General features: G+C 44.9%; 2 protein-coding genes across 2 annotated transcripts; both read right to left on the minus strand.

Annotated features, from left to right (window-relative positions):
- Window positions 1-13429: 13429 nt before the first annotated feature.
- On the minus strand, window positions 13430-14701 carry PIGM (phosphatidylinositol glycan anchor biosynthesis, class M). Its single transcript, XM_006895455.1, has one exon. The coding sequence runs from the start codon at window positions 14699-14701 to the stop codon at window positions 13430-13432; it is 1272 nt and encodes a 423-aa protein (XP_006895517.1).
- A 5109-nt stretch (window positions 14702-19810) lies between these two features.
- Window positions 19811-58153, minus strand: KCNJ10 (potassium inwardly-rectifying channel, subfamily J, member 10). Its single transcript, XM_006895456.1, has 2 exons — window positions 58009-58153; window positions 19811-20950 (listed from the first exon to the last, which is right to left on the minus strand). Exon 2 carries the CDS (start codon window positions 20948-20950, stop codon window positions 19811-19813), a length of 1140 nt encoding a protein of 379 aa, XP_006895518.1. The 5' UTR covers window positions 58009-58153.
- Between the last annotated feature and the right edge of the window lie 6655 nt (window positions 58154-64808).

The raw sequence follows: 64808 nt of genomic DNA on the forward strand, positions 1-64808 counted from the left end.
CTGTGACTCAGAGAGACCCTATGAACAACAGATCTGAACCTTGCTCTGTCATGCACCATCCTCACCATCCCTGACGTGCTCAAGCCAGGTGCTGCTGTCACTGTGTCAGTCCATCTTGTTGCGGGTCTTCCTTCCTCTCTTTCGCTTATCCTCCCCCTTTCCAAAGATGATGTCTTTTCCCAGAGACTGGCCCCTCCTAACAACATGCCCCAAGCATGTGAGACAAAGTTTCATCGTCCTTGCTTAGAAGGAGCACCTTAGCGGCACTTTCTCAGATACATCTGCTTGTTCTTTTGGCCGCCCATGGGGTAGTCCGTTCTCTCCTCCAACACCACAACTCAGTTGTTTATGTAGAAAATGTAGTATTTATTCTTTCTACTTGTCCAAGGCGCATTTGTGGACTAGTCCATAAAAAGTTGCACTGCTCACCTAAAGGCCGTGCCCTCTGGCAGTTCGAATCCACCAGAGCCTCCTTAGGAGAGAGATGAGCAATCTCCGTCCTTGAGGTCTGTGGCTTCAGACACAAGGGCGTTTCAGCTGCAAGCTGGTTCCCACAGAAGGTTTTGAGTTTAAGCTTTATCTGTCATTTCACACATACTCATGAAAGCAAACTGTCTTTTCTCCATGTCCTCTTACTACCCTTCATACTTTTCTCCATCATCCTCAAGCCTGGATTTTTGTTGTCTTCGTATTTCCTCAGGGAACTCTGATGGATTAGTGGTAAGGAATTGTGCTGACAAATGCAAAGGTACACAGTTCAAATCCATTAGCTTCTCCATGATAGAAAGACAGACTCTCTCCTCCTGTGTCATTTACTGCCTTTGAAAACCCGCTGGAGGGTCTGCTATAGGTTGGTTCTGACTCAATGGTTTGTAACAAAAATAGAAACATATTTCCTTACAGCTCATCTGTCCTCTGCCTTCTGGACTCCCAGTTTTTAGTGAGAAAATTGGGAGCCCATGTATATGTGTGATGGGACATTTTGCTTACAGAGTTGAAAGATCTGAACTCTGAAAAAGAACTCATTTCCCTGATCTCCGGGTTATCTTCTACCCACATAATTGTCCTTAGCAGCTGTGTTTTAAATACCAGGACAAAAGACTTCACTCTTTGGATGATTGATTAATGTTATATAGGCATTTACACACACACACACACACACTTTTTCATGCAGCACAGATAAAGAATTACTTTTAAAAGAATTGCTTTATTGTGACGACCTTCCCTCAAACACACTCACTGTCTATCGTGCCCACTCTTCTCCAGCTATGACTCAACCAGGCTTCTGCTGCCAGAAATACCAAGAGAATAAACTTGGCTCCTCACTCATAGAGATTATTATGCTGAGATAGAAAGGAAAGAATTCCCAACAATTACAGGCAGTTAGGCTTATGAAGTATTAAAAAACTTCCTCCATTAGAACACTTCCCCAGGACAAACACTTCACAATTTCCTAGATTACAGTCTCTCACACACAAGTTGCTTTTTAAAGCTTTCCTTCATGGGGAGACATTCTCGAGCCCTGGCTTAACCCTAGGAAACTGCCAAGTCTTATCAGCAGCATTCTGACTGCGAATTTCCTAGGTGGGTTATTTCCTGGGAAGATTATCATAGTAATTAATCTCATCCACCTTTTATTGTTGTTGTCAATTTCAGAGGGTGACATTTTTGGCCTTGCTCCCAGATTCTAGAGAAGTTGTCAGTGTGAAACCTGCAGCTTCTTATAAACTGACTCTTACCTTCTAATTAGAGGAGAGCTTTGACAGTATTGGAGCTCTCTTGGTTGGCTTTTCCAAGCTGAATAAAAATCTACTAAGAAAGGGAGGAAATGGAGAAGAAAGACTGAGTAGAAGGAGCAGAGAAAGAGCTATAATACAGGGCCCAGTTAGAGGCTGAGTCGGAGGATTTCTGCCCTTTATTGCATTGATTCAAGTGATCCGTGACTGATCTCAAGCGCCTAAGGCTTATTGTCAACCTGGCCTGACTTCTCACAGATGCATTCATTTATTTGAGTACTTGCTTTTTTATTGGAGTCAAGGTGGTATACAACATGGTTTCTCAAGCCAGATGATCTTTTGTTGTGGGTTAGCCTACAATTGTCCTGCATTTTCCAGCATTCCTGGTCTCTGCCCACTAGATGCCAGTAACATCCACCAGTGTGACAACCACAAGTCTCTGCACATGCCCACATGCCTCCAGGTAAGGGAGTATGGTTGGTCAGGATCATTAAATCAGAACTGACTTTCTAGCAGGTTTTCAGAGGCTATAAATTGCCTGGGAGGAAATTCTTCATCTTTCTGCGATGGAGCAGCTGGTGGATTCAAAACGCTTGCCTTTGGGTTGGCAGCACAACTTCTTACCACTAATGCACCAGAGCACCCTAACATAAGGGAGAAAATTCTCCCTTGCTGAAGAGGTTTGTAGCTGGACAGATGAAGGTTCCTTCCCCAGCTACATCCTTTACAAACTCTTTGACTTTAAAACACAAGTATGGCTCGGACCCTCGCTTCCAACATGACAAAGAAAAGGAGAAACAATGGGCATGCCAAAAAGAGCCACGGCCACATGCCGCCTATTAGCTGCACGAACTGTGCCCTGCGTGTGCCCAAAGACAAGGCAATTAAGAAGTTTGTAATCCGAAGTATAGTAGAAGCAGCTGCCGTCAGGGGCATTTCCGAAGCCAGTGTCTTCTATGCATATGTGCTTCCAAAGCTCTATGTGAAACTGCACCATTGTGCGAGTTGTGCTGTTCACAGCAAGGTGGTGAGGAACCGTTCTCGTGAAGCCTGGGAGGACCGAACACCTCCACCTAGATTTAGACCTGCAGGTGCTGCCCTACGACCCCCACCAAAGCCCATGGAAGGATTTGATTCCTTAATGGCTGAAGAAAAAACTCGTCTCAAAATAAAATGGAAATTATATTTTAAAACAAAACAAACAAAAACCAAAAACAACAAACCACCAAGTATGTATGCCCTCTGAGCTTGTGTCCTTGTCAGAAAATAATACTTCTCTCAAGAGGCTGCTTTGGGGGTGAGGGGAGCATATACAACAAGCGCATAATATGTGCTCAGTAAACATTGGTTCTCTCCCCATTTCTACTTCACTTCTTTAACAATCATTTACTACATACTAACACTATATGCTAAGGAACCCTGGTGGCATAGTGAATTGCATTTTGGTCTCCTAATCTACAGGTTGGCAGTTTAAGTCTATCAACTGCTCCTTGGAAGAAAGATGAGCAGACACCCATTAAGACAATACAGCCTCAGAAACCCGACAAAGGCTCACTATGAGTTGGACTCAACTTGACAGCAGCAGGGTTAGGTTTGGTCTTGTGTTATGTATTAAGACTATAAATACAAAACACAAAGCTAGCCCTCTGGTAATAGACTTTGAGAGAATGGGACAAACACATAAACAACTATAATAAAATGTAGTAAATATATTCACAGAGATTATTTACCAAATCTTTCAACATTGGTCCTATTTTTCTTTTCCTTTGATAGTTTCTCTTTTCTCACCATAAACTCACACTGCATGTCTCTGTAGAGAGGAAGGGGCCTGTGAGTTTTGTCTTGAAACTGAATAGTAGTTTCTGAGAAGCACATAAGGCAGCGAGACCATGAGCAAAGGCTCACCAATGTGTGATTTTCAGGAAGATGTGTGTTTTCCAGCGGACTGGAGTGAAGCTGGTTAGGGAATTTGGTGCAAGATGAAGGATGCTAAGGAATTTGGACTTTGTCTTGCAGCTCACAGAATCCCCTAGGATGCTTTTATCAGGACAGTGACACAATCAGATCTGCTTTGGAAAGCATGCCCGGGCAGCAGTGGGAGGATAAATGAGGTGGAACGAAGGTCAGGAAGGACTGAAAGCCAGAAGACCAGTCAGGAGCTATCGATTCCAGATGAGAGATAACGAGGGTCTGAACTACAGAATTGGCAATGACAGTGGCAAGATGCCAGCAGGCTTCAGGGACATTAAAAGATACAACTGACAGCACAGTGACTGATTAGATGGGAGCCCAGCGAGTGAAGCAGGAGGAGGAATGAGGTGATTGTAAGATTCTAGCTTAGAAAATTAGGAGGCTACTGGTGGCATTTAGAAATGGCAGGCACACAGAAACTGCTTTCCTTTCTTTTTCTTAGCTGCCATCATTGACACTGTGTAAAGGAACCTACTCTCTCCACCTCCCATTTGACAGACTGGCCTACAACTCAATTCAACACCCCTAGGAGAGTACATGGCATATCCAGCTGCCCAATGATGTTGCCTATTCCTGTTCATCTTTGCTTGTGTCTAGGAAAAAATATCAATGAAGAAGACACAAACTCTGCCCTCAGTGAAGCTCATAGTCTAGATTGCACAGATACATACAAATGAGGAATTATAGAACAATGTGCTCGGCCCTGCAGGAGAGGTGCGATATCAGAGAATGCCTTACAAAGGTCATCCTTGAATGGAGGGGAGCTGATGAGGGACACAAAGGAAGAAGGAAGATGTTTTAGCCATGGAAACAGAAGATACAAAGGCATGGAGAGGTGAAATAATTTGGTAAGAAGACGACTGAGTAGGATGAGGTGGGAAATGAAGCTGGAGATGTAGGAAAGAGTAAATCATCACAGGTCCTCAGGAGCCAACTGAAGGATTATTAAAGTATGACTACCCATCGAGGGACTTCAAGCAGAAAAGTTTCAAAGAACACTAACAATACTCACCCAATACTAGAAGAAAAGAGTTAAGAAGGTAAACCTCTGAGAACCTAGAATGGAGCCAAGCTAGCTTTGTCTCACTGATGGAAGTAGTCACAAGTACTTTATACATTTTACTAGCTGCTGGCACAGTAAGTTATAATCACATTTCCCTGTCTCCTCTGTTAGACTGATTTTTTAAAATTTTATTTTATTATTTTTTTTTTAGGATAGGACTGTTGTCTTAGTCATCCTTATGATTTCAGCCTAGCTGAGTACCTGGCCAAAAAAAAAAAAAAAAAAACAAAAACCCTGAGTAAAACAAAATTCAATGACAACAAAAAAGATACACAGCCCTATTGCAATCATGTCAGTTCTGACTTGCAACTGACCCTCATTGGACTTCTGAGGCTGTAAATCTGAACAGGAAGAAACTGCCCATCTTTCTCCCATGGAGGAAGTGGTGGATTTGAACAGCCAACTTTTGGTTAGCAGTAACACACCTAGCACAAAGTAGGCCCTTAATTTGGTCAGTCATTCATATGGAGTGAATGCATGAATGATCTATGGGACATTTTCCTGAATTCTAAGGCCCATCTTCTGTTCATGATTCAGAGAAAGGAGCAGGGAACGTAATTCCAGATCTGGGCTTTGGTCCTGCCTCAGATACTGACACTGACTTTGAGCAGAATGCATATTTCTGAGTCTTAGGGTTCACATCTAAAATGGATTTTTAAAACGGGATCTAAAAAAAGTCTTCATTTTTAAAACAACCAAGAAAGTAGTTTGCAGCAATATTCAAATGCATTGCCTTCCTTATACTTCACCTTCCTTACAAATTAACATGTGCACAGAAATCAACAGGAGGAAAATTAAGTGAGTGCTATGGATTGAACTATATCCTTCAAAAAGATATGCAGAAGTGCTGGTCCTCAGTAACTATGAACATGACCTTGGTTGGAAATAAGATCTTAAAGATGTGATCAGTTAACATGGAGTCTTGGAGTAGGGTGAGTCCTCATCCAATGGAATGGAGTCTTTATAAAAAGAGAAGAGACATACAGGGAAGATGGCTTTGTGAAGACAGAAGCAGAGGTTGAAGTCATGCATTAGTTAAGGAACACCTGGAATGCTGTGAGAGACAGACAAGACTCCTCCCCCAGAGCCCTCAGAGAGGACACGACCCTTATGACACCTGAATATGAACTTCCACCTCCAGAATGATGAAATAACAAATTTCCTATTGTTTTAAGTTACTCAGTTTATGATATTTTGCCATGAGAGCTTTAGAAAATGAATTGGAACCAAAATAAAACAAAGAGTATTGGATATACCATGAACTGTCAAAAGGACATATTTTGGAAGAAGTATAGTCAAGTTCCTCCTTAGAGGCAAGGATGGTGAGACTTCACCTCACATACTTTGGGCATGTTTACTAGGAGGGACCGGGCCTTGGAAAAGGGCATCAGGCATAGGAAAGGAGTCAGCAAAGGAGAAAAAGACTGTCAATGGGATGGTTTGACAGTGGGCTTGACCATAGAGATTGTCAGATGAAGCTTCAGAATCTTGCCTCCAAGGAGCAGTCTGGCTTCACCCCCTCCAGGATGAAGCGGTCCATGGTGTATATTCCGTGATATACTTTGCAACCGCAACACTGGATCAGTCCTTGGAAAGAAGGGACGTCATACTTGGAAGGGTTGGAGGGAGAGTGCCAGAGAGGAAGACCCTCGATGAAATGGATTGATTCAGTGACTGGGGCAATGGGGTTAAGTGTGTTAGAGACAATAAGATTGGTACAGGATAGAGCAGGATTTAGGGCTGCTGTACATAGGGTCTCTATGAGTTGCAGGTGACTCGATGGCACATGACAACAACAACAACAACATAGAGATTGTATGGATGACATAGGATCAGGCACTTTCAATCTGTTGTGCAGACTCGCTATGAGAGTTGACCCGATGGCACCTAACAACAACAGCAATAATAATAGTATTACTCCATTAATGTCATGTTGTTTTGCTGATGCTGTGATTTATACCCTAACGGCTCCTTGTTTATTCCAATCCGTTATTCACTTTCTTGCTGAGCTTTAAACATGCTGAGTGCACTGCAATCTCAGGGTCCTCTCCCTGTTTTTCACTTAAAAGGTTTATCCTCTTCCCCTCAGAGCAGTGCTGGCTACAATGCCCTCACGTCCTCCAGGTCTGCTCAAGTGTCACCTCACTGAAATGCCTAATACCTTTCTAAATAGCACCCACTCCATACTCCTCAGGAAGTCTGGTGTCCTAGTGGGCAAGGAGTTGAACTGCCAAAAAATGCAAGCATTTAAAATCCACAAGCTGCTCCTCAGGAAGAAGATGGACAATCTCCTCCCATGGGATTTAAAGCCTCTGGAGACCCACGACACGGTGGCTATGAGCTGGTTCTGACTTGACGGCACATAACAACAGCTATACTCCTCACTGCCCGCGCTATTTCTTTACCTTGCCTTCCTTTTTTTTTTTTTTTTTTACAACAACAAGCTCCACAAACATGTCTTTGCTTATTCTCTGCTTTGTCATAAAAAATGTAAGCCCCATGAAGACAGGGTCTGTGCCTCACTAACAGATGCATTCATGGTGCCTAGAATACCACCTGGAAAAGAAAATACTTGAGATATTTGCTAAGTTAGCAAAGTCCTTCATTGTAATTTCCTGTACTATATAACATGAAGAAAGATTTGCAAAACAAACAGCATTGGACTTAGCTTTTTTCAGAACTGGGGCTCAGGACTGATCTTAGCATAAATCAACTTTTTGTTGTTGGAACGCCACTTGTTTCCAAGTCTCAGTTCTCTTAACTATAAAGTAGAAATAGTAACTCCACTTAAAAAGACTCCATTTTTAAAGTTACTGTATCTATGAGGAATTTAATAGAGTCTCATAGAGTATTTTATTAGTAGGATTATACTTCTGTCTTTCCTGTTAACTCTTCGAGTGAAAGGGCCTTGTCTTACTCATCTGTTAACATGACTTAGCACAGGGCTTGGATCTATAAATAATTGTCAAATGAATGGAGAGCAGGGAAGGTTAAAATTTTTCCTTTGTGAAACAAACCAAGCTTCAAATATTCATGCTTCAAGTTATTTTTAAATAGTCATTATAAGTGTCATTCTATTTTACATAGCAGACATGGCAATTAGCAAAGTGTCTGAGCTGCTAGAAATGTTCCCATTTAGTCTGCTTTTTGTTCAGGATAATGAATATGAATGCTTGCTTTGACAAAATGAATGGTTCTCCTAGATCTGTACTGAATAAATGCCTGTGCTATTCTGATGCTTCTGAACCAGGCAGAAGACATGTGCTTCCGTTTACAAAACACAAACCCCTCAATGACCCCTCAGTACAATGGAAGAAAAGAAGTCCTGTGTAACGCAAAGACATGAACCAAATCTCTACTTAAGAGTCGGCACAAAATGGTCAAGCCATAACCAGATAGTTGGAGAAACCTGTACAGAAATTGAGACATTACTAAGTGCTATCTTTTCAAAGAGTTAGATTACGATTTGAAGGAATAGTGTTTATAGTAACGGGCAGTCAGGGACTCTGGTGGCACAGCAGTTAACGTGTTCAGCTGATAACTGAAACACTGGTGGTCCCAAGCCATCAGCTGCTCCACGGGAGACAGATGTGGCAGTCTGTTTCTGTAAAGGTTCACAATTTTGGAAACTCTACAAGACAATTCTGGTCTGTGGGGTAGTGAGGAATCAGAATCAGCTCAAAAGCAGTGGATCTGAAAAAGGTATATGCTTTGGTGGCCTAGTGGCTAGAAGCTGCACTGCAACCCCAAAGGAATGTGGTTCGAGGCCAGCAGCTGTTTTGCAGGAGAAGGATGGGCAATCTCTTCCGGAGTGATTAACTGCCTCTGAAAACCCACTGGAGGATCAGCTATGGGTTGGTTCTGACTCTATGATACACAACAGCAACAACATACATTTATAATAAATCCAGTCCCTTGTCTATCTCCATTGTCGTTGTTGTTGTTATGTGCTGTCGAGTCATTAGCGACTCATAGCTACCCTATGTACAACAGCCCTAAACCCTGCTCTATCCTGTGCCAATCGCATTGCCTCTAACACAGCCATCTCGATTACCCCAGTCACCGAATCAATCCACCTCATAGAGGGTCTTCCCCTCCTGCGCCATCCCTCTACCCTACCAAATATGATGTCCCTCTCCAAGGACCTGTCTCTCCTTACAACATGTCCAAAGTATGTCAGACGAAGCCCCAGAATCCTTGCCTCCAAGGAGCAGCCTGGTTTAACCCTCTCTAGGATGAATCTGTTTGTTTTCTTGGCAGTCCATGGAACATTCAACACTCTTTTCCAGCACCACAGCTCAAAGGCGTCAATTCTCCTTCTATCCTCCCTAGTCATTGTCCAACTCTCTGATGCATAACAAGTAATTGCAAAGACCATGGCCTGTATCAGGCGCACCTTAGTCTCCAAAGCGACACCATTGCTCTTGAGTACTTTAGAGAGGTCCCTAATCACAGACTTTGCCATCGCAATACGTTTTTTTATTTCCTGGCTACTGGTGCCAAGAGTGTTGACCATGGAGCCGAGCAAACTGAAGCTGTGAACAATCTCAGTCTCTTCGCCATCCATCCTGATCCTACCAATTGGTCCAGTGGTGAGAATCTTTGTATTCTTGACATTGAGCCTCAGTCCATACTGAAGGCTGCAGTCCTTGACCCTCTGCAGTAAGTGCATGAGGTCCTCCTCAGTTTCAGCGAGCAGGGTTGTGTCATCTGCATAACGCAGATTGTTGATAGATCTTCCACCAATCCTAATGCCACGCTTCTCCTCATAGAGCCCAGCCTCTCGGATAATCTGCTCTCATACAGGTTGAAAAGGTATGGAAATAGGACACATCCCTGGAGTACACCCTTCTCAATTTTGAACCATGCAGTATTGCCCTGCTCTGTTCTGATGACTGCCTCTTGGTCCAAGTATAGGTTTTGTATTAGCACGATTAAATGTTCTGGGATTCCCATTCTTCTCAGAGTCAGCCACAGTTTGTTATGATCCACGCAGTCAAATGCCTTTGCATAATCAATGAAACACAGATAGACATTCTTCTGGTATTCTCTGCTTTCAGCCAAGATCCATCTAACATCAGCTACAATATCCCTAGTACCACGACCCCTTCTAAACCCAGCCTGGACCTCTGGCAGTTTTCTGTTGATGTACTGTTCCAGTCGTTTTTGGATAATCCTCAGTAGAATCTTGCTTGCATGTGAAATCTCCATTAGATTGGAAAAGAAAGGCCTTTATCTAGACTTCAAAAGGAATTATCTCCCTAAAGATTACTGTACAGGTGTTAAAGCTGGGCAAGGAGGAAACGCTGTCAGCACACTGTCAGCATGAGCATCATCGTGGGTATATTTACTTAATCTTTATAGTTCTTGGATTATCCCAATTTCACAAATGAGAAAATGAGATCTAAGGATCTTGCCCAAAGTTTATTGTGTCACCTAGTCTGTCCACAAATTATGGTGACTCCATACACAAAGGAATGAAATACTATCCAGTCCTATGTTATCTCCATCAGGTATGAATAAACTTTTGCAATCTGTAGGGTTTTCAGTGACTGATTTTCAGTGGATTGACAGCCCTTTCCTCTTAATTTGTCTTAGTCTGGGAAATGTAGTGAAACTTGTTCAGCAACACATAGATGTTCACACAGCCAACTGTGAAGCACTGGCTGCAATTAAACCCAGTTCTTCCATGTAGAATTTAGTCACTGAGTCACCAGTGCACTGGGATTTGAACCGAGAATGTGCACTCTATGATGCCATATCATTTAAACAGGACATATATTTTAACTGTATGAGTGCACACTGCAGATCAAAAGGAATGTAACAATAATTATTTCCTTTGGAGTTTATGGTCACATAATTTCTATGCCATGGAAAGAAGAGCATAATGAAGCCAGCAGTAACAAAAAAATGAATTCCATTTGGAGAGAACAGTTTTGCTAATGCAATAAGATTAAAATTACTGAATCTTCAAAAAGATTTTGCAACACTTTTGCACAACTGCAAAATTTTTTTACCTTTCAAGTAATTACTTAGTAGTTCCTTATGACCCAGCTATTCCACTGCTTGTAATACACCCAGAGAAAATGAGAACTGAGGCACAAACAAGACTTGTACACCAATGTTCATAGCAGCGTTATTCACTATCACAAGAACATGGAAACAGCCCAGATGTCCATCCACAATAGAATGTGAGAAATTATGGTACATTGACACATGCAGGAGCAAAGATTTTGTAAATCACAGTCTAACTTGCGAGGGACTGGAGAGCATTATGCTAAATGAACTTGGTCCCATAGGGACAAATCCTGTATAAAACCATCATTGTTGAAAGTGTATGAGGACCCAAGGGGGAGGAAGAGGGTGGAAGCAGAGGGGTAAGGATGGCCGGGGGGAAGTAATCATAGGGTTGAACAAATTGATGGATGAAGGGAGGGGTAAGTACAATGTATATGAATTTTATAAGTAAACCAGTATAAAATGGAAATTTTATTTAAAGAAAAGTCATTAGGTGCTGAGGAGTCATGTCTGACCCGTAGCAAGCTGAGGTACAGAACTAAATACTGCTCACTCTTGGGCCCTCAATTGAGGAGGACTCATCAGTGTCGACTTCATTTTACAGTCACTTTCATCGACATCTCTATGTGTACTTTAGGGGAAAATGTAAAACATATTATGGAAAGAACATGAAAGTTTGATCAGGCAAAATTCAAATTCAGCTCTTTCATTTTCACTCCCTCACTCCTTCCTGTCAAGTCACAGCTGACTCTCCAGCAAGTTTCCAGAGGCAGTAAATCGCATGGGAGGAGACAGCCAGCCCATTTTTTCTCTGTAGAGTGGCTGGTGGATTTGTACCTTAAATTTTGGTTGCCAGTGTAACTCCTTACCAATAGACTGCAGAATAGTTATTGTTATGTACCATGGAGTAGCACTGGTGGATTTGAACTGCATACCTTTGCATTGACAGTGCAGCTCCTTACCACTAAGTCACCATTGTTGTTGTTAGGTGCCATTGGGTACGACTCATAGTGACCCCATGAACAATATTTGAACCCTGTCCTATCCTGTGCCATTCTTATTATTTCAGACATACTTGAGCCCCTTGCAGTAATCAGCATGTCAGTCCATCTGGTTGAGGGTCTTTCTCTTTTTCATGGACCCTCTACCTTTCCAAGCATAATGTCCCTCTTGAAAGAATAGAGTTTCCTAACAATATGCCCAAAGTATGTGAGATGAAGCTTTTTATCATATTTGCCTCCAAGGAACACTTACTAGGCTACCATGTTGTTGTTGTTGTTATGTGCCGTCGAGTCGCATAGGTACTTGAAATCAGTGAATCATAAAAAAAATTAGAATTCATTATGACCAAGATCTATTGTTTCATTTTGTTTGGTGAGAGAGAACATTAAGTAAAGACCTGAGCATGTGTATCTTTTATCTGGAAAACTTGTTACAGATGATTGCCATCTTAGGGGGATTTTTTTTAGGATGGAGCTCTAGTTATGTAGTGTTTTACTTTATGCACTGTTAACAAAAAAGGTGAGCATTACCTGACTCTACCACCATTTTCACCAGCAAGAAAGATTTTTTTTTAAAAAAAGACTTATGACCTAGAAACTAAGGGGTCAGAATCAACTCAAGAGCCATGGGTTTTGCTTTGGGTGTTTTAAGAAGGAAGAATTGTGAAAATTACTTAGAGGTTCAAGCAAATCCTATTAGTTCTAGTTTTAAAGACTAGAAGATCCAAGCTTCTTAATTTTGGATTATCTACCACATTCTTTTTTTCAAAGGACTCTTTGCGATGGAAGACAATGTGTCCTTTAAGATTAAGCACAATTGAGAAATATGAAAGAGGTAGAAGTGTACTGAGATGTCCTAGTAGTTTGATGTGTGTTTATGAATGACTTCAAACCTCAAAAGTTAATATGTCTTAAAATGTATTAAGTGACTTAAAGATTGATGGATGGATTTAAATTTAATCCTTTTCATATGGAACTAAATGGTAGCTTTGGTTTGGGGATTTGGTACTGAAGAACAAGCTATAAAACAAATATACAAAACACAATTAAAATTCTTTAGGCTTTTTTTTTTGCCATTTTGTAAACCCTCACTTTTAATACTGAATTAAGTAATTTTCTAAACCTAATAAGAGTACTATTATTTCTTTGTATCTTAGAAAGATACACTTTAGGACATTCTGAGAGTTTCATAGCTGTCAGAAATGTCTTAGAAAGAAAAAATGAGGTTTAAAAGGTACAGTTTAAGTCAATAGGACAGACAGTACAACAAGAACAAACGCTGGCTTAGATTTTGTCTCTATGGAGTCTTTTTTTTCCCCTACAAAAGCCACTTAGCATCTGACAGTTTCTGTAGTTTCATTTTCAGACAATTTTTACTTGCAATCCTCTTCTGGATAAATCAGTCCTAGGCTTTTCTTGAACGTGGACCTAAATTGAGTCCCTTTTCTGTATAAGGCTAATAACATTTTCATTTCTGTTGGAATGTGGTTTTATGCTCCAAACAAAACTTTAAAGTACTTAAGAAGTTTAAGGAGGAGGGGGTAAATAAAAGCACATAAAACCCTCTCCCAAACTCTCTTCTGGTTCACACAGAATATGAAGAATGTAATAGAACTAGCAGAAAATCTGGAGCATTATTATCAATCATATTTGATTCTCACTGAAAAGGGTTCCTTCTTATAATGGGAAATAATTTGAATCAGGATGCAACAGTTGATAAGAAGGAAGAACAAACCAGCTAACCAAATAAACAGAAAGGTGTTCTGACCTTCAAACTCAAGAACATAGGCAGGAGCTAGCCACAAGCCTTGTCCTATAAACCATAACATTAGGAGAACCACAGCTCTTTTCCAAGTTATTCTCACTCGGGGCATCACAAGAGGCAGAAGGCAGAGATACCAAAGAAAGTACTGGGAGGTGCAGACTTTGTTAAAAGTCACAAAAATGGCTGTATGAAGAAAACAGCAAAAGGTGAGGTCTCTGAAATAGGCGAAGGACACTGCTGAAAGCAAGATGAACTGCGGCAGGAAGGCCGCAAGTCCTAGCGTGAAACTCCACTTGCTCTCCGCGGTCAAATACAGCATGTAGAAGTAGGGAGAAAAGTTGTGACGGATATCCCGCCTGGTCAGATGATAAAGGTAGGTGTGCTCCAAAAACTCCCAACCGTACTCTAAGTAAAAACCAAAGCTCAGAGCAATAAATGTGAGTCCAGAAACTGCTACAAAGAGCAGCACAGACTGACTGCACAACCTCTTGAGGAATTTGTTCAGACGCTCCTTGAGAGGACTCTGGGTCTGCTGGAAGCTTCGGGTACTGACGCGTTGTGGAGCCAGGCGGAGCGCTATGGGAAGGATGTAGGTCACCGGGTAGATCTTCATATGTACCGCGAAACCATAAAAGACAGCGGCACACGCCACGAGTCTTGTCTCTATGAAGTACAAGGCCATGAGCACCAAGGAGGCGACGATGGAGTCCGCATTACCTCGACTGGATACTGCCATGGGGAGGGGGTTAAGCAGCCAGAAGGCACAGTAGCCGCACGCACGCCGCTGGCCCAGTCCCTTAAGCAGCAGCAGGCGGTATATGAGGAAGGCGGTGAGGAGGTCGCAGCTGATAAAGAGAAACTTTCCGAAGAGCTCATGGAGGTAGATGTTGGGAGTGAGAAGCCAACCCAGCAGAGGAGTGTATCGGTACGTGGCCCGCAGATAAGGGGAGCGGCCTTCGGTGATGAAGCGCGCGGCGTCCGTGAAGACGTGGTAGTCGATGTCTGTATACCTGACGTGCAGAGTCCGGTCCTGAAAGACTCCGTAGAAAACCAAGGCAACTCGGGCAAGAAAGGCTACAGCAAACACGCCGGTCGGGGACACCTGCATGTTCAGGAACCATTCTTCCCAGTGCCTGTTCGAGCTCATGATCTGAGAGACAGCCTCTCTGGTCCAGGTCTAACGTATCTTCGAACTCCCAAACTTCCCTTTTATTCCCTACTTCACTTTGCAGGTGCATCTCCGGCCAGACACAGCAGCGACCGAAACGGTGGGCCGATGACTTCCGGCATGAAGCTCCGCCCCACGTTTCTTCCGGTTGGCGTCCCGAAGCCTGATTCGTCTGAATGGGCTCTCTCGGTTTCCGTTCCTCCCAGAGGGGCGGGATTTCCGTTCCCTGGGGCGAGCATAGGTCCTTGTTAGGAAGGTATCGTGTGGCTTTGACTCTTAATGATTAGCGGCATATTGATTGTGTATTTATGAGGGATTTTCCCATTTTTCACCCAAACTTCAATCAGCGGAGCCAGAGCTAATGCAGTATTTGTTGGGCAAATGTTGTATGGGAGCTTCACAAAGCTTCTAATGTGTATGTCAGTATTTAAGCCCTTTGTACTTGTCATTCCTTTCCCCGCCCCCCTTAGCTAGCCAGGTAAGAAACTTACTATCCTTCTGTCCACTCCCATCTTGTCCATTGATATAGGTTCCAGTTCTCTGTACTGGTAGTTCTCTCTAAGGTAGGTGAATTGGGGCAGGTAGAAGAGGATGTCTGCTCTGAAAAGCCGCGGAACACACTACTCTGCTACATACAGCCCTGTCCAGAGCCTACAGTCACACTGTGCCATATTTACTTGGCTAAGTAAATGCTTTGTTAAAGCGTTTGTCCCTCTGCTTTGTAAGAATTTTTTTGTGTCTCTCCTAGTTTGCCATCTGGACACTGAGTTCCATGAGAACAGAGTTTATCTTCTTTTCTGTGCCTCCTCATCTAACACATTGCCAGATTTATTTTACCCAGTCAGTAAAAGCTTCATAGTCTATGTTCCTCCTACCTGGTTTTATGCCGTTCCTCATGTGGTGGTCTAGTGGCAAGATCTGCCCAGCCAAAGGGGAGGCTGTGGTTTTAATTCACCATCTGTTCCACAGAAGAAAAATGGGCAGGCTCCTCCCGCTGGATTGTGTGCCTCTGAAAACCTGCTTGTAGATCAGGTCGACCTATAACTATCAGTCAGTTATGATTTGATGTACATAACAAATGCATGTGAACATTAAATGTTTATAGTTTGTGAATATGTATCAGCATCACTATGTACCAGCTGTGTAGACATTAGGGAAATCAGACTCCAGAATTTGAGGTCATTAGGTCAGAAGGTTGGGGTGTTATGTGAAATCCCCACACTTGAGACTGTTACCTGCCTATTTGGTGGTCTAAAGGATAATGTCCTTTTAACATGTGGGATCAAGCTCCCAGTTTCTAAGGACAGAAATAGAGTGCCAACAGGTCGACTGGCAATGAGAATGGAGCTATGGAACAATCTCCATGCTGGGAGGTTTGAATTTATGCTTGATGTTACCACACTCATCATTAGGGGAGATAAGGGATGGAGTGCTATCAGTGAAAAGCCTGGCCAGGCAGTCAGAAAGTCGGCTAGCACCGCCTAATTCAACCATCCTTTCCCAGAAGTATGCTTATGAGTTCAAGCCTCAATAGCACAGTGATTTATGGTTCTAAAAGAAGCTAGACTAAAGAACAGAGATTCATCCATTTTATTTAGTATCTTGTTCTGAACAGACAAAAATAAAATTCCCATACATATCTTTTTTCCCCTATATAAATCTGACCAGGTTTAGTCTTTAATGCATTGAATAGAAAAATCATCTCTAGATACTTCCCGCTTCAGTAGCACGGACCACTATTGAGCCAGGAGGCCCGTGCTAACTTTACAGCAAAGGTCATGTGTTATTTTACAAATAAACTAGGTTAGCTGGTACAGGTAAAGGACCAGGATAGCAGCCTTGGGGAGGAGGCAGTGTCCCTGGCTAGGAGCAGTAGCATAGCTAGCTCATTTGTCTGCTAAAACCTCACAGGGAAATTCCTGAATGGTCTTTTTAGCTGACAAGAGTTGGGGAGAATGTGGTGAAGCACAGAGCAAGGATTTCAGAAGCCTCTCATGGAACTGCACCATCTATTAGGGCAGCTGATAGCCCTGCTCGTCATTTCACACAAAGGCATCAAAGCCAAGGCATCATCATACTCCTCCCTTTTGCCTAAATGCCAAATTGAAACTGTTGGCGAAGATGACATTCTTTCTGGGCTTTTTCAGCCATTGCAAGAGGTTTGGTCTCTGCCATGTGAGTACCTGGGAGTCAACAATTCTTTAGGTCTGGTGTTTAGATTCTAGGCTTGAGGTTTCCCTTTAGTGCCTCCCATACCCATCCTAGGTATCTTTTCCCATCACATGTTTCACCTGTCTTCTGAAATCTCCCAAGGTATTTATCTTCTCAGTCATACAGTCCTCAACTTCAGGGCAACTGCCCACACCCTTGTGGAAATGGGGGGGGATGTACAGTGCACTTCAAACATAGAAAAGAGAGGGACACAGAGGATGTTTTTATTACAAAAGAGAAAAACAGCTACAGCAACAGGGCACAGCTGAGGTTGGGGGCCCCCAGTGTCAGTAGTGGATTCTGCTAGATCTCTGTGAATGCAGCATCCCCCCTCCACATTTCTCCCCATGTCCCCTCTTTTCCTGGTCCTATCAGAGTGCAAGGTGCATCAGAGTCTCAGTGCAGATGCATCTGTTTCTGAAGAGCATCTTAACCCTCCCTTTAACATCCTCAGACTAGGGAGCCTTTATCAGGCCTCTCATCTCCGTCTATTGAAGTCAGGATCACCTCACAACCAGGGTCTACCTGCCCCCTATGCTAAGGTCTCTTAAATATTTCCTTTCTGTACACTCACGTATATACATCTATATACATCTCTATATATTAGCTCTGTTTCTTTCTCTTTAGATAGTCTTTTCATGTGTATCCTATATGCTAATTCCTTGAGCCTCCACTCATCTCTCTTTTGCTAACCCAATATGAGTAATGCTAAGTAGATGAGTAAGAGTCAAGCGTTTTATTGACAGCAATAAATCCAACCTTTATATCTTAGGTATCTTCTCCCATCACGTGTTTCACCTGTCTTCTGAAATCTGCCCTCTTAAACTGTGTGCTTGATGCTTTCCTGACATTTCAAGTCTCTGGTTGGTATAGTCAAGGGGTTCATTTTTCACTTAGGATCTAGCAGCTTCCAACGCTTGTCCTGTAGCCAAGAGGATTCTAACTCAAAGGAGATGGAGAATCTCAAGAGTTATTTCGAGTTTATAGAGGGAGAGTTGTTCCTTAAGGGGAGACAGTACCAGATTGACTTAAAGTGCAACTTAGAGCAGTAGAGGAGGCTCAAAAGAGATAAGTCAGAAGATCTCCTCTTCTCATTTTGCTATCCAAGAAGCTGAAGAGAGTCTGGGGCCTTAGAATAGACAACAAGGGAAAAGGAAGAGATTTAGTCCTTCAATTGGGAAGCATCTGTATGCAGGAGAAATTAGATGTAGAATGACTTATTAATAGGTAAGAGTGATGCATACACACACAAACTTTTGTCCTAAAACATCTAAAGAATTCAGGTAAGTCTAATGTTAGATAAAGTTGAGGAGAGCCCAGAAATGGCTCTTTGTTTTCTGTTTCAAATTTTCAAGTTTTTCTGGTTCTTGTTTTCACAAGAGCTAGGGAGTAATGATGAGGCTGACAGTAAGTAGAGAATGATGGGTCTTCGTTTTAGGGATAGTTGAGTTCAAGGAGATATCAATGCTGTTGTAGCAGGTCCAACCTCAGAATTGTATGGGGTTCTCTGCAGAGCTCTGCACACAGAGCACATACATGTTCTAGCAAGCGTATAGCTTGTAACCTAATTGACTGAGCCCACTTCACATAAATTGCCAAGTTATTTCATTCCAAGACTATATGCCAAGCCACTTTGTGAGGGTTCCTTAGTACTTAAATGAAACTAGAAAGTAATCTTGAGATTTGGGATTTAGAAAAATCCTAGTGCTTATGCACCATTCCCTGACCGTGAGATCAGTCCCCTCCCCCACCCCCCGGTGAACAAGGAACGGCCTGAGTCTTAAGTGTCTTTTTAAAAAATGTGTCTGAAACTGCCTCCCGCCAATGGAAGGTAGAGTCAAGACTGATTTCTACTATTTTACAGCAAGTCTTAGGAATGGCTAAGGGAGACCATGGTTCTTTAACTAGGAGGTATCATTTCTTTCCCTCCAAGCATTGCCTACCAAGTAGCACTTTTTAGAAGAGCACCAGGAGGTACAAGAGTGGCTGCCAGCCCCAGAGTTAGGCTCCTGACCAAACCTTCACAAAGCATCACTGATTCCCAGAGGTTCTGTATAGCAGACCAGCAATCTGAGAATTTACCCATCCCATCTGTGGTTGCCTTCGCTTTCCCAAGAAATCTGCCTATGGGTCTAGTTTTCCGTCAGTCATCAGTGGTAGTTGTGTCTGTGTTCTCTGCTTCTCAGATCAACCCCATTTTTGTAGGAATAACAGTTTTTATGAAGGAAGTAGAAGCCCTAAGAGGGATCCACTTGACAACTAGGGGGAAAACAGGATAACCAAAGTTATAATCAGAAACTAAAATGGAAATTAATTATGCTACGGGAAAGCCTTGAATTCTTTCAACAAGGATTGATAGAAAGTCTAGCATAAATTGATTCCAGATTCCTACATTTCTCAGGGCACAGACTCCAAAATAATCATCAGAGAGACACTTGTCTCAGGAAATCTGCTAAGCGAGGGTGGGAGGGATAGGGATGGGGGGGGTGAAAAGAGTGGGGTTCCAGTCTCCAGTCACAGAACTTCTCCATGGTGACCAGGAGTGGGGATCTCTCCATCCTACTGCGTAGCCCTCTGCATGTGAGTCTCCAAGCATGGCTGAGGCCTTCTGAGCCACTTCAGCCTAATCCTCCCTCTTCTTCCCCCTTCCTGACTTAAGGGAGATATATGTGTAGTGAGGTGAGAGGGAGGAGAGAGGTGAAACAGGACAATGAGAGGGAAACTCCATCCCCAATTGGCCTAGATCACCCACCGACCAGTGGGTGAAAGAAGAGGGAGTGGAAGATGGGTGCTTCTGGGGCTCCAGTGGTGTCCCTTACCCAGGGTGCCAAAGGAGAGAGGGAAAGAGACCAGGGATGGGGACGTGGTGACCCAGCATCAGACATTGCTGATGCGCACGCTGAGGGCACTTCCCTCCTTCTCGGCTTGCTCCCTCAATGACTCCTCCAACTTGAGCTTTTCTGGGTCTCCGTAGCGCATGGTGCTGTCACGGAGGCCACTAGGAGAGGCCACTTTCACAACCTGGTCAAAAAGGCTGAAGTCAGCTATGTATTTGCCACTGGCTGACAGAGAGATGGCAGGTGTGAATTCATAACCCCAGAGGATCTCCTCGGGCAGGTAGGAAGTGCGCACCTGGCAGGTGGCACTCGTGGACTCCACTGTGCCACTGAGGATCAGCACCAGCTCGAAGTCCCCCTCACCACTGCGGAGGGGTAGATCCTTCAAGGGACTGTTCTCGTCAACCACGTGGTAGAAGGTGAGGGGCAGAATGAGGAAGGGGCTGTCAGAGGCTGTGTCTACTTGGAAAGTCACATTGACCTGGTTGAGGCGGATGTTCTCTCCCTCCTTGGTCTGGTGAGTCTGAAGCAGTTTGCCTGTCACCTGGCAGCCTATGAGGAGGCTCTTACGCATATTGGCAACTCGGATCATAAGGCAGGGTTTTCCGTTGTGGGAAGCTACCACCGCATGCTGGCTGAAGCGGATGGTCTCAGCACGCTTCTTGGGCCGGGCAATCTTGGCCAGGAAGGTCCCTGTGATGAAGATCTCCAGAATGGTGGTGAGCACCAGCTGGGCAATAAGAAGCACAATAGCCAGTGGGCACTCCTCACTGATGTAACGAAAGCCATAGCCAATGGTGGTCTGGGATTCCAGGGAGAAGAGGAAGGCTCCAGTGAGCGTGTGTACCTGTACCACACAGGGCGTATGGTTGGCTGGGGGACCCAGCTCCAGCAGGTCGCCATGAACCACAGCAACTAGGTACCACACCACACCAAAGAGGAACCAGGTGCCTGCAAAGGTCGCAGAGAAGAGCAAAAGCTTGTACCGCCACTGCATGTCGATGAAGGTGGTCCACAGGTCTTTGAGGTAGAGGAAGCGCTTGTCTGCAATGTGCTCCATCCTCACATTGCTGCGACCATCCTTCGTCAGGACTCTCCGCCTTCGTATCGCTGGGCCCATTAGGGGCCGGCTTTCTGTCTGAGTAGTCTGGCTGTAATACACCTTGGCAACAGATGACATCTGAAGGAAGCAAGACAGCATAATAAAAGTTATTGCATAAATCCATCAACTCCTGTCACCTCCCAGTGCAAAGAAGGAAGTAGCGTCTGGTTTAATGCTACTTATTTGTTCTTGGATCAATAAATATTTGTAGAGTGCTTGTTATATACTAGCATACCAGACACTATGCAAGGTGCTAGGGAGCTCTGGTGGTTAGTGGTACGGAAAGGCACTACTAACCCAAAGTCACATAGCTCAAATCCACCAGCTGCTCTGTGGAGAAGATGAGCAATCTTTCATGTGAAATTTACTGTCTCTGACAACCAACTGGAGGGTGAGCTATGAATCAGTTCCTACTCAAAGGCACATAACAATATTCAAAGTGCTGGCAACGAAAATTACCTCATCCTTGTACAAGGACTCAGTCCAGTGAAACAGACACATGTTTAATAAGCATACTGACTGCATTGCAGTCAGATATGTCTAATATTTAGAAGAAGAGATGCATAAAAGGAGTAACAAGTTCAAATTCCCTAATGGAGCAGGTGAGATTACAGAGATTTGTCCTGGAAAAAGTGCAGCCACAGTGCCACTTGAAGGCAAGGAGGACAACGCTGCTGCTTTATTCTTTGGGCCTGTAGCTAGGCAAGGCAATTCCTTGGAAAGGGGCATTATACTTGGAAAGATGGAAGGTCTGTAAAGGAGAGGAAGACCACCAATGAGGTGGATTGACACAGTGACTGCAGCAATGGGCTCTAGTGTGTCGGTGATGGTCAGGATGGCACAGGATAGGGCAGGGTCATCTGTTCATAGGGTCACTATGAGTCATACTCAACTCGATGGCACCTAACAACAACAACAACAAATCTCCAGTCATCACAAAACCACATCCTAAGAGCTCTAATTCTGAAATAAGACCACTCCTTACCTTCATGACTGGCACCAGCTAGAAAGGCTATCCTGCTGAAATCCTTCCAGGCCAATTTCTTTTAATACCCATATACCTTTAATTTCTTCTTTTTTCTCCCCTAATTCGATGTCCTTATTCAATGGTGACATGAAGCTATTCACGGGCCTCAGAAAATGGGGGGAAAACCCACCTATTTTTCCACCCTTTGAGATGTTCTTTGTCCAGGCCTTCTGACTCCTTTCATTGTACCAGTTGCTCGTGTGTGCTCTGCATTGGTTTTCATGGATCTGTTACTCTCAGGTATAGCACTCTACAGAGAGGATCACAGCTGAGACTGAGAGTTTATGCTTCATTGTTATCATCTGTGTTTTTTTTAAATCAGTCTGGACTAGGGTGGGGTGGAGTCAGAAGGGCACAGAAAGGGCTAGTTGTTATTCATTGTTTTCAAGTCAGATCCGACTCACAAGTGACCCCTCCAGCACATATTGAGAGGCAGAAAATAGCATGAGAGGAGACTGCCCATCTAACTCCCTCAGAGCAATAGCAGGTCAATTCAAGCTTGGAAGCACAACTTCTTACCTCTCGGCCACCAGAGCTCCTTAAAAGGGCTAGAACCCACCCCAAAGAAATCACAATGGTGGAGGAGAAACAACTTTCTGAAGCTTCCTGGTAGTGCTGGGTCATTTTTTTAAGGGCTGGAATAAATACCACACTGCAGGTGGCAAAATTGTATTGACTGAATCAAGTAGGAGAGTTAGTAATGTATATTAGTGTTTATGTTTGTGCTGTCTCAAATTCAAGATTGCTATTTACCCTAATAGTAGAAAGTGGGACAAAGCACTGAAATAGGAGACACTCTGTTAATACAAGGTGTCTGGCACCCCTGCCCAACCAGTAACTTGTACTTTTCCATCAGAGAAAGAATTTTAATGACTTGGACCTTTGACTCAGTTTAGTCATCAGATCTTCTGGGACGATACAGAGTGATCTCTGAGGAGTTTAGTCCTTCTTGGAGAACAGAAAAATCTATCATACTCTTCATTCCAAGCAATATAAAGTATTCATTTTATTCTTTTTAACAGTCCCCCTCACCTTTTATTCCAGGGCCTTGCCCCCTGGAAAATGCTAAATCATTTGAATCCATTTATGTACTCACTCGAGTGACCACTGAACTGGACACCAACAGTGTAGGATAATCCCAAGAGAGCTCAAAAGCAACCAGGATACTGGCTCTACACATCCCTAGCCCACTTGGAACTTTTGTCCAAGGGAGACAACGCAGCTGAACTTGCCACCCACTCCCTAAGATCTCTGGCTACTTTGGAGCAAAAGAAAAGCTCTGTATATCAGAAGTTAGAAGAATTCTCATGTAGAGCCCAAATAAAGTCTTATTTAGACATTGTGTTGAGAAAGGTGGTGGGTCAGAAAAAGAAAGGAAGACCCTCAACAAGACAGACTAACACTGTGACTGTAACAGTGGGCTTGTGCATATAAGAAATGGAGACTGTGGAACAGCATAGGGCAAGGTTCACATCTGTTGTTCATAGGGTGGCTGCTGTGAGTTGTAGTCGACTTAGTGGCACCTAAAAATAACAACCTTTTCAAGATTACACGTTAGCATATCTTCTCATTGGATCCTCAAACTCTTCAAAAGAAAAGCAAAACCTCTACAGAATATTTTTAAAAAGAAATCAAAGTGCATTTCACAGACTACAGGCAAACAGGTAAAAGAGTGATCAGAACATAGATTCGAGAATGAAGTATGAAGATTGTGCATACTTAGACATGGTGGGAGAAGGTAGTTGTCAATAAGACCTGGCACAGGTTTATGGTACAGGTTTCTCTGAGCATAATTACATGTAGTTGCACACAGGTCAAGCACAATTGTTCCTAGACCAATAGTCACTCAAATACAACACAACATATGGTTTAAAAAGCAGGAAAGCTATAATCAAGGTTGTCTTCTTTCACCGTACTTATGCAATATATACAATGAACAAATGATCCAAGAAACTGAACTATATGAGGAAGAATGCAGCATTAGGATTAAAGGAAGACTCACTAACAACTTGAAAATACAGATGACACAGTCTTACTTGCTGGAAGTGAAGAGGACTTGAAGAACTTAACTGATGAAGATCAAAGACTACAGCCTTCAATATGGATTACACTTCAACACAAAGAACACAAAAAGCCCAGGTGATCTGCTGGAGAAGGAGGGACAGTCTCCTCGTGTACCTGTCAGATCCGATTTGACGGTACACATACAAAAATAATAAAATAAAATTAAAAGAAAAAAATGCAAAAATCCACACAACTGGATAAATAAGCAATATCATGATAAAAAGGAAAGATTAGAGTGGTCAGTAATGTAATTTTTAATGTCATTTTTTAATGTCATAAATTGATGGGATACCTTTGACGTATTTCAGCAAACAGATGCTGCCTTGGACCTGCTTACCTTGGAGGACAACTACCTTGCCAACTGACTGGAAGAAATCCATCTCTCTTCTTATTAAAAAAAAAAGGTGAGCCAACAGAGTGTGGAAATTATAGCACAATATTACTGATAGCACATGTAAGGAAAATCCTGCTGAAGATTACTCAAAAATGACCAGAATGGTACATAGACAGAAAATTGCCAGAAATACAGTCTGGGTTTAGGAGAGGTCATGGCACTAGGGACATCATAGCCAATGTCAGATGGATCTTGGCTGAAAGCAGAGTGTATCAGAGGAATGTCTAACTGTATTTCATTGACTATTCAAAAGCATTTGACTGAGTGGATCACAACAAATTGTGGCTAACCTTATGAAGAATGGAAATCTCAGAACACATGGTGGTGCCCATGTGAAATAATACTTGAGCTAGGAAGCACTTATCAGACAGAACAGGAAACATTGCTGTTCAAAATCATGAAAGAGTGTATCAAGTATGTGTCCTCCTTACTTTTTAATCTATATGCAGAACAGAACATTCAGGAGGCTGGACTTTATGAATATGAAGAGGAATGTGGCATTCAAGATTGGAGGAAGACTCATCAACAACCTGTGTTATGCAGATGAAACAACCTTGTACTCCAAAACTGAGGATAGCCTGAAGTGCTTGCTGCAGAAAGTCAAGGACTGAAGTCTTCAATATGGACTGAAGTGGAACATCAAGAAGGCAGAGAGTCTCACCATTGGGCCAATTGGCAGCACCATGATAGAGAAGAGATAGAGATTGTTAACAATTTCCACTTGCTCAACTCCCCCAATGATCTTGGCACCAGCAGTCAGGAAATCAAAAGACAAATTGCATTAGGAAACTCTGCCATCAAGGATCACTCCAGAGTGCTAAAGAGGAGTGATGTCAGTCTAGAGACTAAGGTGCACCTGATCCAGACCATGGTTTTTGCAATTACTTGCTATCTATCAGAGAGGTGGACAATGACTAAGGACGACAAAAGAACTGGTATGTTCAAATTGTGGTGCTGGAGACAGTACTGACCATTCATGAGCTGCCACAAGAACAAATTGGTTTGTCCTGGAGAAGGTGAAACCAAGTTGTTCCTTGGAGGCAAGGATTTTGAAGCTCTGTCTCACGTACTTTGGGAATGTCACCAAGAGGGACCAGTCCTTAGAGAAGGACATCATGTTTGGAAGGATAGAGAGACAGCACAGGAGGAGATGGATTGACACGCTAACTGGGGTTATGGGAGTAGGCGTGTCAGAGACAGTGAGATTGGCTCAAGACAGGGCTGGGTTCAGAGCTGTTGTTTATAGGGTTGCTATGAGTCACAGGAGATTCAACAGCACATAACAACAACCACAGTGTCATTTTATGTGAATCCATAATCAACATCCATGAAAGCAGCAGTCAAGAAATCAAATGATTTACTGCTCTAGGAAAATCTCCAAAGAATTTCTTAACAATGTTAAAAAGCAAGACTGACATGCATGTTTGGGGGAGAACAGGAAAAGAGCGGACAGATAATGAATACTGTTGGAACAGATGAGGGGAGGAATGGTCCAAAAGGAATAGATTATTAGGTTATATATGCCAGCAATCTGGAATGAGAGATGCATTGCAACTTAGGGGAGGGGGAGGGAGGAGGAGAGAAGAAAATGTGCAATGAATGAATAAAAATGAAAAAAAAAATTGTTGAAAAGCAAAATGTTTCTTTGAGAACTAAGGTGTGCCTGGCCCAAGTCATGTGGGATTTTTTTTTAAATAATCTCATATGCATATGACAACTGGACAATAGCAAAGAATATTTAACCAGGGAAATGAACAAAACTGTCTTGGAAGAAATACAGCCAAAAAAGATGCCAAGACTTCATTTCACATACTTTGATACACAACTGCTACACAAATGCTGTTCTAATTAGAAGGCCTACCTCCTGCTCCCCATTCAAACCTCCAAACTGTCTATGGTCACAGTGCAGGATCCTTTTTCAAAGTTCAAGGAGTAGTTTAGTGCTATGGTAGAGTCTGCATATTTGAGTAGATGGAAGCTCTTGGGGTCCAAGAAAAGCCTTGATTATTGCTCTCCAAATTATAGTTTAAGATTATATATCACTTTACAGGTTCTAAAGGTAATTTGATCCTTAACACCATGAGATATATGGTGTAGTCTGCATATTTGAGTAGATGGAAGCTCTTAGGGTCCAAGAAAAGCCTTGATTATTGCTCTCCAAATAATAGTTTTAAGATTATATATCACTTTACAGGTTCTAAAGGTAATTTGATCCTTAACACCATGACGTATATTGGAAAGGCATCATTATGTGCTAAGGCTCAGAGAAGTTTGGCCCAAACCGGTCAGTGGTAGAGTTAGTACCAGAACCCAGATCTTTTGGCTCCATAGTTAAAACTTTTTAACTGTAACAACTGCTGCTGTGTACCCCAGGTTCATCCTCAGGGGTCTCTTACTCTCAGGAGTTGCCTTTCTAGCATCCAGTAGAGACAATCTTAGCTGAGACAGAGAAGATAGTGCCTGGAGCTTCTGGAGTTCTGTGTTAAGTCTCTGTATTCACAGGCACTAGAGATTTTGGCTACTGACTAGTCTCTTTGCTGCTTCTGGCTGTTATGTTTTCCGCCTCCGGCTGTTGTGTTTGCTATTGCCAGCCTTTATATCTGCCACCTCCAGCTGTTATCTGCAGCTCCCAGCTGTTGTGCTACCTCCCACAGTCAGGCAGCTTTGTTCTCCTTGGTGGTCAGAATCTGAAGTGGATAAACAATCACTACACACCACCCCCAAGCTGGCCAGGTCCCTGGCGGAGGAAATAGGCCAAAGCTCCCTGAATGGTTTGTTGCTGCCCCACCCAAAACACACACTCTTTCCTCTAGAGGGTGCTGTTTCCCAAAATCAGTCCCAGCCAGCTGTCAGAATGCTGAAGAGTTAGTGTCAGCGGTGGAAAGAAAGAGCCACTTTATGTCTTGAGGCTGGTGCAGGACAGGATAGGGCTCAGATCTTTTGTTTATAGGGTCGCTGTGAATCATAGTTGATTTGACAGCACAGAAGAGACTAATGATTGTTCTTTTTCTAAAACAAGGGTTAGCGCTATGTATAGTGAAGCCCAGCATGTTCTCTTGGATTCCCACTTACTGCTTCAGTCCCATAGCTCACCTAGGACTGGCTTTCTTCATCTAAAAGGATATGAATCATTAATTTCCCAGAATGAATATATTTATCCAAGCTTTTCTTGAGTAGGAGATCTGGTGGCCAAGTCTATAGCATGTTGTGCCACTACACAAAAGATTGCATGTCTCCAGTTATTTGAATCCACCAGTAGCTTTGAGAAAGAAAAATGGGCCGACCGTTGTGATTGAAAAGCATTGCAACTGACCGTCTTGGTAACTAGGTAGAGGGTTATCTATCCTTTTGGCAGAAAGGAAGAACTCTTATCAGCCCTCTCTCTGGAAAAAGCAACTTTAATGATAAAAGCTTGTTGTTGTTTTTGTTGCTGTTATGTGCTGTTGAGCACTACTCATGGCGAGCCTATGAACAATGGCTCTAAACCTTGCCCTTTCCTGAGCCAACATTACCATCTCAGACACACTTGACCCATTATTAGAGCAGTCATTGTGTCAAGCCGTCTTGTCAAGGTTCTTCCTCTTTTGTGCTAACCCTTTCCACCCTTTCAAACATGATGATGATGTCCTTCTCCCAGAACTGGTACTCCCTGACAACATTCCCAGAGTATGTGAGATGGAGTTTGACCATCCTTGCCTCCAAGGAGACACTTGGTTTCACTTTTCCTTGGTACAGACTTGTTCGAGAGAGCTTTAGGATACTAAAATCAGGATTAAAACTGAGTTGATGCCCCTATTTACTACCAGCACCTCAAAAGCATTTCATTTAAATATATTAACAAATCCTCTTTCTTTTCCAGCCTTCTCCTTCTCTTTGGTTCCCTAAACAGTAAATGGTACCACCATCCTCTCATTTAACCACACTGAAAATTTTGGAATCACCTCAAATACTTCATTCTTCATCTCAGCATCCATCTGACGCTACATGCTACATTTGTTACTGGTGTCTCCTCCCCTGCACCTTATGTCTTACTTTCTTCATGTCTTTAGTACCTTGGCTGAGTCACTGCATCAGCCTCCTACTCATCTCCTGTCTTCTTCTTTCCTCTCCCCAACTCCATCCTATGCTGCTACTGGATTACCCTTCTTCAGTACACCTCTTATCATGAATCAGTAAACCAACATCTGTCCAGTAATTCCCAAGGCTCCTTTGCCTTTTATTATCAGGGTACACTACACTGAATTAAGATTGCAGTCTTTATTTTGCGAATGAGAAAACAGATTCAGAAGCCTCATGTGACTTGATAAATTACGGAACTGAACTCAGGTCCTCTGTCTCCCCAAACCCACCGGCTCCTCATTATACTACACCTGCCTCCATTTCTTCCTCGGCCCCAAAACATGGCAATGCCTCCTCACTATATAAAATGGGGGAGAAAGCTCGGCCAAGCTTAATTTACCCTTCCACGATCTTCTGCTATCCTTGTTTCCTCTCATTTGTCTTCCATGGCAAGCTTCAGGCAAACCAATATTTCCGGCTCCTTTTACACACCACGTGCTTTCTTGTCTTCACATGATTGTCCTTGTTCTTCTTCCTTCCTGACCTCCCTTTTCTCTTGTCTCTACATATTCAACTCGTCTTTCAGAGCCCAGTTCAAATGGCCCTTCTCCAATTAAGCCTTCTCTAATCTCTTGACTGTAAGTACATTTGTTTTGTGCTATCAAATTGATTCCAACTCACAACAACCCTACAAAACATTAGAACTGTCCTTCAGGGTTTCCGAGGTTGTAATCTTTACCAACACAGACTGCCACATCTTTCTACCTGACGCTGGTGAATTCACATTGCCTGCCTTTTGGTTAGCAGCTGACTCAGCCCTGATATGTATACAAGGAGCTCTGGTGGCATAGGGCCAGAGCAGCTTTGCTGTAACCTAAAGGTGGCACTCTTCTGTCAGTTCCAGTCCACCAGCAGCTCTGCAGAAGAAAGACAGAATCTCGGGGAAATCACATGGAAAGACATCCTCCCATGCAATTTACAGCTTCCAGAAACCCGCTGGAGGGTCTGACTTGAGAGTTGTTTGTACTGTCGAGTTACCTGCAACTCATAGCGACCCCCTATGTACAATAGTTCTGGGCCCTGACCTATTCTGAGCCAATTCACTGTCTCTGACACACCTCTGAGTCTTGAACATACCATGGCCTGCCAAGAAAATAGGTCTGTCTTGGAGAGAGTGAAACCAAGTCTCTCCTAGGAGGTGAGGATTTTGAAGCTCTGCCTCATTTACTTTGGGCATGTGGCCAGGAGAGATCAGTCCTTGGACAAGGACTTCATGCTCACAAGGGTGGACGGACAGGCAGGAGAGGGAGACCCTGAAGAGATGGATTGATACAGTAACTGGGGTGATGGGTGTTGGTGTGTTGGAATTAGTGAGACTGGCTCAGGACAGAGAGGGGTTCAGAGCAGCTATACATAGGGTCCTTATGCATCACAGGTGACTCAACCAATAACACATTCTATGAGGTTTGGAAGCAGAAGTGGCATCAACTTCCTAAACAACTTGCCTCCAGAAACTCTATGAACCTTGATAAATGTCGATAGTTGTAGAGGGGCTTCAGGCCTTTTGTTCACAGGGTCATTATGAGTCCTGCTCCACTTGATGGCAGACAACACACACACACACACACACACACACACACACACACACACACACACCTACTCTCATTACCCCAGTTATGGTGTCAATCAACAACTCTGTGCCTGATTCTAAACATGGTACTGGAATTATGGAGATCAACCAATATACATTGTTGCCCTTGAAGAACTTACAATTCAATGACGAATGCAGCCATAAATCAGACCTAAAGCGATAGGTGCCATAAAGGACTGATGAAGTGCTGAGAGAGAATGAAGGGAGCACTCACTCAAGGGATGAGGACAAAGAAGGGAACTAACACTTATCTTCATTGAACACTTCTTATGCACTAGGTTAAATTGATATTTTTGTTCTTGTCAAGTTATATAATAACCCTTAAGAGCATTTCTGGAGATTAGGTCAGAAAACATACTTAGTATGTTTACTAACCAGGAGCTGAACTTTTCCTTCTCTAATTTATGCTTTCAACCCAAAGGCAGGTGGCTCAAATCCACCAGCTGGTTCGGGGAGCAAGGTGGGCAGTCTCCTCCCATGTGATTTACTGACTCTGAAAACATACTGGGGGCTCACTATGCGTGAGTTCTGACTCGACAGCAGTGTGTGCTGTTGTGTTGAGTCCGAACTGACTCATAAGCTAACCCTCCAGTGAGTTTTCAGAGGCCGTAAATTGCACAGGAGGAGAGTGCTCACCTTTCTCCTGTGGAGCAGCTGGTAGATTCCAACCATATACCTTTGGGTTGGCAGCTCAATTCCTTTCCATTAAGCCACCAGAGCTCTAATAGCAATGAGTTAGTTTTTTGTTACCTCACTGTCTCACTCAGGGAAGACTTTATAGAGAAAAGTGGCATTGGACTGGGCCTGAAAGAGTGGTAGGATTTGGTCCCTTGGAAATTCAGGAGCTAATGGGTAGAGTTGAAGCCTTTCCAGTAAAGGGAGAAAAATACTGAAAAAATCCAGAGCTAGCCAGAGAATAAGCTACCATTTATATTGGTGGGAGAGTTGAGAGCATATAAAAGATCTTATTAAGATAAACTGGAAAAAGAATTGCATTCCCTCACCCCGCAACACCCTCCTGCTTTGTGAGCAGCTTCATATTAGCCTTTAAAGGTTGGGTCACTGTGATGAGAGGTCACAAGCACAACTCCCACAGGATCCGATGCTCGCCGTTGGCTGCTTCCCTCATGGTGCTTTAGCCTCCTGGGCACCCTCTCACAGAGCCATTAGGTGATTTCTTCCCTCCTCTTAATGTTGTTTGCTTGAAGAAAATGAAAGGCGAGAGATACAGTAGGTTAGGATGGGGAGGACTCTTTCACTGAAAGCTGACTTTAGACCAGCACTTCGCATTTCATCTTTTCAACAGCTCTGTAAAATACAGCTTACTATCTTCATCATTCCTACTGAGGAAACTGAGGTTCAGAGAGTCCCAAGTGACACAATTTATAAACGGCAGAACTGGGATTTGTACCCAATTCTAACTAGATCCAAAGACCTTTGTCACGGTTGCTTCAGGTTAATAATAGACTGAATTCAGCATTCAACAGAAAAGGTGACACCAGAGCATGTTGGGAGATTAGCAGGAGCCAGCCTGGTGATAAAAATACTCCCCAATAGTGCAGTCGGTATGCTGATGGTTGGAAGCATTACTTTTCCTTTGTGATTGCTTTGTCATAGATTTCTTCTCATTTACCACCATGTCTTTAGTTTCCCCATTCCCTTCTCTTAGTCTTTCTTCCCATCTCTCCTATCACCTGTGCTGCTTGCCCCTCTTGTATTTTATCTTAACTGATAATAAATGCCTTTCCTGTCACTCCTGCTGTTCACTTTTCTTTTTGTTTCTTTATTCCCTACACAAATTTGAGTTACAACAAACTGCACTTACAACCCTTTCTTTTATTTTTGGTGGGGGGCAGGTAATTTGATGATGTAATTATTCTCTTGTCAGTCTTTAAAGAAAAATAAACTTTATTAGGATACTGATAATAAGCCAATATAATGGGAGGATATGGGGAATGGGGTATTTACTGTTGTCAGAACTGACTCCATAGAACCATCAGAAAGGAGTCCCAGGGCTCTACCTGTAGAACTGCCCATAGGGTTTTCTCAGCTGTAGTCTTTACAGAAGCAGATTGCCTGGTCTGTCCTCCTATAGACCCACTGAGTAGATTCAAACTGCCAACCCTGTGATTAGCAGTCAAGCACTTAACCATTGTAGCCACCAGGGCTCCTTAAACAGTCCTGTTGCTGTCAAGTCTATTCCAATTCATGGTGACTCCAGGTGATGCAGATTTAAAAACAGGATCAGAAAGGGAGCAGTTTCCAGGAAGAATAGAAGTGCTCCTAATGGTTATTAACTGCTCCACTTATTCCAAATTTGAAGGTATTCCTGAAACAATCACTTGTGGATAGAAATAGGGAGAAACAGTACCCATGCACTCTCTGCCCCAGCATGTATACATCACACTCAAGTGCCGTGTGTTGGGAGGGCCCTGCACACACAGAGATTTTGTGCACAGTGCGCCTCAGAACCTGAAGCCAGGCTGGTCTTTAAGCCTGCATGTATCCTTAGACAGCTGAACAAGGTCTATGTTCATGCACAGCATCCTGGCTATGGAAGAGAGATCTTAAACAAAGATGCTTTAGAGCCTGCCAGGAACTAAGAGGCCACACACTGCCTGCTGGAAAGTATGTTGGAAGGAAAAGCAAAATGCTCAGGTGCCAGTCTCAGTGCTGCCACCGACTAGCTGTGACGTGGAGCAAGTCACTAAACCTCTGTCACCTTTAGTTCCTTAATTGTGAAGTAAGGAGGTTGTATTCATTCCACACTCCTCAAACAAGGATGTGCGCCAAATATGCCAGATAAATTCAAGGTCATGGGATCAATGCAATGTGTCTTCCCAAAGTATCAAAAGACATGTGGCATTGGGAAAAGTTTCTGTCAAGGACCGCTCCAAGGCATTAAGAAGCAATGTCATTTTCAAGACTAAGGTATACCTGACTCAAACCATGGTCTTTCTGATTATTTGCTGTGCATCTGAAAGTTGAATAATGAATAATGATTACAGAAGAAGAACCGATGCCTTTGAATTGTGGTGTTGGAGAAGAGTACTGACTATCCCATGGACTAGAAAAAAAGCAAACAAACATGCCTTGGAGATCTAAGGTGCTCCTTGTGACAAGTACAGTGAAACTTCATCTCACATATTTTGAGCATGTTGTTAGGAGGGGCCAGTCCTTATAAACGGACATCATCATTCTTGGAAAGGTGGAAGGTCAGCAAAAGAGAGGAAGATCTTCAACAAGATGGATTAGTACTGGGACTGTAACAATGGGCTTAAGTATGTGAGGATGGCACAGGACAGGGCGGGGTTCAGGTCTGTTCACAGAATTGCTATTGTAGTTGTAACTCAATGGCACCTAACGACAACATCCTTTTTGCTCAGAGATTTTGAGGGAGAACATTATATAATACTAAGGAAAAAAAAATAATGTGTGATAGCATAGAATGCAAATTCTGCATCATCCTAGAACTCAAACAAATTTTCAAGATACCCACAGTGTATCTTACAACTTGTAACCTGTTCTTTATATCTTTTAGGGTGTAAGTCCCCTCTCCCTGACCTTCCACATGTTTCAGGGCACATTGGAAAGCTCGCGGACAGGTAAAGTCACTTCTTACTTTAGCCTGAGGGTCTTCTGTCACAGTGGGCCCTACTGCTCCCATGGCCTCAGTGGAAGGAGGAGGCCACCACTCAGCCTCCTCTCACCAGCCATATTTATCTCTTCATTGGACACCAGTTTCAAATTGAATTGGGAGGTCTGACCTTAGAGGCCTCCAGAGGAGATCAGCTGCACTGGGGACTGAAAAGAGGCATTTCTGGGCTTACAAGTGTTCTTAATGAGAGAGGGGTGGGAGGACAGAAGAATAAGAGGCAGGTCAGTAAGAAAGACGCTGCAGGATTATGTAAGTTCTCAAGGTTGGAAGAAGAATGGAAATGGGTTTGAGGTTCTTTTCAAACTCGATGTCTTTATTCATTAATCTCCTTCCTGCCCTGCCCTGAGGAAAACAAACAAATAGAAATGGAGCCAGAGGCCCACAAATCTTGAGGTGGGAAAAAGAGGGTAGTGTGTGTGCCCATGGCCTGACTTTCCAGCTGAGTCACTGCTCCCAGGTCTCCCACCCTCTGGTCTCCTGCCTCCTGCCCTCCCATCCTGTAGCCCCAGCCTGACTCTGAGGCCCGGGCCCAGGGAAGAATAGGCTTTTCTTCCCTTGTGTCAACTGTTTGGAAAGTTCTCATCGTGTGATTAAAAGGAAGGATGAAAGCCTTCAAAGGATTTCCTGGGAGCCTGTGACCTCTGTCTGGCCTTTCTGACCCCCCTGTGTGCTTTCCGGTCAATAGGGAGGGACAAGAGATGGGACCATGTCAAATGTTCTCAGTCTAGATATCAGCCTGCCCCTTCGCCAGTATAGGCTGATCTAGACCATTGCCCCTTCGCCCACCCCAATCTCTAGGCAATGCCTTCTGTCCCGTGAAAGAGGGGATTTGTGTTCCTGCAAAGACCTGCCTTGAGGGTGGCATCCCGGGACCCCTCTTTCCCAGGCTGGCAATGGAGGGTGACTTCCTGGCATTGTTTCTTTGATAGCCTTCTCACTCAACTCCTCACTCTGCCCCAGCACACCCCCTCCCCAAGTCATCGCCAGGTCACAGTGTCCGTTCCTAGCCATTCTCTGGACCAAAGGACTGTTGTACATCTTGTACTCCAGGGGGCGGGGGGGGGGGGTTGGTCCTTTGTGAGCAGCTTTGAACCAAGCAGAGTTCATCTGAGGACAGAGGCTATGCCACTGCCTTCTCAGTACTGCTCCAGCAATCCAGAACAACTCACTGCACGGCCCTGTCTTAAGGGGGCTGCTAGCCTCTACTTGGAGATGTTAATCCATCCCTCCTCCCCTTTTCTCATCTGAGGGGCCAGAAAGATCAGTAGTCCAATTCAGCTGAATGGAATGGTATGCCTGGAATGAGCTCCCTACATGGGCACTACAGAAATGTTCTCAGAGGGTCTGGACTGGGTTAGGTAGAAGCAGGATGATGAACAAGAGGAAGATGTCTGTGTGTTGAGGAGCTCAGCTTTGTATATCATTTTTACCATGGTTCTCTAAGATTATCTAAGCCCTAAGTTTCTCCATAGAGAGAATTTATACACAACTGTTCTCTAAGGATATTGGCTGAGGGCATCTTGGTATATAAGTTAGCAGTATTCTTCTGGATGGAGTTCCTTTGGTAGAGTTCACCTCAACCCCTGTCTTAGCTGATCCTCATTGGAGGGAGGTTAATAAGGCTGAAGGGAGCTCTGGTGGCCTAACAGTAAGAAGCTGCATTGCAATCCCAGAGGCACATGGTTTGAATCCACCAGCTGCTCCGTGGGAGAAGGATGGGCAGTCTCCTCCCCTGTGATTGCTTCTGAAAACCCACTGAAGAGTCAACGATGGCTCAGCTCTAACTCAATGGTACATAACAACAACAACAACAATAATAAGGCTGAAAGAAGCTCTAGTGGCCTAATGATAAGGCACTCTGCTGCCAGTCTAAAAGTACATGGTTCAAATCCCCAGCTGCCCTCCTGGGGAAAGATGGGCAATTTCCTCCTGTGTGATTTACAGCCTCTGAAAATGTCCTGGATCATCAGCTATGAGTTGGTTCCAACTCAATGGCACATACAACAATAAAACTGAAGATGAGTGGTACAGGGGGAGGAGCCAGAGGGACCAGCCTAAGGAGCACAGAGATGAAGGTGCCAACAGTCCGCTACCCTCAGTCTCCTCAATCTCATTCTCTCTCATTGCCATTGGATCAGAACTGTCTCATAGCTGACCTACCAGCAGATTTCCTGAGGCTATAAACTGCATGACAGGAGACTGTGGATTTGAACCTCTAGAGAGGTGTAGTCTTTGGATTAAAAATGCAGCTTCCTATGACTAGGCCGCTAGAACTCCCCCAATGATAAGTAATAGTGGTGGTTGTTACATGCTGTCGAGTAGACCCCAACTCAGTGACCATGTAAGCAGCACATCTGCACCCCGCCCTATCCCACATCATCCTCTTCATCTTTGATATATAAAATACAGTCATTGTGGCTATCCATGTTGTTGAGCTCTTTCCTCTCTTAGGTTGACCCTCCAGCTTTCCAAGCATAATATCTTTTTCCGAGCTCGGCCCCTCCTAACATGTGTAAAGTATGTGGGACAAAGCTTTACCATCCTTGCCTCCTAGAAGCACCCTGATTGCACTTCCTCCAAAACATATTTGTTCTTTTGGCAGTCCATGAGATGCTGTTATGTGTCAGGTCACCAGCGACTCATAGTGCCCTACGCACAATAGCTCTGAATCCTATCCTGTCCTGAGCCAATCTCATGTCTCTAACACACCTGCCTCTACTACCCCAGTTACTGAGTCAATCCATCTCATCAAGGGTCTTCCTCTCCTGCATTGTCCTGCAAGTTTCAGGATTCACCAGGTGCCTGTGAGGGTCCAACTCTGCTGTAGGTTTACATCCCGACCGCCAGGGGGCAGGGCTCCCCAGTCCCATGGAGCTGTTCTGGCCTGTGCCGCTTGTATTCTCTCATAGGCTCTCACTACCTCCCCCTTCCACCCAGCCCACTCCTTATATTATTAGATTGAATTCTGATGGCTTTGTAGTAAAGAGTTTTGCATTGCCCACCCAAAGGCACAAGGTTCCAATCCACCTGCTGTTCCACGGGAGAAAGATGGGCAGTCTCCACTGGTGCAATTTACTGTCTCTGAAAACCCACTGGAGAAATCAGTTATGAGTCAGTTCCAATTCAATGGCACACAACAACAACAATTCACAAAGCAGAGTCCCTGGGCAGTACAAAGGCTTAATGCATTTGGATACTGACTGAAACATTGGTGGCTCGAGCCACAAAGATGCCTCTGAAGAAAGTTCTGGAAATCTATATATTAACTTTAAAAACGACCCAGCCATTGAAAGCTCTATGGAGCATGATTTTTTCTGACACACACAGGAATCAGTCCAACACACATGAGTCAGAACTGGTTCTAAGGCAAGTTTTTCTAGCAGTGGTGTGCAAAGCATTTTAGAAACAATCTCATTTGATCCACACAACTACCCTGGGTGGCAGTTAAAGCCACAGGAAGCTCTCTCCAAGATTAAGGCTGACCTTCCAGTCATTCAATCCAAGGGCATTTCTCAGTCTTCAACCCCAATATTTTCTCTGTAGAACTTGCAGCTGACAGTGAGCCTGTCCATTCTTGACATTCTTTCTCCTTTGACTTTTATTGCAATATGGTAGAAACCCATTGACCCACGTTACAGACCTTGACAAGCCATTAAGTGGCTCTGCCACTTCTGGGTTTTGTGATTTGGGCAAATCACTCTAACCTTCTGAGCCATAAAGTTCTATTTCCCTTTCTGGAAAAAAGGAGTCTAATAATTCTGACTTCACAGGGGTGATGAGAGAACTAAGTGAGACCAGATATGCAAGAGTACTTTACGAATTGTTAAGCACTCTATCCAAGCAATTAACTGCCTCTGAAAACTCACCAGATGTTCAGCTATGAGTCAGTTCCGACTTGATGGCACTTACCAGCAACAGCACCAACATGCATGGAGAATCCCATTGCGACTCTCTGACATTGTTCTCCAGGTTCTCTGCCTCTATTTACTTTGGAGGCTGCTCTCTTGCCCTCATCTCTCCCTCTCTCTTTAAACTCCAATGTTTCTCTAAGATCTATCCTTGGCTCTCATCTCTGACTGCTTTTCTCTCCCCTTCTCAGCCATTTCAACAACTCTAGTTTCTACTGGACCTCCACCTTATATATTCATGTAAATATCTCATTGCCATTAAGTCAGAACTCACTCATAGCTGACTCTCCAGTTGGTTTTCAGGTCAGCCCATCTTTCTCCCTCAGAGCCACTGGTAGATTAGAACTGCCAGAGAGGCAACACCTTTGGATCAGAAGATCCCTGCCCATGTATGTTGTTGTTGTTACATGACATCCAGTCAACTGAGGCTCAAAGCAATCCTCTGGACAGCAGATCTGAACCTTGCTCTATCTTATGCTATCATCACCATTACTGATATACTTGATCCCATTGTTACAGTCACCATGTCAATTTATTTTGAAGGTTTTCTTCTCTTAGACTGGCCCTCCACCTTTCCATGCATGATGTTCTTTTCTAAGGATTCATCCCTCCTAATAGCATGCTCAAAGTATGCGAGACAAAGTCTCACAAACATCCTTGCCTCCACAGAGCACCCTGGTCACACTTTCATCCAAATATCATTGTTAGGTGCCATTGAGCCTAGTACAACTCATAGCAACCCTATGAATAACAGATTTGAAGCCTGTCCTATCCAGTGTCATCCACATCATTTCTGACACTGATAAGCCCACAGCAGCAGTAACTGTGTCAATCCATTTGGTTGAGGGTCTTCCTCTCTTTCACTGACCTTTACCTTTCCAAGCATGATGTCCCTCTCCAAGGAGTAGTCTCTCCTAGCAACATGCCCAAGTATGTGAGACAAAGCTTTGTCGTCTTTGCTTCCAAAGAGCACCCTGGCTGTACTTTTTCTAAGACATAGCTGTTTGACTTTTTTTGGCAGTCCATGGATATTCAGTATTCATCTCCAACACCACAGCTCAAAGGCACCAATTCTTCTGTCTTCCTTATTCATTATCTAGCTCTCAGATCTATAGCAAAGTGATTAAAAAATCATAGCCTGAATCAGATGTACCTTAATCCTCAAATTGACATCATTACTCCTCAATAATTTGGAGAAGTCCCTGACTGCAAACTTTCCCAGTGCAGTACAGCTCCCAGACTGCTGGTACCAAGGATGTTAATTATGTGTCCAAGTAAGATGAAGTTGTGACAATTTCAATCTCTCCTCCATCATCCAAGAATAAGCTCCCTCTCTTGAAGCATTTCAACTTTGACATATTCAGACTCACATCCTCTTTCCTCAAAAGAGGAATCTCTTGTGTTTCTCTTGTTCAAAGAATTCCTTAGATGCCCAAGACAGAAACCTCAGAGACACTGGTGCTTTCCCTCCTGTCCTCAGCCAGTTGATCCCTACCAGTAACCAGCTGCCATGGAGTCCATTCTAACTCATGGCAATCCCATATGTGTCAGAGAGACCTGTGCGCCATAGAGTTTTCACTGACTGGATTTTCTGAAATAAACCTTATGTCTTCCTCCAAAGCACCCCCACATGAATTTTTACTACCATCTAGGAACTCTAGTTGGTAATCAACTTGATTCTGACTCATAAGTCACTCTACAGGAAAGAGGAGAATTTCCAATAGGGTTTCTAAGACATTCTGGTGGCTCATTCGTAAGGAGTTGTACTACCAATACAAAGACAGGTGGTTCAAATCCACTAGCTGCTCCAGAGGAGAAAAACATGGGCAATCTTCTATGAGACTTACTGCCTCTGAAAATCTGCTGGAGGGTCAGCTATAAGACAGTTCCAACTAGAAGATAGATAACCACAACCCTTATAGGAGTAAACTGGCATATATTTTTCCTGTGGAGTGGCCCTTGGGTTCCAACCACCAGCTTTTCAGTTGGCAACTAAGTCTTCAACCACTGCACAACTACGGGTCATCTGCACCTTCAACAATCCTCTACATTTCCAAGAATGAGAATGGCTTTTTACAGAGACATGTCCCTACTGATAATAGTTGGTCACCAGGTGTTGCCACTTCTGCCTGTATCCCCTCCAAGGCTGCCTTAGTTCAGCCTTCTATTCTCTTCCAGGTATGGCGCAATGGCCTCTTGGTCCTCCAGAACCCAGGCTCGCCCTGCCCTTCTCAGCTGTCATTGTGCTTGCCTCAACACAATCAACCCTACCACTCCTAGCGTTAGGTCCTTTAATGAGTTCCCATATTTCATGTGACGAACCTAAACTTCCTGACATAGCATTCAAGATCCTTAACTATCTGACTCCACCTTACTTTTCACAGTCTCTTCTTTAGATACTCCTCCCTATACTCTGGCCTCATAGAACCACCTTCCATTCTTCAAAGGTGGCCTGCCTTCCACCTACTTGGCCCCTGCCTTTGCTCGCATAATTCCTTCTACCTAGAATGCCTTTTTCCTGCCTCCCAGCAGCCCCCCTTTACTCCTAGATCCCATCTCTTCCCTGTAAGACTTTTTTTTTTACTCCCTCACCGCTCTGTTCCAGTCCCTCTCTGCTGGAAGGTCTTCCCTAGACTCCATTTTTTCTCATGGGACATTGTGGCGTATTGTCAATATAACTCCTTTCTCAATAGACTGTGAGCTCTTTGAAGGCAGACACTATATCTTACTTATCTTTTTAAACTGGTGCCTTGGAATTTAATCTAATTGATTAATATAGACAGGAGACTTAAACTTGAAATCTCTGGCTCTAATTTTGGGTCAGGAGCGTCAGATACACAGTACATGGGCCACCAGGCCCTCCCCCTAAGCAGACATCACTAATTCATCACAGTACTTTTTCTCTGGCTGAGTCTCAAAATCTTTCCCAACATGGTGATAGAGAGAGCCATTTCCAATCAAATGGAGTTAGCTTAACAAATAAAACCTATTTGTTATCCTGGCAGGTCTGGGGCATAGCCAAAGGTTCCTATTCTTCTTCCCCACTATTTGCCATCCTGGGCTGTGTCATTTACTAACTATGGGAACTTCAGTCAATCTCTTAATCTCTCTAGGGCTCAGTTTTCTCATCCAAGGAGGCAATAAAACCTTCCATTGTGTGGTCAGGATTACATGAGATAAAGTGTGTGAAATCTTTAAGGCTCTTTTGCAAATATAAGATTATTATTACCCTAATTTGCAGATGAGGAAAAAAAATGTTTCTTGACTTAGAGATAGACGAAGCCTCAGAGAGGTAAAGCAACTTGACTGCATTTATTTTAATGGCCAGGCAAAGCTTCTGACCCCAAGCTTAGTGGGCTGTCCACTCCCATGTCTCTCCACACCTCAACGGGCTTGATGATGCTCTGGCTAAATCACTGTCCTATTTCTCCTACATCTTCTTTTCTCTAGGGTAACAATCATTTGTGAGATAGGATTTACTATAACTTCTGGACTGGAGGAGGATTTCAACTCACTGTTCTTCATCTCAAATAACTTGATGTAAAGTTCACTGAAAGGCTGGTAGTTCAAACCTACCAGCTGCTCTACAAGTAAAAGATGTGGCCAGCCTGCTTCCATAAAGAAAGATTACTTTAGAAACTTTGGAAACTGTGAGGCAGTTCTATTCTGTCCTGTAGGGTTGCTACAAGTTGGGATTGACTCTTAAACAATGGGAATACTTCATCCCCACCTCCTGATAACTGCTAAAATTCAGCTCCCTCCAAAACCTTCACAATTTGCCAAGAGGTAGGACAGGCGTATGGTAAGGGAAACTGAATAGAGTTAAATCCTTCAACTATTGTCCTTCTACCTTTGGCCTACCTCCTTGCCCTCCAACCTCAGGAGCTCCAGGCAGCTGGAAGGATTTTTAAAGGCCAAGATGGCCAGGTCCCAGGAGATAAGGCTCTTGGGGTGAAGGCCAGTGAGCCACTGAGCTGTCACCAGATCTGTAATCACAGTCTGGGAAACTAAAGAGAGGGGTTAGGGTGCTGGGATCTGCTTCTTGGGGTATGAGGGCCCTGAATGGGGCTATGTTGTTCCCCACTTGAGGCTCCACCCAGCTGAACACTTTCTTGTCTGTGAGACCTCACAAGGTCTTTGGGCTGGTGATGAAAGCACCTTAGTTGGTGGGGAGCCCAGGAGGCAATGTGAGGGCAGCAGGAGACAGCAGAATCACTGCCCATGTGGAAGCCATCCCGTAGGCTCGTGACGTCTGCCGTCCCACCCTCCCAAACAGGAGAATCTCTTCTGGATGGATTCCTAACCTGTGTTTTCTTCATCTTTGTGTCCTTCTCAATGCCTGGTATAGAACTTTGGCTTAATTTAAAAGAACTTCCAGTACTGACATTCTATCTTTTTCTTGCTTCAGGCCCTTTTCCCAGTATGTGGTGTTGTTAGGTGTCGCTGAGTTGATTTTTGATACACAGAGACGGCAAAGCAGAGACAGAGTGGAGCCACTCCCATAGGATCTCATAGGCTGCGATCTTTAAGGAACAGTATCACTGGTCTCTCTACCAAGGAGTCAGCAGGAGGGTAAACCGTCAGCCTCACTGGCCACTGAGTGCTTAGCAGGGATATTTGCCAGAGTGGGACATACTGACCACTGGGCAGTCCTTCCACCCGAGTTTCCTGTCGCAGCTTCAACTTTGGGACACTTGGAGGACCTGACTCAGTCTCCCCATTAGCCTTTAAGCTGGAAAATCGACCTCCTCATCATTTTCTTGGTGCTCACTCCAAGCTGCCTTTAGACCCACTGCCATCAACAGTTTTCTGACCCTCTATAGTGAAGGTGAGCATCTAGGGAAACCGAAGCCCACAAAGAGTACACAATGTTTAGCAGCAGTGCGGCAGTGCCAGAACCCCAGACTCTTCTTTGGGGAGAAGAGTGTCTCTTCTGTGGTAGAAAATGTCAAGACTTGGGGCTTCTCCTTGGAACCAGTGTTTCCTTGTGGTATTCCTGCTCAGAGACAGGAAGGCCAAATCTCAGGAGACAGGGAAGAACAATTAAGCAAAGGAAGATGGAGGGAAGCCCCAGGACCCTATGACAAAAGCCCCTAGCATTATAAAGTGGGACAGAGTCCTCTGGAGTCTGGCCTCTGCTGGCATCCCCAACATCAGCATCCCCCATCATCTCCAAGTGTCTCTCAGTTTTTTTATCAGGCCATTTTTTCCCCTTACCAAAGGGACTTCGTCCTATACCTATGTAATACCTAATACCCAAGAGGCTCTTCCTGTTAAGCTAAAATGTATCTGCTGTTACAGAAACATTTTTTTTAATTCTAGTTCTTTGCAAATAATGGGGGTTTTCCATTGGACAATCTTTCTCTCCCCACTTACTCAGTTAATTTTTCCTCCTCCTCCAGGCCTCGGTTTAGATGACTCTTTCTAGGAAGCTTTTCTGCATGCCCCCGTCACCCTGTGGATTAACGTCCCTCCTCGATGTTCCCACAGCACCGTGAACTTCCTCTGCCCCCACCCGTGTGATGTCACTGTGCCGAGTGTTACAGGAACCACACCATCCTCTCCTCCCTAGAGAGTCGCCAAGTCCACTGTCTTCTTACTCAAAAATTAATGGATATCAAATCATAACCAACAGATATCTGGCCCTCCACTGGGTTTCTGAGGTTGTAAATCACACAGGAGGAGATTGCCCATCTTTCTCCCAAGGAGCAGCTGGTGGGTTTGAAATGCCAGAGAAGTGTGACCTTTGCTTAGCAGTGCGCCTGCCAAAGGACTGTACCACCAGAGCTCCTCACCGTTACTGTGGAATCCAGGACTTTGAGAGGTTTGCTGATGTGCCAAGGGAGACTGTAAGTAACAAATGACACTGCGACAAGCGATACCTACATCTGCTTAAACCACAATCTGTGCCTTCCGCCGGGCCGCTGTGTTGTGTCGTAGAATGTTGGCACCAGGAGGCCCTTAGTGGTCAGTCATGTGGTTCAGCCCCCTTACGTCAATGACGAAGATAAGGCCCAGAAAAGTTGGGAAGCTTTCACAAGATCAAGCAGTGGGCTAGTTGTTGTCGTTGTTATGTGCTGTTGAGTTGACTACAATTCATAGTAACCCTATCAACAATAGCTTCAAATCTGCCCTATCTTGAACCAGTCTCACTGTCTCTGACACACCTGTCCCCATTGCCACAGTCACTGTGTTAATTCATCTCATCCTGGGTCGTCTTCTCCTCAACTGACCATCCTACCAAGCATGATGGCCTTCTCCAAGGACTTGTCTCTTCTGGCAACATACCCAGAGAATGTGAGATGGAGCTTCAAAATCTTTGCCTCCAAGGAACAACCTGGTTTTACCCTATCCAGGACAGACCTGTTTATTCTCTTGCCTGTCCATGGTATATTCAAGACTCTTCTCCAGCATTTCACACACTAGTAGTATTAGGTTAAATAGCATGCCTCTGGAAATGCTATGAACTTTGATAAATGTTGATAGTTGTAGAGGGGGCTTCAGGTCTTTTGTTCATAGGGTTGCTATGAGTCATGCTCGACTCAAAGGCAAGCAACAACAACAGTGTTAGGTTAGGGAGCTTTGGTGGCCTAGTGGTTAAGAAGCTGCACTGCAGTTCCACAGGCAAGCAGTTCAAATCTGCCAGCAGTTCTGTAGAATGGACAGCCTCCTCTTGTGCAATTAACAGCCTTTGAAAACCCACTGGAGGGTCAACTATAGGTTGGTTCTGACTTGAAAGCACACGACAGGGTAGGTTAGGGAACTGTGTTTGCCTGGTAGGTAAGGAATTATACTGTCAACCCAAAGCAGCTGGTTCAAATCCATCAGCTGTTCCTTGAGAAAAAAGATGAGCAATCTCTTTCTGTGCAATTTCCAACCTCTGAAAACTCACTGGAGGTTCATCTCTGAGTTGGTTCTGACTTGATGGCAATGAATGAGTGGGCCAGCCAGTGCTGGATTACTCACTAGGCAATGGAAGTTTGGTGTTACTTGTGCATCTGTATTTATCTGTGGTGAAGACTTTCACCCTTTTTACCACATCACAGATTCTGCTTCTAGGTATAGTTGGCATCTGTTCTGTCCCAACCCCATAGCACCTTCTACAGAATCGAAGGTTCTCTTCCAATCCCTAAAAGGGACAGGATACCCAGAAAGGAAGGTTAAGCACAGGCTTATTTTTGTTTATTTCTTAATCTGGAATGAAGTAAAACTCATGTAAAATTGTTCATGACAGATCAGTAACCTTGCTTATTGGGCAATCCACCCCAGAAAACACTCTGGCCTTCTTCCTCATTCTAACTTCTGTCCTCCTACAAGATTCTTTTCCTAACCTGGGCTCCTGGAGGGTCAGTGTTGTAGCACCAACCTTGAAACATTACCTGTGACTACCCCACTGCCAAGGTCTTCCCTGACCAGCGATGGCCACAGCCCAGTACGTGTGGTCTGTGCCCCTCCCATTCAGCAGGTCTCAGGGGTCTTCCCAACCCCTCCTGCAGCAGCTGGTCTGGAAATATGCCAAGAAGAGCTACAATAAACAGCAAATAACATGGCCACATTGGAGGGGACACATTCAATGATGCTCTCTGCCAGGGGTTATAAAAATAGTCAAAGGAATTCCTTTGAGACAATAGAAAAACCCACAGTTCATGAGGGCTCCGAGGGTTACTGAAGCTATTATTGTTGTTATTGTTGTTGTTATTGTTAGCCCAACTAACATTTGCTCTATGGAAGACTAAAGGCAGACCTCTCCTTATCAGAGAAAATGACTTTTCTGCTTCTTTGGTTCCCACTCTTTGCATTTATCAACTGTCTTTTAGTAAACTCTAACTCAGGACAAACTCACGTGTGTCAGAGTAGAAATGGGTTTTAGCACTGGGTTTTCAATGACTGATTTTTTTCCCCCAAAAATAAATCACCAAGGCCTTTCTTCCAAGGTACCCCTTGATTACAACATCCAACCTTTCAGCAGGAAACACATTAACCAGTTGTACTACCCACAGAATCCCCCATTTTTACCTAGGTAATAAGATGAAAATACCTTACACGCAGGACATTCTTCCAGGTGCTGCTGCCTAAGCAATTTCAGCCTTATTTCCACTCATGGAGATACCTTCCATGACAGGTATTTCCTCTTCTCCTTTTCCTTCTTGGGGATCCTGGTTCTACCACGATCCTTACACAGAGAAGTCTAGTGGGTCTACAATCACTCCCGGGAGACGTTCTCTCTACCTTCTTTGTCTGGTATTCACAAATTTCTTTTCCACATTCTTCTTCTGACAGTGATGGAGATGGGGTGGCATGAAACCACTGACAAGATACAGGAGTTTATTCACAGATCAGTGTCTCGTTGTCCTCTCCCCTATGTTACTTGTTCCTCAAGTGGAGCAAGAAGGGTGAAGGCACTTTGGACAGGCTGCTTTCTCTAGCATTTGAAGTGGCCATTTAGAAGCAAAAGAAACATTTTGGAGTGTAAAGGCTGTGGTACATGCGCTCCTGCATCGGTGAAGTCAAGTGACAAGTCAGGAAGAGTCTTAAGTGGAACCAGCAGCCAGAGGGGTAGTATTCTAGGTAAGGAGTGGGAGGCAGCAATGGAGGAAGAGGGCCTAAAGTTCTGTTGTACAATTTTAACCTAAGGGAAACATCCAGTAGAACATTCAAGAATATTTGCAGATGAGCAAACTAAAATCTGCTTGGCTCCTTATGAATAGAGTTTCTACAGTTTTGACACCTCCCACCACCCCAGGTCCCAATCCTATAGTTCACTCAGCCCTCAAATCACAAGATCCTCTGTCTCCCTTTTTCAGGGTTTCAACTCCAGGCTTCCAGAAGTTGCCCCAGACTAGAAGAGCAGGAGAGGCATAGACACCTCCTACTGATCCTTGTACTGACGTGAGGATATTAGGAAGGGTAGATCAGGGTCAGGAATTATGAAGGACTTAAAAGCATTAAAGGGAGCTCTGGTGGCCTAGTGGCAAGACATTGTGCTGCAATCCCAAAGGCAACCAGTTTGAGGCCATCAGCTGCTCCACAGGAAAAGGATGGGCAATCTCCTCCTATGAGAATAACTGCCTCTGAAAACCTGCCAGAGATTCAGCTATGGGTCAATTCCAACCCAACGGTACACAACAATAAGCAGTAAACCAAAGACTAGTGGCTGACAAGTTACTCTGATCCATGGTGACCTCATGTATGTCAGAACAGAACTGTGCACCAAAAGGTTTTCAGTGCCTGGTTTACAGAAGTTAATCACTAGACCTGTCTGGAAGTGCCTCTAGGTAGACTTGATCTTCCAGTCTTTGGATTAGCAGCCCAGCATGTCAACCATTTGCACTACCCAAGGATTTCTTGTAATCAATAAAGATCTCAAACTCTAAAACTTAGCCAAGAAGGCTTCAAGGTTTCTCTCTGTTATGGTCCAAAGTCAGTAGCAGGAGCAGAACTGGTAGGAAAGCAGGAAACAAACAAAAAAGTTCACCTGCCTAGAGGTAGTGGAAGGATCAAGGTGACCTTCTGACATTTTTTTCAAGACACAGAGGGTTATTTAAGGTCCCTATACCTATTGTTCTTCTGCTCACCCCCTACCTCACCAAAGTCTCTATTAATAAAAAAAATTTAAAAAAAAAAAACAAGCAAACTCCTGCCACTGAGCCACAGCTCGCTCATAGCAGAACTTCAGGCAGGTTTTCAGAGGCTCCACATCACAGAGGAGGAGACTGCCCATCTTTCTGCCTTGGAGCAGCTGCCTTCGAACCACCTGCCTTTGGATTGACAGCACAATCTCTTACTCCAAGGACTCATTTACTGCCCCCAAGTCAGAACTGACTCACGGCTGACCCTCCATTGGAAATATGTCTAAAAGATTGTTGTTATGTGTCATAAAGCTGAGTACAACTCATAGCGATCCTGTGAACGAAAAGATCTGAACCCTGTCCTGTGCCATCTTCATCATCCCTGGCATACCCGAGTCCATTGCTATGTCAATCCACCTGGTTGAGATCTCCCTCTCTTTTGCAGACCCTCCACCATTCCCAGCACGTTGTCCTTGTCCAAGGACTGGACCCTTCTAATAACATGCCCAAAGAATGTAAGACGAAGCTTTGCCATCCTTGCATCTAAGGAGCACTCTGCCTGCACTTTTCCCAAGTTCTCCAAGATACTGTTAAAATTCCACATGAATGGTCATGTTAGTGAAATGAAAAAACTTGGTGTGAAAAAACCTTCAGGCAAGGGACCTTCATTCTCATTTCAGCCTTTCCACAAACCATCTGGACGCATCATACCACCTTTCAAAACCTCTCTGTAAAAGGAGGCATTGACCACTGTCCCACCTGTGCAGGGCTGTGAGGGTTGCACTGTAGCCAAGTGCATTAGGCATGTGGAATGATGGTCACACTGGACCGGTGCTGGGCAGGCTGGGGTTTGGTTTCTCACACATGGTTTCTGTCCTGTGTGTGCGGCTCAGCCCTGGGCCGGGGTCCTGACCCATCCAACTCTCCACATTTAGATGGAGGCGGGGAGCTGTGCTCGCCATCCAGTGAAGGCTGAGTCCATGGTTAACTTATAAGCAGGTTCCGTCAGGGGCAGCAGGACGTTCCCCGCCTCAGGGCCACATTCTTGAGGTCACAACAAGTGCAAACTTGTTATAACCTGTGTCAGAGCAGCAGGGGGCAGCGAGGGCATGGGGGGGATGGTGCCCAGATGGCCCGGGCCGCCAGAGGCGGGTGTGCAGGTGCATATGTGTGTGGAGGGTGGTGTGGACCGCTGCCTGGCTCTTGTGTCTGGGCACATCCGCTTAGGCGTGTGGATGGGGATTGTGTGTGGGGCCGCATAGATGAGTGTGTGCCTGTGTGTCTCTGCATATATGAGCCTAAGTTTGTCCCTGTGGTGGCGGAGGAGGGGACATGGCAGCCTTGGGCTCAGGCTGAGCATGTGGAGCTGAGAAGTGGGCAGGTTGTGTGTGCCCCTTCCTCTTCCCTGGCCTCACCAACCCACATTCCAATGCCATCCACAGACTGCCTCCGCCCCCTGGGAGCCCAGCCCTCTCCCCTCCGGGTGCCCCTCCACAGCCTGCCCCACTGACCGTCTGTCTCCCCAGCCTTTCCAGGCTGGGAAGGTGGGAGGGTTGTCTCTTGCCCATCCCCCCTGGCCCTGAGCCCACTCCCCCACACACTCTGGGCCCTCCGGACACTGGGGCAGATTGGGGGGGTGGCAGTGGGGGGAGGCTCTGAAAGCAGGTGACTGTTTGGGGGAACTCGGGGACAGAGCCCCCATTGTGCCCGCCCCAGAGCCGCCTCAATGGAGCTTGCTGGCACAAAGGGGCTTTGACAATGGGTAGGACATTAGTATGCAGAGCCAACCCCTCAGCCCTCTCCCAGTCCCACAGCCGAGGGCGGGCAGGAGATGGGGGGCTGCTGGCAGCAAGTGGCAGGGGGTGGGGCAGGGCTGAGACTCAGGAGATCTTAGCCCACAGGCTCTAGAGGGGGCATGGCCCAGAGGCAGGGGAGGGAGGCTAGACCAGGCTCCCAAAGCTGCCACTTGCCAAAAATAACTTTCTGGAAAAAACCACCAGGGACTGACAAGATTTGGGGTGAGGGGTACATGCTGTGGGAGACCAGGTCCCTAAGCCCCAGGCTAAGTTCTGGAAGACGTTTGTGGGCGATCTGAGCCCACCCATTTTGCCTCAGTTTTACAGTCTACTCAAGGGAATTGTGTGGGTGGGAGAGGTAAAACGGAGCACTAGATGACAGAAAATCTCAGCTGAGAGCCCAGGCTGGAGTGGAAGCTGCAGCTCAGTGCTGTCAGGTTTGGAATGGGATCTGAATCTCCAGGACACAGGAAGGGTTGTGCACAAGGCTTGGGAATTTAGACTTCCGCTTCCTTGAGGTTGAAGCCTCTTATCCTTCACCTATTAAGGGTCTTACTAAGGAAGCATGTGGTAGAGAGGAAAGAAGTGATGATTAGGGACAATAGCCTCTGACTTATGTGAACTCTCTAAGGAGTTCCATCCCAAGGGCCAAGACCCAGGGCTAGCTCATGAGTGTGTGTGTGTGTGTGTGTGTGTGTGTGTGTGTGTGTGTATGGACACCAGTTCTGTTTCCTCCATTAATACCCTCAGCACCACTAGTTGTCTTTCTTAAGGTGTCATGTTCTGCTCTGAGGCACCACAGCACAAAGGAAAGGTGGGCAAAAGAAGAAGAAAGGAGAGAGGGGTTGTAGGTCTGGGGTGGTTGGTGTACTATGGGCCAGGCAGTGATTGAAGGGGTCGCAACAGTGAGTAAAGAAGAGACATAAGAGTAAGGATCACCCAACCAGACTTCCTCAGCCCTGAGCCAGTAAGGCCCCTGGAGAGAGGGCAGGGTATTGTCCCTTTGGGAAAGGGGTCACTTTATAGAAGAGTTTTGCACAAGGTAAGACAGAAAGCTCTTGTAGGCTTAAGACATTTTTCTCATGATTTTTCTTTCTCCTCTTTTCAGTTGTTCTTGATGCCCTTTCTTCTATTAGTCCTCCAGGATCCCTGTTATATATGTTGCTACCACAGGCCCAAGAAGTTCTGGTGGCCTAGTAGTATGTAAAGAGCTGTGCTACTAACCCAAAGGCTGTTGTTGTTGTTGTTATGTGCCGTCGAGTCATTTTCAACTCATAGCGACCCTATGCACAACAGCCCTAAACCCTGCTCTATCCTGTGCCAATCTCATTGCCTCTGACACACCCATCCCAATTACCCCAGTCACCAAATCAATCCATCTCATAGTGGTTCAAATCTACCAGCTGCTCTGTGAGAGATGGGCATTCTCCTCCACTGATTTTCAGGCTTGAAAAAAAAACCCGAGAGGGTCAACTCTGAGTAGGTTCTGACTCAACAGCAACGAGTGGCTTGACTACAAGCCCTGAGTGGCTCACCTGATAAGGTCTGCCTTCTTCCTCCTCACAGGACATACACACACACACAAACACACATCTCGTGGAGAAAGTGTAGGAATCAGAGTTCTAATGCCTCCTTATAAGGTTTTGTAGTGCCGTAGTGCTAAGGAGTTGCACTGCCAACACAAAGCCATGGGTTCAAAACCACCAGGTGTTCTGCTGGAAAGACAGTCAATCTCCTCTCATGCAATTTACTGCCTCTGAAAACTTGCTGGAGGGTCAACTATGAGTCATTTCCAACTCGATGGTACATAACAACAATAACAACAACAAGGTTTACTGGGTTCAGCTAACTTTCCCTGGGCTTTTCCACAAGTTACTTTCCCTCTCTAGGCTAAGAAATACCCTCTACAGAAGAGAAGAGTCACTCCCTCAGCTCCCTCCTTCTCAGTCAAAATCAGAGTAAATTCAGAGGCAAAGTTCTAGGATTCAGTAATAGCTTATATTACTGACCACCTTTTAGTGATATGGTACCATGTAATCCTAACAAACTCTAAAAAGTGGTCCATTTTTAAAGCCCCATTTTGTATATGAGAAAATTGAGGCACAAAAATGTTAATGATTTGTTCACGGATATAACTACTAGTATTAGAACTGAGGATTAGGCTCAGGCATTCTCTCTGGAGCTCAGCGCGCACCCCTTCATCTCCTCAGTCAAAGCATTCAAGACCAGTGTTGGTGGAGGAAGACCAGTCAGCATCATCAGCTTGATCCAGGATGTTTTAAAACTCTTACAAAGTTCCTCTAGACCTCAATTCTCAAAACACCACCCAGGGATCTGGGAGCTCCTGCCCTTTCAGAGGTTTCAAGAGGTCAGAAGACCTATTTTCATAATGATGCTAACTCATTGTCTTTTCCTTTCATTCTGTCACACTGGCCAGTGGACTTCTCGAAGTTACGTGACATATTGCCACATATTGAAAGCAGAAGCAAATACAAACCCAAGAGTATTCTCTTAAGCCAGGCATTGCATTAGTGAGATTTGTAAAAATATAAGACATTGTAATCTTTTTACAAAACCTTTTACTTTTTGGGAAAGAGATAGATAGATAGATAGATAGATAGATACATACATACATACATACATACATATCTATATTTCAAGAATGTCATATATGTTAGCAAGCAGAGGGGGTTTTGTTGTTAGTTTTAAAAGAATTAATAAAATTAAAGACCTCCTCAATTTTCATTTCTAAGTTGCTTAATATTAACAGATAAGGCCACATAAATAGAAGCTCTTATGTGCTTCAATAATTTTTAAGAGTGTAAAGAAGTCCTAATATCAAGAAGTTTGAGAACTGCTGCTCTAGGCTCAGAGACACCCCTCTTTTTCCATTACCTTTTTCATCATAGGTTCAGGTAGGAAGAGAAAGTAGATATTTAGGTCTAGAAATAGGGACTGAGATGAAGGATGAAACTGAGGGGATAAGTCCTAGGGGAAATGCAAGGGGGGAATAGGAGAGATCAGGCCCACATCTTGTTCTAGCCACTCCACTTAGATGTGTCCCCACAACTCCCCAGCTTGCAGCCACTGCTCAGGACACTGGGGCTGCCTTAGACTGACTTGACCTTTCCCCTAGATCCCTCCTGACAAGCTAGCACCAGAATGGAGTCAAATGAGAAGATCGAAAGGAGACGATGAGAGGCTCGGTAGGGTGGGAAACCAAGAGTCTGAACACTAGCATCACTTTTTGTAGTTAGGCCAGCCGTTCTTAGAGAACAGGTTCAAGGGTCCGCTGCTTCTAAGTTCAGAGTGTAGCTATCTCCACAAGCTGGGGCAGGATCTCTCTTGAGAGTTTACTCTAGATGGTTGAGTGAGTAGTACAGTTTACATACGCCCTATTCTAGAAGGCTCACTTAAAAGCAGGCTCTTCCCCCATAGAACTCACAATTCAAAAGGCTTCCTCTAGAATCTGCCAGTAGCCTACTCTGTGTCCTAGGAACCAAGTTCTTTTCTGAATGCCTAGGAACCCAGGGAGAGAAGAAATATCTTGGCTTCAGGGACTCTCTAACAAGGGCATATGCCCTCCCAAAGAAGAGCCCCAAGACTAATGAGAAAGATGGGATTCTCTTCCAGTGTCACCATGGAATCCCAAACAAAGCAATAGATGCAAGAGACAAGTTAGTCGCTGAGAAGATATTACAAGATGACAGAGCAACAGGAGGAAGGCTAGAGATTTACAAGAGGGACGAGACATATAACGGCCTGTGTGAAGCCTAGACTCAGAAGAAGAAGAATGTGGCACAGAGGTTGTTGATGAACGTGCTCCCAAAACACAGCCTGAATGGGACCATCCTAGAAGTTGAGGGAGTTGGAGGGGATAGAAGCAAAAGGCACAATGGATCGTGAAGACTATGATTAGGAGATTTGCACCTGATGTCAACATGGATATCTGGGAAAGGAAGAGGCAAGATAAACTAGAGCTTCTTGATATGATTTCAGTGATTATTCTCTGGTGTAATAAAGAGAGAGGAACAGAGGAGTGAGAGAGGCTAAAAACAGGGAGGTCATTAAGGTGGCTTAGTGTTAAGGAGTTGTGATGCCAGTCCAAAGGTACACAGTTCAGTTGCCAATTGATTCGCAGGAGAAACATGGGCAATCTCCTCCCGTGTGATCAACTGTCTCTGAAAACCTTCTGGAGGGACAGCTATGAACCAATTCCAACTTGATGGTACATAACAACAATAGTGGCTTAGTGGTAAAGAACTGTATCACCAATGCAAAGATATGTGGTTCGGATCCACCAGTTGCTCTGAGGGAGAAATACAGGCAAACTCCTCCCATGTAATTTTCTGCCTCTGAAAACCCACTGAAGGGTCAGCTATGGCTTTGTACCAACCGTACACAAAACAGCAGGAGGCATCTTAAGGAACTCTGGTAGCCTAGTGGGTAAGGAGTTGTGCTGCCAACCCAAAGGCAGGAAGTTTGAATCCACCAGTTGCTTCACAGGAGAAAGATGAGTGCTCTCTTCCTGTGAAATTACAGCCTCTGAAAACCCACTGGAAGGTCAGCTAAGAGTTGGTTCTGACTTGATAGCACATAACAAGTGGGCATCCAGGCTGGTAGAATGAAAAAGCTGATTAGGGACAAAGGAAAAGAAAGCCCGAGAGAAATTGTGGAGCAATTTCTTAACAACATGGGTAGAGAGGAACAGAAAGGATGGAGGAGCGGAAGAGAGCTAGGCAGGGTCATGGCAGAAGAGAGAAGCTGATGCCCTCAGCCGAAAGAGAAAGTTTCTGAGAATGGGAAAAGAGACTATTTCGGGGAATCTTGATGGCTTAGTTGACATTTACTGAGTTAGAGTTGAAGACAGACACCCACCTGGTAGAGACTGACCCTCCACCCTTCCCAACATCTTGTCCTTCTCCAAGGAATAGCACCTAGCAACATGCTCAAAGTATGTGAGGCGAAGCCTCATCATTCCTGCCTCCAAAGAGCACTCTGGCTGCACCCTCTCCAAAACATACCTATTCATTCTGTTGGCCGTCCGTGGGATGCTCAGTGCTCTTCTCTAACACCACAGCTCAAAGGTGTCAATTCTTTTTCTGTTATCCTTATTCACTGTGCAGCTCTTAAATCCACAGCAAGTATTGGAAAGACTAAGGTCTGAATCAGAAACACCTTAGTCCTCAAACTGACATCATTACTCCTCAAAAATTTGGAGAAGTCCCTAACTGCAGATTTTTTTCCAGTGCAATGTGTCTCCCTATTTCCTGACTACTAGTATAGAACTTCAGAAATAACCACCATGCATGCCTGGGACAAAGCTCAGGAGCCAAGGAAGATGATAAAGCAGAAAGGGACAGAGGGCTGGGAAAATGCTAACTACAAACAATTAAACTACATTTTCTACATAAGGAGCCCTGGTGGTACGGTGGTTAACTAAAAGGTTGACAGTTAAAGCCCACTAGCCACTCCATGGGAGAAAGACAGGCAGTCTCCCATCTGTAAAGATTACAGCCTTAGTAATCCCACCATTCTTTCTACCTATTGGCGTGTTCCTGAGCTGACTCAATGGCAAAGGATTTGGTGTTGGGTTTTCCACAATGACTGCAACAGTAAGTTTAAAAGTACAGCAGATTGAGAGGATGGCAGGACCAGACATGGTTTTGTTCTGTTGCTGTGAGGTAGGACTGATTGAATAGCATGTAACAATATGCTAAGCAGCAGGGTCCACGCCTTTTGCAAATATTCACTCTTCTAATCCTCACAGCTAGTATTAACCCCATTGTGAAGATGAGGAGACTTAGGTAGCTACTAAGTGGTAAAAATTCAGGTTGGCATCTAAGTGGTCTGTCTACAAGGTCATGCTATTGCCACTAAGCTTTCTGTCTCTCAGGAATTCCCCTGAAGCCTAGCAGAGAGAAAGCCTGAGACAGCAGTGTGAAGCAGCTGCGTCCTTCCATGAGAGGTCTCGTGACAGTCACAGAAATCGCGAAGTTTCTATGCTTCGCAGCTCTTCTGACCCCTTAATGATGAACTTTTTTGAAGAGCCAGAGACTGGTCTCTCTTTCTAAACCTCCATCCCGAAGGTATTTCATTTGATAGGATGTGCTTCCTGAAATCTAACTGGAGTCACTGCAGCTGCAGTCTCAACCCACCATCTACCCAGGTCTTCTGCCAAGGGAAGAGTTGCAAAAATGGCCCCATGCACCTTTTCTAGCTTTCTGTGGCAAATGTTTTCAGAAGCCTGAAGTCCTAATTCATTTCTCTGGAGCTTTGCTTCTCCACGCCTCACATTCAGTTCCTACTTCTATCCCACATTCCAGAGCCAGTGCCACCCTTCTCCCACCACCTCAATTCCAGGCTCCAGGCTAGCAGACACCCACTGGAGGGTTTTCCCCACAATTCCTTTCTTTTTGCCCTTTCAAGGTCCTGATGGGGGGAGGGGATAAAGAGAGGGTCACCCAGGATACACTCTTCCCATAAATGGTGGCCCCTTGGGTGAAGGAAGAAAATCAGTGGACGTAACCTTGGCAAAAATGGAGAAAACAGGAAAGCTCTCATTCCTGGGAGCCCCCACTGACCGTCCTTCGCTAGGTGCTCAAACACTTGAATTCCAAATCTCGCCTTTTTCTTGAGTCTCTCCACAGTCTCATCTCAGTGGTGTGCTTTGGGTTATCCCATCTATCTGCCCCTTTCCAGGGCCTCACTGTTAGCCTGGACGACTTGGCCCCAACCTGGACAGTAGCACTGACCAGTTAGGCAAGGGAAGAATCTAGGCCGGGAAAGGGCGGGGGAGTGGGAGCAGAGGTTTTTCCTTCCATCCTAAATAACCTTTGGCAGAAAAGCTTAGGTTAGGTTCTAGTGCCCAACACGTCCCACCAGTGTATGCATCTGGCATAAAAAAAAAAAAATCTAAATATTTATGAGGACGAGGAAGTCTCCTTTGAGGAAGTTTGCCTTCCTGTAAGACATCTCCATCAAAAGCCCTAAACCCCGCATCCCACCAATCTCAGGATGGCCCTAGAGGACTCTGAGCCCACCCAGATGCAAGTGTCCCAGCTTCCTGGGTCCCCAGGGAGGATCAGGAAAGGAAGGCTCCTGGGTTTTCTGCCAGTCCCTTTCCTTCAGGTCTAAGCCAATACTCTAAACAAAACTGGGGCTGTAAATGAACAAATGCACAGTGGTGCAGGGGGGGGGGCTGTGGAGCACCACTCAGTGGGGCACCAGGGAGCATGGGGGGGGATGCCTGTGGGCAGACAGCTTAACCTCATAAGACAAATTTCTTTCCAAGGGTCGGGGGCAATGGTGGGATTCTTTGCTAGAGTCGCAGAAGGAATGGGACCAGAACCCTGCCACCACCCTCCCCACACACTCGGTGGAGTCATTGCCATTTGATATCCACTGAGACAAGTTGGCTGCTCAGGCTCCGGGGTGGAGGGTGGGGGGGATGGCTCAGAAAACAGCAGTTCCTTTCAGGACCCAGGTTGGCAAGGGCTTTGGGAGGCTGGACTGGCCCAGATGACACCCCCCCAGCACCCCTTCTCTCCTTCCCTCACCACCACCACCACCACCACCACCACCACCACCAAAGGACTGAGAGAGGAGGGTGGGGAAAAGGGAATTGGCACTGCCGGAGCCATGCCTGTTGCCTCCGCACACTAGCCCTTCCTGGCATGGTGCCTTCACTCCCCCTTTCCCACTGCGTCTTCCTCCCTGAAGAACCATCTCTGAGCCAGGACACCTGGTTCCTTCTAGACTTGGTTCTCCAACTACACTCTGAGGAACTAACAAGCCCAGCCTCTCAGCATGGTGGAATGGAGCCCACCATCATTCCAAGAACATGCTTGGAACTCTTTGGATATTAGGGAGAAGGTTCTAGGAAGAAACAGGAGACTCAGTGGTGGTAGCAGGCCACCTCCTGGGGCTTCTATCTTGATATCCACTCCAGGCCTCCTCAGCACCTCACAAAAAGGCACCACATCACTCATTACCATTCCCTGCCTCTCAGGACTGCCAAAAGCATTCCCATTAAAGGGGAGTGGGAAGATTAAATCATTGTAGAAAAAGCAGACTAGTCAAATCTCTTTAGTCAGAATTTGCACTGATAAATAACATCATCAGACTTTAGGGCCTGGCCTTAAATTTGTGTCCAAATGTGTCATAGTTTCAGCACCCCAGTCCCTGTCTGTCTTGCCCTGCTTGGGATTTTACATCAACATTAATAAAATCTCAAGATATAAAAGGCCCCTCTCCCACTTTAGGTCAGTCCTTTCAGGGTTCCTTCTTCCATATCAGGGAGTTCCAGCTTCCAGCTCTTTCCTAACACAAGCGGTCTAGGTTAGCTCCTGGAGAGGGGAGGCATGGACTGGGGAGGGGGAAATCTCTGTCAGTCTGCCCTTCTAACTGCTGACCTTTTCCTTCTTGGGGGGCCTCAGGGGGAAACAGCTGGAAGAGGAAGATACTGAGAAAGGAGGGTCTTGAAGTAGGAGCCAAGGCAGAACGAGGGTAGGTGTGTGGGTAGGAGTCTCAGGTACACCAGGCTAGTGCGCCCCTCTCCCCCCGCCCCATCAAAGAGATGAGTCTGTGTGTTCCTCCTCTCCTTGAAGTGGTCTGTGGGTGACAGTGTGTGTGACTGTGTGGGGAGGGGAAGGGGCTGGGCACCGGAGTGGGAGTAACCTGATGATCTGGGGAGGAGGGGGCGACGTCTGAGGTCCTGTGTGTGGAGGCTTGGGTGCGTGCGGTGGTCAGACAGCTCTCTGCCCATTCGCAGGGGGCATCAAGAAAGCTCCTGCTTTCGCTTAGAGGGGTGTTATGACCAGCCTGAGTGAAGTTCCCTTAGTGAGGCGCCCTTTGCAGGAGGGTCTGTTTTGGGGCCCCAAGGCCAGAGGTGGGGGAACGGGACCACTGAGTCCGGTAGAGAACAAGACACTGGGGTCCTCCGATGTCTCTGGAATGTGAGGTGGACAGGCATCGTGGCAGCACTCCTTTCTCAGGGCCAGGGTCTTACCTTGGGTCCTGGGTGCAGTGGCCCCTCAGACGGGCCTCGGGTCTGCAGGACCGACGGACGAATGGGCGGGCAGGAGGAAGGAACGGAGCTGTGCGACAGACAGGGGCAGGACTCTTAAACCCAGAGCTGGGATCAGATAAGGGCTGGTCCGGGGGCCGGGGCCGGGGTCGGGCCGGCCGGGGGCAGAGCTGGGCCGGGCCGGGCCGCCCCCTCCCTCCGCGGCGTAGGAGCCAAACTTTGTGTGAATGGAGGGGCCGAGAGGGGGCCGGGAGGCTGGGGGCGGGGGTCTCGGGACCAGCCAATGGAAGCTTGGAGCGCCAGGCCTGGGACGCGGTGATTGGACGGCGGGGCAGGGGGCGGGGCAGGGGCCAAGGGAGCCGAGCCCTAGACGGATCCAGGCGCAGGACCGCGAGCAAACCTCCAAAGACTCAGACCTAGACAGACCTGGGGACAAAGAGGAGTGAGGAGACGATGAGCGACGCGATAGAAGCTGAGCTGGCGAGACAACTGGGGAATGAAAGAAGGAAGAAAAGGCAGGCAGTCGTGCCGGAGTTGGCAAGGAGAGCGGGAGCCGGCGGGGGTGGGACTGGGGCGAGTTAAAGAGGTGCAAATCAGTGCAGGACCTGTGAGGGGGGCTGGGGCGGACTCGGGCTGGCCGCGGGAGGGGGCTACGAACTGCATCCTTCTGCACTTTTGTGGTTCGCCAAATCCTAAATCCCAGGTGGTGTGTTGGGTGCGAAGTGCACATACCACCATTCCCGCCTGCAAAGACTTCGTCTGGAAACCACGATGAGGCCAGGCGGTGCCTGAGGCTGCAGAGATGGAAAACTCATCCTACTCAGAGGGGTCATCGCTGATGTGGGAGGAAGGAGGTGGCCTCTGATAAGGGCCTTGAGCGATGTAGAGAATTCTGGATAGCTGGAAGGTCATTTAAAACTGAGGAAACTGCAGAAACCAATTCACGGAGGACGTGAAAATACTAACCTGCTTTGGAAACAGCGGCAGACTTCCACTAGACCAGAGCAGAAGGTGGTGGATCTCAGTCTTTTCCAAGGACTTCTTTCATTATCTGAATCCATATTCTGAGAGGTTTTTAATCCATGATCTCCTCCCCTTAACAGTTACTACAGAAAAAAAAATTACTTCCTTCATTTTTGTTCATCACTGGCCTCAATAAACGTATTGTCATATTGAACTGATAGAATTTCAAGGGGCAAAACAAAGGGGAAAAATGACATTTTAGCTTAGTTGAACCTGTATAAGTCATATAGGTAAATAAACGTGCATTACAAAAGAACTCTGAATGGAGGCATTGGGAGACCGGCTGAAGGTGAGACATCACCGGCTTAGTGTTTGTTGGAGGAAAGGCGAATTTTGTATGCAAACAATTATAAAATAATAATGATAAAAGACCTACAACAACAAAGAACTGTGCTTGATCACCAACAGCCTTGAGTTCCTGTAAGCAACAGAGCAGTTGAAGGTTCTTGGATAGGAAGAAACAATGGCAGAATTTTTAAAAGACCCATTTGGAGGTAAGATAATTTGAATCAAAGCACAATAATAAGTAAGTAGCCTGGAGAGAAAGTAGTTGCATATTCATGCAATTAAGGCATGAAAACCAGGGCAGAGCAAGTGATTAAAGAGAGCAGGAAAATAAAAAGAAAACAAATAAAAGGGAGGGGATTTGGCAAGGAGAAAGTCACTCATGGCATGGGAATACAGCTTGAGGAGATTGAGCAAAGTGGCAAAGAGAATGCAAAGGGTTACTGTTAGCGAGGAAATAGTAACAAATATAGTTACTCTTTTGATAATTTTATTCAGAAATAATAGTACAACAGCTCAGAACAATGCACGTAGAAACTCAACTCACACACATTGCTTTAAGCAATGGAGATGAAAATGTTGGCAAAGCGCTCTGAGCAAGATATTAAGAGCAAAGATATTATAAATAAGATATCTAAGAGATTCCTAAGGGGAGCCACAGTCTTGACATTTTGAACTAGAGGAGATAGAAACTGTGGGGGAAACTCCTAAATAAACATGAGGACGCCACAGATGAGAAGCCAAAAGAGCTGTGATGACTCATGCATTCATTTGCAGGAATTTATAGCGTACTTTTTAGTTTCAAAAATTGTTACTCAAGCATTTGGTCTCACCCTTTTAGTTTCAAAAAATGTTACTCAAGCATTTGGTGTCACCCATGTGTCAATTTGTCCAGCCCACCTGGATGTTCATTTCAAACTCAACATATTCCAAGTGAAACATGTAATCTTGTTCACAACAGTGTTCCTCTTTATTCTCCACCATAGTGAATACACCACCATCACTTAAACGGAAACATAACTGCCATCGTAGGTTTTTCATACATCTTCATCTCATCTCTCTTATCTAATAGATAAACCTCCTTTTTAAATTACTCTGGTGGCTTAGCGGTAAGGAATTGCACTGCCAGACCAAAGGCACATGGTTTGAATCCAGCAGCTGCTCCATGGAAGAAAGATGGGCATTCTCCTCCTGTGTCATTTATTTGCATGGGAGGAGATTGTCCACTCTTCTACCTCAGAACAGCTGGTGGATCTGAACTGCGTGCTTTTGGGATTGCAGCGCAGCTTCCTGCCACTAGAGAAGATGGAAACTCTGGGGGAAACTCCTAAATAAACATAAGGACTATAACAGCAGTAAAATAACTTAATATTCCTTTGGGAACCATGGTGGCCTAGTCCATAAAGAGTCACACTATTAACCCAAAAGCAACCAAACCTCTCTAGTAGTTCAAATCCACTGGCTGCTCAGCAGAAGACAGACAATCAGAAGGATGGACAATCACCTCCTCTGCAATTTGTAGTCAGTCTGACTCAATGACAATGAGCTTTCAGGTTTTTACTACATTCCTCTGGGTCTCACAGGCACTGCTGTGGTCTTGGACACATTCTCTACCATCACAATAAGTGTGGTGGCATCCTAATTACTTTTTAAACCTATAGTCTTTAATTACTTTTTAAACCTATAGTCACACTAGGAAGGGGGATTGACGATCCACTTCCAAAATAGCAGGCCTCTGGAAACCCTATGTACAGACTCATCCTGGAGAGGGTTAAACAGAGTGACTCCTTGGAGGCAAGGATTCTGAGACTTCGTCTAAAATACTTTGGGCATGTTGTAAGGAGGGACTGGTCCTTGGAGAAGGACATCATGCTTGGGAGGGTAGAGGGACAGCGCAGAGGAAGGGCCTCTATGAGGTGGATTGATTCAGTGACTGGGATCATCGGGATGGGAGTGAGAGACAGTGCGATTGGCACAGGACAGAGCAGAGTTTAGGGCTGTTGTACATAGAGTCGCTATGAGTTGCAAGCGACTCGACAGCACATAACAACAACAACAACAGTTTTTCTCTACTCTGACAATCATTCAGATCATGGAATGCCTTCACTTAAAAATAATTAAGCACCAAAAACATACCATCTCTAGGAAATGTAGGTCTGTGTCACATCCCAGTTTGAAAATTTTTAATGGCTTCTCAGTATCTACAAGTCCAAAATCTTTATCATGGAACAGAATGCTGAGCATGACCTGAACGTGACATCATTCCAGCTTCATCTTCCACTCTCCCATACACACCTAAAGCCACTGCTACTTCCTCTTTCACTGCATTTTTGAGTCTTGACCCTTAAGCCTTCATTTCTTCCATATCTTCAACTATTATCTCAGTGAGAAGCCCATTTTGTTGACCCTAGACTACTTACAGGGTGCCACTTTTATAGTTTCTGTTGCCCACAGGGGTGTTCTACTCCAACATGCTATGCTTAGACTTGAATTCCTTCTTTTCCTCCTCATGACTGGGAGTTCTTATAACTTCCTAGTTTCTGTTTATTTGTTCTTGTTTATTGTCAGTTTGAAGACTAAGGTGCACCTGATTCAGACCATGGTCTTTTCAATCACTTGCTATGCATCTGAGACAGAAGAACCAATGCCTTCGAGCTGTGGTAAACTGACAAAAGAATAAACAGACACATCTTAGAAAAAGTGCAGCCAGAATGCTCCTTGGAAGCAAAGATGACAAAGCTTCATCTCACACTCTTTGAGCAAGTTGCTGGGAGTGGATCTTCCTCAGAGAGGGACATCAATATCATGCTTGAAAAAGGTGAAGGGTTGGTGAAAGACAGGAAGACCCTCAACCAGATGGATTGACACAGTGACTACAGCAATAGGCTCAAATGTGGCAGAGATGATGAGAATGGCACCATAGAGGACAGGCTTCAAATCTGTTGTTCATAGGGTCACTATGAATTGTGCTGGACTCGATGGCACCTAACAACACAAATCCTGGATTAAAGAGGAGTTCTGGTGACCTACCTGTAAGGAGCAGCACTGTCTACCAAAGGCATGTGATCGGAATCTACCAGTTTCTTTGTGGGAGAAAGGTGACAACCTCCTCCTCCTTGATTTGTTGTTGCTGTTGTTGTTAGGTGCTGTCTAGTCGAGTATGATTCATAGTGACTCTATGAACAACAGGTCTGAATCCTGTCCCATCCTCACCATGTCTTGAGCCCACTGCTACAGTCACCATGTCAATCCATCTCATTGTGAGTCTTCCTCTCTTCCGCTGACCCTCTGTCTTTCCAAGCATGATATCTCTTTCCAAGGAATAGCCTCTGAAAATTTGCTGAAAGGCCAGCTATGAGTCAGTTCTGTTAATGTACACAACAACAACATTCGATTAACAGGAAGTTTCAAGGGCCTAAACCACAGGGAATTGCCCTAATAACCAAAGGCCATCCTTCCCTGGTGGTTCAAATCTGTCAATGTCTCCACAGAAAAAAAGGAAAATACCCTGAGAATTACAGCTTCCAAAACCCACTGGAAGCTCAGCTGTGAGTCAGTTCCAACTCCACAGTAATGAGGAAGGCAGTGACTGGATGAAAAATGAAAGTTATCTTTCTTGTTCACCTTTCCACAAATTGTTATTGTTATATCTCAGTCACAAAAGGATAAATATTGCATAGGGTCACTGTTGTAAAATGGGACTGACATCAGGATTGAGGGAAGACAGAAAAGGAAGGGAGGAATGATGTATACTACATTGAAACAGATGAGGGAGAGAACTGTTTAAAAGGGACATATGAATGGGTATTCTTGTCATTACAGAAGTCCAGAGTGAAGGCTGCATAGTAGAGTGGACTTGGGGGAAGGGATTACATAACAATGAAAGAGTTTTTCTTTTTCTTTTCAAGGAAAAGAGTGAATTGGGGAAAGGGGGTGGATAGGGAGAAAAGGGCAACCATGAATGACTGGAAACCCTAAGTCTCTATAGACTTTGATTAAAATTAATTTTAAAAAATCAATTGGTAAAAAAAATTGTTGTTGTTGTTATTGTTGTTGCTGTGTACCGTAGAGTTGGAACCGACCCATAGATGACTCTCCAGTGGGTTAATCGGTCAGGAGGAGAACTGTTCCTCCTTCTGCAGAGCATCTGATGGATCCAAACCATGTGCCTTTGGGATTGCAGTGCAGCTTTTCCACAAATCAACGTGTCAATGAAGCCACCAAATCCTATCCCATCTCCCTAAGTCATTGTTCTCGGTTGTAAGCTGCCACTGAGTGAGCCCTGCGTCACAGGATCCCCATACACAACCGAGCGAAACACTGCCTGGCCTTGTACCATCTGTGTGATCAGTGGCAAAGTGGACCACTGTGATCCCGAGAGTTTTCATTGGTTGATTTGGGGGAAGCAAATCACCGGGCCTTTCTTTCTAGTCTAGCTGAGTCTAGAACATCGTCTAACAATGCCCAGATCTCCAGTGACAGACAAGTGGTGGCTGTGCACCAGGAGTATTAATCAGGAATGGTATCCAAATCTCTGCATGGAAGAGGAGAATTCTACTACTCACTCTCCATTATCCCTACACTGAGCTCTTTAGAATGTATGTTTCATGCTCCAGCTCAGGGCTTTGCAGTCACCCTTCACCTCTCTTCAGTCTCAGAGAGCCTGGTTTACATATGTTAGTCCCTGTGTCCTTGTATCAACACCTCAAATAGTGCCTCATGCTCACTGTTTTGACCTTCTTAACTTGGCACTTAAGAGTATTTCTCTGTGAGGCAGGATGTTGGTATGTGTCATCTAGTCAGAACTGACTCTTCGCTGACCCTCCAGTAGGTTTTCAGAGGCAGTAAGTTACATGACAGGAGACTGCCTAGCTTTCTCCCACAGAGCATTTGATGGATTTGAACTGCAAGTCTTTGGGTTGGCAGTGAAGTTCCTTGCTACTAGGCTACTAGAGGGGAGGGGGGTGGGAAAGAAAAGCATCAGAGGACAGGTGCAGAGATGCATCAAGGTGAAGGAGAAAGTATCCAAATAAGTTTTTGCCAAATGAGTTTCAGCTTGTCTATACAGTAGAAGGGTTCTTCTACCTGAAATCAGGCCGGGCAGCTAGCACTGTGAAGGTCTGGAGCAGCACGGGCGCAGGACCGTGGACAAGCACACAGACTGCTCAACGGCACTGCACAGTTCTCATTTGTAAAGAGTGCCTTAAATTGAGGTTTTGTTTTTAAATCATGCTTTATAGAAAATTTTAAAAAAACCACAACAACCTTATCTGCAGACCAAGGAATCCCGGGAGACCCCTTAATAAATCTGCTTTAGTGCTGGAGAAGAGTATTAAGAATACCATGGACTGCTAGGCAAACAAACAGATTTGTCCTGGAAAGGGTTAAACCGGGTGGCTCCTTGGAGGCAAGGATTCTGAGGCTCCGTCTAACATACTTTGGGCATGTTGTGAGGAGAGCCCGGTCCTTGGAGA

The sequence above is a fragment of the Elephantulus edwardii genome, unplaced genomic scaffold (assembly GCF_000299155.1).
Source record: "Elephantulus edwardii isolate Elephantulus edwardi_28Jun2011 unplaced genomic scaffold, EleEdw1.0 scaffold00168, whole genome shotgun sequence".
Classification (NCBI taxonomy): domain Eukaryota; kingdom Metazoa; phylum Chordata; class Mammalia; order Macroscelidea; family Macroscelididae; genus Elephantulus; species Elephantulus edwardii.

Bases quoted from the DNA above. Each gene is read 5' to 3' on its own strand.
- PIGM (XM_006895455.1), bottom strand. From the start codon at position 14,701: ATGAGCTCGAACAGGCACTGGGAAGAATGGTTCCTGAACATGCAGGTG.
- KCNJ10 (XM_006895456.1), bottom strand. From the start codon at position 20,950: ATGTCATCTGTTGCCAAGGTGTATTACAGCCAGACTACTCAGACAGAA.